General features: G+C 42.5%; 2 pseudogenes; both read left to right on the forward strand.

Annotated features, from left to right (window-relative positions):
* Positions 1 to 11,849: 11,849 nt before the first annotated feature.
* LOC131424120 (protein arginine N-methyltransferase 6-like) lies at positions 11,850 to 23,003 on the forward strand (annotated as a pseudogene).
* A 46,440-nt stretch (positions 23,004 to 69,443) lies between these two features.
* LOC124091428 (testis-expressed protein 38-like) lies at positions 69,444 to 70,375 on the forward strand (annotated as a pseudogene).
* Positions 70,376 to 72,089: the final 1,714 nt, after the last annotated feature.

Genomic DNA, 72,089 nt, shown 5'->3' on the forward strand with positions numbered 1-72,089 from the left:
AGTGGAATATCATTTTTTGCTGCCATTCCTCTTGTTGCCTAGTCTCTCTTCTCCATTCTCCACACACCTGTATACACCATGGCCTCACTCAGGGTCCAGAATAGTGGAGCTGACTAACCCTGGCTGAGGCTCTCCACCTGTGAGCCAAAAGAAATCTTCTGCCTTTTTTTCCTTGTACTGAAGATTGAACCCAGGGGTTCATCTACCATTGAGCTACTCCCCGGTCCATTTTTATTTTGTTTTTTTTAAATTTTGAGACAGTATTTCACTAAGGTTCCAAGCTGGGCTGGAACTTGTGATCCTCCTACCTCAACCTCCTGGGTTTATAGCACTTTAATGCCCATTTAATTTTTTTTCTTTGGTGGTGGGGTTCATCCACAGCCCTATTTTGTATTTTAGAGACAGAGTATCACTGAGTTTCTTAGTGCCTCACTTTTACTGAGGCTGGCTTTGAAGTAGCGATCCTCCTGTCTTAGCCTCCTGATCCGCTGGGATTACAGGTGTGTGCCACCCTGCCCAGCTCTCTATTTTAATTTCTTTATGTCAGGCATTTTGGTTACAATAACAAAAGCTAACCCAGTACTAAATTTCCCTTACAGTTTTGAAATCAATTAATGTGCACAATATTTAAAAAATCACAGCACAAATATTTATACTCAAACATCATTTTACAGTACTGGGTTTTGAAAAATACCACTCAAAAATAGTCAATGGTAGTTATGCTTATAAAAGCTCATGCCACAAGTTCTGAGCTACCAGCAGGTGGCGTGTGAAATCTACTACTTGGAAAAGTTTATCTTGAGATCACTGCACGTAAACAGTCTTGGGCTCCTCAAATCCATCCTCTTCTGGCTGCTGAACACTAATTTTCCTTAAAACTTTATTTTTTAATTCCTTTTTGGTATTGGGGACTGAACCCAAGGATGGTTAATCACTGAGCCACATCTCTAGCCCTCTGTATTTTTTTATTTTGAGACAAGGTGTTGCTAAATTGGTTAGGGCCTCATTGAATTGCTGCGGCTGGAGCTGAATTTTGAATCCTCCTGCCTCAGCTTCCTGAGCTGCTGGGATTACAGTCATGTGTCACCATGCCCAGTCCATTTATTCATCTTTCATTCATTTTTGTGGTCCATGCGAATGAACCCAGAGGCTCTCTACTACTGATCTGTATCCCCAGCCCTTTTATTTTTAAACAAATTTTTGGTACTAGGGATGAAACCCAGGGGTGTTCTACCACTGAGCCATATCCTTAGCCCTCAATTTTTTTTTTTTTTAATTTTCCGACAGGTTCTCACTAAGTTGCTGAAGGCCTGGCTAACTTGCTGAGCTATGAATGCAGCTCAGAGTTAGTGTGTTTACCTACCTGCAGGAAGCCCAAGTCCTATTCACTACTACAGGAAGGGGGGAAACCTTCACCTCAGTCTTTTCCAAGCTACCCTGAAGCCAGGGTTCTGTGTCCTCTGCATTTGCAGCTACATGCTAAGTTTCATTTCTAAGTGCCCAGAGGAAAGCTTTTCCTATGCACCCGACTGGGAATGCACACAGTAGCGGCACAGCTGCTTCTTGACAGGTACCTGGGCCATGAAACATCCAGTTGCACCAGGTTAAAAGGTACCTGTCTGTCCAGTAAGCACAAGAGAGGGCACAGGCCTAATGTCCCTCAGTATCCCCATCAGCTTAGCACAAAGCTGGACAAGCCTCCAACGTAGAGAGTAGGATATGGATTGGTCTCCAGAGGGGTGGCGCACATGCTCTAGGCTTAACTGGATCAGCCTGGCAGAGTGCAGCAGGTGGTTCTCCAGGACTGATGTGGGGAGGCACCATAGAAGCTGAACATGGTGAGCTGGGAGCATCGGTTCAGGGAAGGAGGGTGGCATGGAGCTGCGAGTTCATGACCTCACAGTCCCGCAATTCCAAGGTCTGCAGAGTAGCTACAACTTTCTGTAGAACTTGGAGGGGCACAGGACTTCAGCTGGAGTATTTTGGAGGAAGGGGGACTGGGAATTGAACCAGAGGTGCTCTAACACAGACCTACATCCCCAGTCCACTTCCTTTTTTTATTTTGAGACAGGCTCTTGCCAAGTTGCTGAGGATCTAATTCACTGGGGCTGGTTTGGAACTTTTGATCCTCCTGCCTCAGCCTCCTGAGCCACTAGGATTAGAGGTGTTTGCTACCACACCTGGATTTAAATTTTGATGCCATAAAGATCCATGTGCTTCAGCTGACTGATACCCAGGCACAGGGACATATGCTTCAACTCTGATTCCAAGTACAGGGAGTTAGTAATTGAGAGGGTCTGGTGGGAAGGGTTGCCTAAGGAGACACCAGGCAGTTAGTTCTGAGGAGCGATGTCAAGGTGGGAGAAAACAAATTGGCCCAAGCCCAAGGTCACCCTGACCCTCTGATGATGGTCAACACCCAGGATTCTGCCTGTTGCAGAATCTGTTCATTTACATCACCCATTTCAGGGTGAGCCTTACACCAGGTTGGTTCACCATCTGCAAGGCCTCCATACTTTTTCCTCACCCTCAACTCCGAATCACCACCTGAGGCTCAGAGCAGTCTTCTCCAGGGGGGCATTGGAGGTGGCTCCTCTGCTCCCTGCTGGAGAGCACAGAGCTTCCCTGTTGTTGCAAGGTGCAGGTGTGGGGGCTTCCCTCCTCCAGCGTCTTCCCCTCCACCCTGCTGCTCACCACCTTTGCTGGACAGGCCTCCCAGGGAAGGAAACTCATACCCATCTCACTAGCTCCTCTCCCCACCACCTGGCTTCCCGGCAGCGTTCCACTTCCCAGACCACAGACCCCTGTTTAGCCCTCTACTTCCGGACTGAACAGGGGACCAGATTCTGAGGTCACTCGGTCACTCTCCAGCATCTCCTTCTCTGACATCGCCAGTGGCCTGGGTACAGCAACTGCAATTTATTTGTTTATTTATGGTGCTGGGGATGGAACCCAGGGGTGCACTACCACTGAGTCACATTCCCAGCCCTTTTTATTTTTTGAGGCAGGGTCTCCCTAAATTGTTGCAGCTGGCCTTGAACTTACGATCCTCTTGCCTCAGCCTCCTGAGTTGCTGGGATTTTAGTTCTGTGCCATTGTGTCCAGCAGCTCAGGCAACTGATCCTACCTCAAAATAAAATTATTAAAAGGACTGAGGTTGTATTTCAGTGCTAGAGAGCTTCAGGGTTCTATCTCAAGTACTGAAAAAAAAAAAACTTTTAGAGAGAAAGTATAAAAGATGGGTTACAATATCAGAGGATTTGGATCTTAGAGATGGAAAGGAAACCTCTTAATTATCTCAGTTCTGGGTTTAGGGAGACCTGGGATGTCTTTTCTTCTTCAGGTAAGAGGGAAATTTCCTGCATAATCAGAGCATAACCTAAGCAATAGACTTTTTCTTTCTTTCTCTTTTTTTTTTGTGGGGGGTACCAGGATTTCACTCAGGGGTACTCGACCACAGAGCCACATTCCCAGCCTTATTTTGTATTTTATTTAGAGACAGGGTCTCACTGAGTTGCTTAGCGCCTCACTTTTTGCTGAGACTGGCTTTGAACCTGCAATCCCTCTGCCTCAGCCTCCTGAGCTGCTGGGATTACAGGCATTTGCCACCACTCCAGGCAGTAATAGACTTCTTCTGCAGAGAACTCAAGTTTATCCAAGGAGGTCTTATGGCTCTCATTTGCCACCTGCCGTTAAAGGTGAAGAAAAACTATTTTAGAATCCTGTGCCATAGGAGACCATAAAACAAATCATTTGCGAATTGAGTGAGAGGCATTTCTAGGACATTGTATGGTTGAGAGGTCTTGGCATGATGCCGGAGAGGGGTGATGTAGGGTTTCAGGGCACACTTGTAGATTCCCAGACTGGGTTTATTGCTGATTTTTCAGAAGGCAACAGTGTTGGCTCTGCTTATCACCTGGGTACCAGAGACAGCAGAGTGAACATGTCTACTGTGAACCATTTGGAGTCTGCAGGCCCATTAGATGACAGGTACTTGGGTTTGGAATTGCAGGAAATCTTGCTTTTATAATTTTATCTATTGCGCCTAACTCTTGGGTACATGTCCAACCTCACTTTAGGTTTCTTGACTGATTGGTTGTTAAATTTTATAAGGATTTGTAAGTCATATTCTATGAAGTTCTGTACAATAGTAGGGCACCCTTGGGTTCAATCCCCAACACACACACACACACACAGACACACACACAGACTCAGACTATTTTCCCCTGAACCTCAGTCCTTGTGGATACAGCTGTGGTCCACTATGAACTGAGTAATTCAGGTGGAAATCTCCTATTATCCCCAGATAAACTCCTTTGGAGAGCAGGTTAGTGTTCTCATTTCTGTGGGCAATCACAGGTGCATAACCCCAGTGAACAGCAACTGCATCAGAAGGAATGGCACCCAGAGAGAAGTAAAGAATGGAGGGTATACTCAGAATGGCCCTGCATTATTGTGATGCCATGAGGTCCTCGTTTCCAGTGTCACTGATCAGCACTGATCAGCCACTGGGTCAGTTTCCTGACCTTTAAGCTGAAAACCTTGGAGGACAGCAGAGGCTCTGCCACAAGTTCCCCAAGTCACTCGTTTGCAACCATCCATGCAGGTGTAATGCCCTGTGTACCTCTCAGCACAAATATACTTCCAGAAATTCAGATTCCTGCTTCTGACTCCTAAGGCACATGTCCCCATTGGTCCCAAGTCTCCCATCTCCCGACGGGAACCAAGCCCCTGTGACCCAGGCCTCCTGCATCAGCTTTTCTGTTCCAATTTGTGTTAAGCAGTGCCCTGGCATCCTGTTTCTAGTTCCCCTTGGAGAGACACTCGTGTCTTACCTTTATTTTCAAGTGCACAGGAGAACTTTTCTGATATATGCGTCCCACTAGGCAGACAGCCAACAGCAACATGGACTGGAGTGCAGTTTATAGATAAACCAGTTGCCACATCTATGGCAGGGTTTAGTATAGAAAAGGACATCCGTTGGCTCTCTCACATCCCTTGTATCCCCATCAGCTCATCTATGAGTTGGAAAAGTCTCCCTGGGTGGATGGCACCCTGGGCATCATAGCTCTCCAGAGGGGCAGGGTACCTCTCTAGATTCAACTGGGTCATCCTGGAAGTGTGAAGCAGCAGGTTTCTCAGGACCAACATGGAGATGTCATTCCCATTGAAGCTCAAGACCCTGAGCTGGGAGCAGCACCTGAGGACAGGTAGGATGGCCTGGAGCTGGGAGTGTGTGATCCCACAGTTCTGCAAGTTTAGGGTCTCAAGGGTGGCTTCTGCATTCTCTAGCAGAATTATAAGGTGCTCAGGACTGAAATTTGTCGATTTGCTGTCCCACAGCATCAGGTGTGTTAGCTGATCAAGGTTTGGAGGCCCAGACAGATCATTCCAGTCTGGATCTGAGAGCTGGCAGTTGGTTATTGAGAGGGTTTCCAGAGGGGTCTTCAGGAGTGTAAGCAAAGATCAAGCAGTTAGTTCTGAGGAGTGATGTCAAGGTGGGAGAAGACAAATTGGCCCAAGCCCAAGGTCACTCTGACCTTCAGATGATGGTCTCCACCCAGGACTCTGCCTGCTGCCTGCTGCAGAATCTGCTCTTTCATGTCACCCTGTTTCATGCTGAGCCTTTCACTCCCACTTGAGTGACCAGGTGGGTCCATCATCTCTAAGGCACCTCTCCTCACTACCAAGCAGAAAGCCACAGCTGTAGCCAGAGGGGGTCAGGGTGAGACATGCACAAATAACAAACCCAGGCAAGATGGAGCAACACAAACTGGGGTTGCCTTCCTGCAGGGCTCACACCCTGTACCCTCCACCCCTGCTCCTCACCCTCAAGTCCAGAATCACCACCCAGAGCTCAGAGCAGCCTTCCCCAGGGGGGCATTGGAGGCAGCTCCTCTGATCCCTGCGGGAGAGCACAGAGCTTTCCTGTTGAAAGGTGAAGGTGTGTGGGCTTCCCTCCTCCAGCGCCCTGCCCTCTACCCTGCTTCTCACCACCTTCGCTGGACAGGCATCCCAGGGAAGGAACCTCACATCCACTCACTAGATTTAAATAAAAGAGGAGTGTGCATCTTCTAGGAAGTGTTCTTGAAAGGAGGGAGCATACTTTTCTTCCTACCATCTTCTTGCTGACTGAAACTGAGAAATGGTGGCTGGTGCAAAAGCAGCTATCATCAACCATCTGGTCAAAACAACACATTAATGATGATGGCATAACAGTGCATGAGTTCCTGAGAGTCAAGGATCTCCCATGGCAGAGCTCCAGGCTGTTTACCCCCTGTCTTTAAGGAAACAATGAGTTCCTATCATATTTAAGCCACTGCAGTTTTAAGTTTTATTTTCAGTTGAATCTAACTTAACTTACAAGGTATTCTCTAATTCTTTGGTATGGCTATTTTCTCTTCTGCTCACCTCCACTCCTTTGAATTGATAACTTCTGCTATTTCCTTCTCATAGCCCAGAGTACTTTCAGAACTCACAAATCTTTAGCAGGGAGTAGTTTTAGCACTTATTTTACATCTCTATTATTTCACCTGAGAGATAAAAACTTAGGATTGGTCCATAAACTCAGATTATTTTAAGAAATATTTTTTGACAACCACTAATGTCACGTCCCAGACTGGATACAAAACATACAAAGATAATTAGCAAAACCACCCCTGCCTTTGAAGAACTTGCATTATGGGTGCATTACTGGTAACTTTTCCAACTTACACTCCACCCTCCTGTTTGAAGAAGTTGAAAAGCTAAAAATGACATTTCTCAGAATCCCTTCCCACTTGAGTTCTAGGTACAAATAAGGTCTGCCAAAGAGATATACTTAGAAAAAAATGTACAAGTAAATGAAGGTTACCTTCCTGCATTTTCAGGTCACTTGTGAGGTGTGATGACATTTATGTGACATTCACACTCCCCTTGTGGTCTTCATGTTGTGAGAGTCAGTGCTGACAGCAGCAATAGCAGTGTCTAATCCTAGTACATTCTAGTCAGAATAAGCCAGGCTTATTAATAACAAATGATTGGGGTGGGGGTTGTGGCTCAGTGGTAGAGCACTCCTCTAGCACTTGCAAGGCCCTGGGTTCAATTCTCAGCACAACATAAAAATAAATAAATAAATAAATAAACAAACAAACATACTGTGTTTATTACAATTAAAAATTCAAAATAAATAAAAACAAAACAAAACAAACAAACAAAAAAAATGATTCCCCAAATCTCAGTGGCCTAATGCAGTAAAAGTTTCTTTCTCACACCAAAATGTTTACTGCAGATGTGGACTGTTGCTCTCCATGTTCTTAGTATCTAGGATGCTTCAACTTTGTACCTACTATGTTACCCCAAGGTCTCTTCCATGACTTTTGTGGCAGGGAAGAGACAGTCTAGAGAATGCTCACAAGCTTGTGATGGTGTCATTCTGGAAGTGACATATTACTTTCACTCAGATATAACTGGCTAGAATTAGTCACATTGTCCTATCTACATTTGGACCTAGAAATGTAAGCTTCCATATTTGGAAGTAAAGAAGTCACACAAAAGGAAGCAAGAATGTGAAGAGAGAGCCTACAGAATGGGGGGAAAATCTTTATTACCTGCACCTCAGATAGAGCAGTAGTCTCTAGGATATGTAAAGAACTCAAAAAAATTAACACAAACTGGGTGTGGTGCTGCATGACTATAATCCCCAAAAACCAAATAAATAACCCAATCAATAAATGGGCAAAGAAACTGAATGTATACACCACAGAAGAAATACAATTTGTTAATAAATATATGAAAAAATGTTCAACATCTCTTTCAATTAGAGAAATGCAAATTAAAACTATACTGAGATTTCATCTCACTCCAGTCAGAATGCCAATTATCAAGAATACAAATAACAGTAAATGTGGTGAAAATGTGGGGGAAAAGGTACACTCATACATTGCTGATGGGACTGCAAATTGGTGCAAGTACTAAGGAAAGCAATAAGGGATTCCTCAGAAAACTTGGAATGAAACCACCATTTGACCCAGTTATCCCACTCCTCTGCACATTCCCAAGAGACTTAAAATCAGTGTACTATAGTGACAACAGCCACATCAATCTTTATAACAGCTCAATTCACAATAACTAAACTATGGAACCAAACTATGTGCCTTTCAAAAGATGAATGGATAAAGAAAATGTGGTATACATAATAATGGACTATTACTCAGCCATAAAGAAGAATGAAATAATGGCATTTGCCAGTAAATGCATGGAACTGTAGACAATCATGCTAAGTGAAACAAGTCAGTCCCCCAAAATCAAAGGCCAAATGTTCTGAAATGCAGATGCTAACACACAATAAGGAGGGAGGTGAAGGGAAAAAAAAAGAGAAGGTCATTGGATTAGACAAAGGGGAATGAAGGGAAGAGAGGGACAGTGAGAATAGGAAAGACAGTAGAATGAATCAGATATCACTTTCCTATGTTCATATATGAATATACAACTAGTGTAACACCACATCATATACAACCACAAGAATGGGAAGTTATACTCCATGCATGTACGATATGTCACAATACACTCTACTGTCATGTATAACTAAAAAGAACAAATAAAATTTTTTAAAAAAGGAAGTGAAATAGGACCAGACTATTAATGTTCATCTTAACTGATGTAACTTTGGACTCACTGGTCTGGGGATTTCTACTCCTCCATCCCTTCCAAGGACCTCAGAAGCACTAAAATGCCAGATGAAATTCCTTTGTGTTTTGAAATATCTAGAGTGATTGTGGATTCCTACAGTAAATGCTGGATGAATCAGGTGTGTGTTGGTAGCTTTATATCATTTTACTACTACTTGTCCTTACTATCTCTGCCTCCTAAGGCTGTCCTGTATGAACTGCATATTCCAGGCTCCTTTACCTTCTGGCTTTGGTTGGGGGAGATCATGGGAGACTTCAGCAGGAGATGAGAAAACAGGAGTTGAGACAGATCAGATATTTATCTCTGCCTCCTTTCAACTCCCCACAAAACTGTGAGTTCTTGATCCTGCCCCCAACTCTGTAGAGTCCTTTCATTAAACTTCCCCCATCTAAACGTTTTGAGTATGATGTCTGTTTTGACCCTGACCCATAGTAGGTGTTTAATAAGCAAAGTTTTTCGACTATAAGTCTAAAAAAGAGTAACAGACCATCTCCCATATTCCAGTTTTACTACAGCTGGAGGTCTTTCTAAGATGCCCTCCTTCTGCCTTAAAACATCAGTGGCTCCCATCTCTACCCATCACCACAGCCCCACTGTAAACTGCAGCCAGACAGAAGTAATTTCAGTTCCCTCTGAAATGTGTTCTCTTCCTCTGAGCCTCTGCACATGCAGAGTAGGCTGGAATCTGCTCCCCACCCCGACTCTCATCAAAAAGTCACTTACCCTCAGAAGCTTCCCTGAGATGGTAGAATACTCTCCCTCTGCAGTCTTTATGTACCATTATACAGAGAGAGTATTCACTGTTACTTTGTACTAGGACTGTCTACTTACCTGTGTCCTCCAAGACTGTAAGATATAGAACAAGGAATGAGTCCTAGGATAGGAAATGGGTCTTTCCCTCTCTCTGTGTGTCTCTGTCTCTCTTTCTGTCTCTCATTGATCTGTTGCTTTTCTGTTTTCTTCCATTCATTTGTAAGCCCCTTTGTGTCTTATTCATTTGTATCTAGATGCCAGCATAATAGCCTGGCACACAGTAGGTCTTAGTAACTACAAATGTTGAATGACTAAAACTCTCTTTTGGCTTCCAGATCATCTCTCTTTCTTGATTTTCCTCTTTCTCTGACTCTTTGTTCTTGAAAGCCTTCAAAATCGACTCCTCCTCTGTCTACCCATTAATTATTCTTCAGAGCAACTCATTCTTATCTGCCTTTTGGACTTCAGCCATCAGTAAATACCACAATCCCCCCAAAATATTTTCAATCTTAACCTTTCACATGAGCTAAGGCTGGCCCTCTGTCCCTGCAAGCAGTTCAGATAAAGTCTCATTATTTCTCCATTCCCAACCTGTCCTCCTCCTGCTTCCAGTACTCAGTCCACCCAGTTGTCCAAGTGACAAACTTCAAAGTCCCCCAACTCTTCCCACTTTCCCCCTCTGTCCTGCTGGGCAACAAGTTTTACCCATTCTCACATTTTACACTCTGTTTCTGGGTCTTTATTTTTCCTATTTCTTTTACCAAGAACACTTTCCCCACACTTTATCTCAAATCTTTTGCATTATTTGAAATTCAGAAAACTGGTCAATTTCAATTCATTGCTTCTTCCTCCAACTTCTACCTAAATAAATTCTATGTTTGTCTGCTTGTGGGATTTGTTGGTTTGTTTGTTTTTGCAGTTCAGGGGTTTGAACCCAGGACCATGCACACATGGTAGTTAAGCACTCTACCACTGAGCTATAGATCCCCCACATTTGTTAAAATTTTGAGGCAGGGTTTTGGTTTCCTAGGATGGGCTGCCACTTGTGATCCTCCTGCCTCAGCCTCAGAGCCGCTGGGCTTGATGAGTAGCTGAGCCTAGTAGACTCCTAGGCAACTGGCTTGATGCCATGTCTTTTAATGTTGGATCTAAACAGGTCTGCATCAGTAGAGGGTAAAATTCTTATTTTTGTTTGTTCTTTTTTTTTTTTTAAATCATTGGGACTAGCCTGTGATTGACATTTCATGCAATTAAAATATTTTATATGAATGAATGAATAAATGAATTAACTGGGAAAGAGAATCTTTTCAATTACACCCTTTCAAAGGTTACTGCAAGAGAGTCCTTGAGATTAAAGGATAAAAATCTCAGTTGAAAAACCTGAACTTTATGTAACCAAGTGAACATAAACTTTAACAAGATATTGCATGTGCTTATACACAACAGGTAATTGCTATGCAAGTAGCAAGATTTTTTTTAAGCTTACCCTGCAGAATTTGATTTTAAGCATTTTCAGTTCCAAGTATGGGCAAATTTTCAAAGGGAAGGTGTGATTTTAACTCCTTCTATGCTCTTTTTTACCCTGGGTGACAGGCATCAGATAAAAGAAAAAAAAAAAAATGCCTGTATCAGTACAGGGCTGGGCACTTGGTAGGCCCTCAACACATTTTAATCCCTTTCCTTTTTCCTCTTCTTTATTTCATATTTGAAGGTTCGAGAATATTGAGTATTTAAAAGAAGTTTTAGTTTTTGGATTTCAATTTGACTAAAACAACGTCATATTCTGACAGTCCCTATTAACTCTGAAACCAAGGGAAAGAAATCGCTGGAAGGGGAGTGGGAGAAAAGAGGCGGTGCAAAAACTGAAACCAAAGACGCCCAGGAAGCTGTAGAAGGAAGCTTTTTTGGCTGATTTTGTCTTTTTTTAAGCCCAGAGAGGCGTGACACGCTAACTGCCATAGCGGCTTAGTTTCCCCGGAGAGCCGCCTGCCCGCCATGAATCTCCCCGCCCTCCCCGTGCCTCTCGCTTCCGCCCGGCAGTGCGCTGCAGATCGCGGCCGCTGGGGGCGCCCCGGCCCCAGTCGCTGAGGCTGAGACAGCCACCATACTCCGAGCTTTTCCTCTCACAGCTCTCAGAAGGGTGGCGACAGCGGCGAGGTGCGCACCTAAGGGCGCCCTTCCCTGGGCCAGCTGCAGCACAACCGCTGTGAAGGTAGGCTGAGGTTGGTGCCGCAGCCGCGCTCCGGCCTGGGCTTCCACGAGAGAAGGCGGCTGCATTCCCGCACGGCCCGCCCGCGGCGCCCCAGGCCTCGCCCCTGCGCGCAGCTCCCGGCCCCAGCCCTGGATCTGGGCGGATCCCGGGCTTAGAGGAGCTAAGGGGGCGGCGCCCACCTGTGCAGCCCGCTCGCTGGCGCCTGGCTCTCACAATGTTAAAGAAGTTTAAGTTTAAGGTGGACTTAGAGATCGAGGAGCTCTCTTCTGTACCCTACGTCAATGGAATCCTCTTCTGCAAGATGGGGCTGCTAGAAGACAGCAGCTTCACCCCGGAGTCCTCCAGGTAAGGCGCCCTCCGGGCCTCCTGCTCCTCCTGAGCTGCCACGACCCCTGCGCAGCCTTGGCTGGTTCATGGACAGCATCCCTTCCCTTGTCCCCTTTGTTCCAGCCTGGCAGCCAGCCTCCTGAACTCGCTGTCCTCCAGAGACCCGTCTGAAACCAGTCAGGAATGTATGGATCAGCACAAAGTGCTTCGCAAATGGGTTTATTTAGGCTGGCCTTGGCTTCTGCGTTCCTGGCTCCAAATGGTTCATGGTGACAGCTCTTTCCTCCCAATTCTCTAGGAATGGGAGAGATGGCCAAAGGGAAAGAGGATGCTTCTTGTTTTCCTTAAGAAGCCACAAGTGCTTCTTACAAAGTGTAATTGGAACTGTTGTTAAAAAAAAAATGACCCCTGCTGCTCGAGTTCTGAGAATCTGCTCTGAACAGACTGTGCTTGGTGTCACCCTTCTTTCTGGTGGGCTAGGAGGGATTTTTGCACGCCCAGATTGAGGCTGAGGTAGGCCAGGTCAGCCTTAATTTAAGGCAAGTGTTCCTAGCAGATGAGGCAACAGTCCATGAGACTATAGATTGCACCTCCAGCTCCAAGGTAATGCTCATCAAATTACCTGTCTTGAAGTGACCACTGTGAGTCTCAATGGCGGGACTTAGAACCAGGAGGGAAGCCCAAACTCTGTGCTCATTTTGAAATGAGCCTCTCCCTGTGTGCCCTGTGCACTATCTGGGAGAGACATTAGTAGGTCCCAGAATGCAGCCAGGTGTGGCAATGTTCCTTGAGTAATTTCAGCTTTATTCACAGATTGATAGATTTGCCCTAGGGTGTTTTGTTTTCTTTTCAAGAAAATAGAAAACAAACAAACAAACAAAAGTTTATAACTGAATTTTTGAGTTCTTGAGGTCAAGGAGAAGGGTTAATAATCTTTGTTTAACCCACATTTAGTGGTCACAAACTTTATTTTTACACTAAAACTATTGTACTTTCTTTTTTATCTGTCATCCCATTAAAATTGTAAAGGAAATAATGTCAATGGATTGTGGAATTGGAGCCAGAAAATTGTCCATTGTGGGAATATTGAACTCTATGGGAGCCCAATAATGTCTGGTTGGATAAACCAAAGGATGTGTAAAGCACTATTGATTCTCAAAATTAATAAATAGTCCACTGAGGATAATTTTAAAAATTAAATTTTGGTAACAAATCTGAGGATATTCAGCTAATTAATTATAGTATATAATTTTTAGCACACCTGTAAAAGAATACTGAAATACTATAATATTTCAAATAATATATCTGTGTGTGTGTGTGTGTGTGTGTGTGTGTGTAATACCAGCTCCCAAGGTAGGGAAAAGCCTATATCAATTCTGAATGTACTGTATGTGAAAGTGACAGTCTTGTTTTGCTGCTAGGTTCTACCCCTGCCTGAAGCAGTTAGGTGAATACTCCTGGCCCAATGATGACACCTGGTGGTCAGGACACTTATTGGCTACCTTCTTAAGTCAGTTATTTAGTCATTGCAGGCAAACATGTCCACTATGCTTTTTGAATATGAATATATATATATATATATATATATATATATATATATATATATATATATATATATATTTTTTTTTTTTTTTTTTTTTTTTGGTACTGGAGCTTGAACTCAGGAGTACTGGACCACTGAGCCACATCCCCAGCCCTATTTTGTATTTTATATTTATAGACAGGGTCTGGATGAATTGCTTAGGGCCTCACCATTGCTGAGGCTGGCTTTGAACTCATGATCCTCCTGAAATATACTATCCTATTTAATTCTCACAGCAAGCCTAGGGATCCACATTTTGTGAATAAATGATTCAAAGTCCCCACAGACGATATGTGTAATGCTGAGATTCTGATACAGGTGTGTTAGAGTCTGTAAACAAGTGAGGATGGCGCCTGGCATTTTGTCAGAGGGAGTGGTTTGTGAAGTAATGCCAGTGAGCCATTAAGTGTGGAGATTCCTTATTGGTTGACTGCTGTATCTATTTTATGTTAATTAAGATAAGCTGTGTGGAATGTATATATACACCACTCCTGTCCTACAATAAATGGCTCCCACTCCTGCTGTATCAAAGTACACAATTTGCTCGTCACCCCCCGGTTATTTTGCTGCAGCCGGACTGCAGCACAGGTGTAATGTCAAACAGGGTGATGCCAGATAAAGGGGAAAGTGTTTTCTGTGCTGAAGAGTTTCTAAATAGGCAGCTTCCTAATGGTTTTAAGGTGCAGTGGGTATCATTTGATTTGTCCTCTGCAAGACTTGGAAATGAAAAACTATCCTGTGATAAGCTTCACCCTTTCTCTTCCAACTAAATTCTGGCTTTAATCAAGGTAAACACAGGTAAGCATATTGCTTGATTTTTTTTGTTCCTTTTTTTACCTTTTAGGCTGAGCAGATAATGAGAAAAGTCTGATTCTTGATTTATTCCCCCCTTCTTCCTCAATTCTTTAAAAAAAAATTAAATTTTTTTTTTCAGAATATTATGTAGTTGGAATCGAACAGTTTGGAGCCCTTTCAGACTGGTGTCTTTTGCTTAGTAATGTGCATCTAAGCTTCCTCCATGTCTTTTCATGGCTTCCTAACTTTTTTTAGTGCTTAATAATATTCTGTTATCTAGAATTCAATTCATTTGTTTTCATCAGAACATCTTGATTGCTTCCAAGTTTGGGCAGTTATGAATAAAGAAGCTATAAACATGCATAGTTAGGGTTTTATATGGATATGTTTTCAGTTCACTGGATTAAATACCAGAGAACATGACTGCTGGACCACATGGTGAAAATGTTGTCCACGCTTTATAAAGGTGAATGTTTCACTGGAGGCCAATAATTAATATTCTGCTTTGTAAACATGTAACTTAAGTTCAAAAAAGTTAAATGACTTACTCAAGTATTACACTAGTAATAAGTGATAGAGCAGGTCTAAACTTTGGGTTTTCTCCCTACTGGTCCAAGACTTTTTATGTCTTATGTGGCTTCCTCATTACATGACAGAGAAAAAGTTTAGATTTCTTACCCAGAGGTCTAAGTCTAAAATTATCACACAGCTCAAGAAAGACTGCAATAATGTCATACCTAGAACTGGGTGGAGAAAAGGTACAAGCTGGAAAAGTATAATATTTTAAGACCTTCAAGAGTGATGAGGATATTAAAGTTTCAAATAAACCCAAGAGTTTTATTTATATTTAAAATTTATTAAGTCGATAGTGAAATAGCAACTTATAAGAGGGATGAAAAAATTTACAAATCCCATATCCCATAGGGTTTAATATCCAGAGTTGGGTTGGGTTTGTGGCTCAGAGGTAGGGCACTTGCCTAGCATGTGTGAGGCACTGGGTTCAATTTTCAGCACCACATAGAAAAATAAATAAAATAAAGTTATTATGTCCAATTATAACTAAAAGTGTTTTTTAAAAAAATACCCAAAGTAATGGGCTGGGGTTGTAGCTCAGCGGTAGAGTGCTTGCCTAGCATGTGTGAGGCCCTGCATCACATAAAACTAAATAAGTAAAATTAAGGTATGTGTCAAACTACAACTAAAAAATAAATATATTTTTTTAAAAATCCAAAGTAAATAAAGAACTCCTTCAACTCAACAACAATAAAATTTTATTAAAAAACAGGCAAAGGATTTCTCCAAAGAAGTTGCACAAATGACCAATAAGCACAAGATGTACACCATCACTTATCATTAGGGAAATGAAAATCAAAACTACAATTAGGACCCACCTCACACCCATTAGGATTGGCTACTATTCAAAAATAATAATAATAACAAGTGTTGACAAGGGAATGGAAAAATAGGAACCTTCTTGTGTTGTTGGTCGGGTAATGTAATATAGTGCAGCCACTATGGAAAACAGTATGGTAGTTGCTGAAGAAACTTAATAAGCAATTCCACTTTGGGGTATAATTAACCAAAAGAATTGATAACAAAAACCAAACAGGTATTTGGACACCCATGCTCGTAGCATTATTTGCAGTAGCCAAAGGTGTAAGCATTTTAAGTATCCATCAAAGGTTGAATGGATAAACAAAATTTGGCATACACACATACAGTAGAATAGTATTCATCCTTAAAAAGGATACCATCTCACTCCAGTAAGATTGGCAGCCATTATGAAGTCAAGCAACAATAAGTGCTGGCGAGGATGTGGGGAAAAGGGTACACTTGTACATTGCTGGTGGAACTGCAAACTGGTGCGGCCAATATGGAAAGCAGTATGGAGATACCTAGGAAAGCTGGGAATGGAACCACCATTTGACCCAGCTATCGCCCTTCTCGGTCTATTCCCTGAGGACCTTAAAAGAGCATACTATAGGGATACTGCCACATCAATGATCATAGCAGCACAATTCACAATAGCTAGACTTTGGAATCAACCTAGATGCCCTTCAATAGATGAATGGATTAAAAAACTGTGGCATTTATACACAATGGAGTATTACGCAGCACTAAAAAATGACAAAATCATGGATTTTGCAGGGAAATGGATGGCATTAGAGCAGATTATGCTAAGTGAAGCTAGCCAATCCTTAAAAAACAAATGCCAAATGTCTTCTTTGATATAAAGAGAGCAACTAAGATCAGAACAGGGAAGAAGTGCATGAGGAAAAGATTAACATTAAACAGAGATGAGTGGGGGGAGAGAAAGGGAGAGAGAAGGGAAACTATGGAAATGGAAGGAGACCCTCATTGTTACACAAAATTACATATAAGAGTTTGTGAGGGGAAAGGGGGAAAAAAACAAGGGAGAGAATTAAACAACAGCAGATGGGGTAGAGAGGGAAGATGAGAGGGAAGGGGAGTGGGGATAGTAGGGGATAGGAAAGGTAGCAGAATACAACAGTCATTAATATGGTATTATGTAAAAATGTGGATGTGTAACCGATGTGATTCTGCAACTTGTATTTGGGGTAAAAAATGGGAGTTCATAACCCACTTGAATCAAATGTATGGAAGATGATATGTCATGAGCTTTGTAATGTTTTGAACAACCAATAAAAAAAAAAGGAAGGGAATTCTGATACATCATTAATGACATTTAAGGATAGGATGCTATGTGAACTAAGGACAAATACTGTATAATTCTACTTAACATTAGTTAATCTGACCCAGAGTAGTAAGATTCATAGAGAAAGAAAATTAGATTGGTGATTGCCAGGGAATGAGTAGTGGAATATGGAGTTGCTAAATGGAAATGGAGTTTTGGTTTTGTAAGATAAAGAGTTCTAAAGATTGGGCACACAACCGTGTGACTGTAATTAAGCCACTGATCTGAACTGTACACTTAAAAATGGTTGTGATGGTGAGCGTTATGTGTATTGTACCATTAATTTAAAAAATGAGTAAATATTTTGACCAAGCCCCATATTTTTATAAGGCTAATCTAATTACTTATGTGTTATTATATTCAAGTAAAGTACACGAGTGTTAAAAAGAATTTTCTTTAATACTCAATTCTTGATGAGTCCAGTCAGTCACTCTACTAACTAATATGATTTAGTAGACATATATATATATATATATATATCTTAGGATTATACAGTGATTAATTTTTATTTGACACTTTTGGAAAGTTCCTCCATCATAGTATAACTGTTTAAGTCTGAGGCATTGCCAAGTTGTTTTTCAAGAGGCTGCACTAGGAAATGCTTTCTTGACAGAAAGCATCAGTGCAAGCAAGTGTGCTTCAGGTTAGCTGGATTCTAGGGGCTCACGGTTCTACAAAATTTAGATTTCAATCCAAGGTCATGGTAAAACATGTGAAGTTCAATGCCAGGACTGTGATGGTACAAGAGGGGAACATGGAAGTGCCTACAGGACCCTCAGCAGAATCCTCACCATGGATGCGCACTGAGGACATGAAGCTATACTGGTGCTGTGATGTGCCTGGCCTCCTGTGAAGGCAGGGAAACTGTGAAACTGCTGGTGGATCTGCCAAGTGAAAATGGGTCCAAAAATCAATTTCTTTTTTATCACTCCCCAGTACGGGGACTGGAACCCTGGAACATTCTACCACTGAACTGCATCCCCAGCCCTTTTTACAAACTTTATTTTGAGACAGGTCTTGCTAAGCTTCCCAGGTTGCCCTCAAATTTGCAATCCTCATGCCTCAGCTTCCTGAGTAGTTGGGATTATAGGAAGGTCAAGGTCAATTTCTGTTTTTTTGTTTGTTTGTTTATTTGTTTGTTGTTGTTGTTGTTTTTTAGTACTCGGGATTGAACTCAGGTGCACTCAACCACCAAGTCTATTCCCCAGTCTTTTTTTTTTTTGTATTTTATTTAGAGACAGGGTCTCACTGAGTTGCTTAGCCCCTTGCTTTTGCTGAAGCTGGATTTGAATTTGCAATCCTCCAGCCTCAGCCTCCCAGGCTGGTGGGATTACAGGCATGCGCCACAGCACCCGGTGGAAGGTCAATTTTTGATGTGAAATAATCAGGCAGATCTGTGGCAGGGCTGCTTAAGCCTGTGGATAGAGATCCATATGTTTAGTTTTTGTCTCCACCTCTTTTTTTTCTCTATTTTCTGTTACCTGTCCTTACAATACACTCAATCATGTATGTGAAGCAAGGCCTGCAAATATAGACACCACCCATTAGTCAGTGGTGGACCTCTCTTACTAAGTGAAAAAGAAACAGTCCAAAAGTACTCTAGGAGTAGAGTGGAGGTTGCCAGGGACTGGTAGTTATCTTTATTAAGGATGAAAAGTTGCAATTTGCCAAGATGGAAATGTTCTGAAGATGGTTGGTGGTGATGGTTGTACAAATGTGAATGTACTCATTGCCATGAAACTGTAGAGTTCTAGTTAAATATTAAATTTTGTGAGTATTTTACATATATATATATATATATATATATATATATATATATATATACACACACACACACATATACATACATACATATACACTAAATAAGTCTGATTCAGAAAGTCAAGATTGAATGTTTTCTCTCATAGAAGGAAGCTTGACCAAAAAAAGGGGAAAAAGTTGGGGAGGAATCCTGTGAAAATAGAAGGGAGATCAGTGGAGCAAAGGATGGGGAGGAAGGAGGAATGGGAAAGGAGGGGAACAATGGAATGAAATTGACCAAATTATGCTATGTACATGTGAATGCACCACAGTGAATTTGACCTTTATGTTTATATACAAAGAACTAAATTTTAAAATTATAAATAAATAGAAGGAAGAGCATTAGAGTAGAAGGGAAATAAGAGGAGGGAGAAGGAGAGGAAAAGGGGAAGTACTGGGGACTGAAGTGGAGCAAATTTTATTCCATGATATATAATTATGTCAAAATGAGCCCCACTATTATGTGTAACTATAATATACTAATAAAACATTCATAAGTAAAAACATATGCTGTGTTGATGAAGATTTACTACTGATATACCATTCTTTAAAATGCCTTTTTTAAATTGATTTTTTATATGATAGCAGAATACATTACAATTCGTATTACACTTACAGAGCACAGTTTTCATATCTCTTGTTGTATATAAAATATATTTACACCAATTTGTGTTTTCATACATGTACTTTGGATAATGATATGCAAACATAAGTCAAATGTTATTCAAGTCAAAATGTCTGACTTTCTGTCATCTCATTTTCCCTTTTCTGGTTGAATCCTATAACTCCTATTTCAAAACTTAGCTCACATACCACTTTTTCTAAGTAGTCTTTTCTAATTTCTCAGCCAGAATTAACAGTTCCATTTTTTTCTTTGAACTTACACTTAACCAGTAAGTGGAAAGAGCATATGCCTCAATAAGTCCCAAAGGTATATATGCTAGAGAAATGAAAATAAAATGTTCACATAGAAACTTGCACATGAATTTTATATGGCATTATTCATAAGAGCCAAAAATATGTAAATGACCCCAGGATCTATCAACTGAATAAAATGTGGTGTATCCATAAAAGGGAATATTATTTGGCAATAAAAAGAAATGAAGTACTGATACATGAAGCACTGTAGGTGAAATCTGAAAACATCATGTTAAGAAGCCAATCACAAAAGACCACATATTGTATGATTCCATTTATATGAAATATCTGGAGAGTCAAAGGTGGCTGCAAAGGAGGGGAGAGAACTGAAGAAGAAGATGGCGGGGAGCAGGAGGTGGCCTTGCCATTATCCCGACCCCAGAGGATTAAGAGCAAGCAAACAGGACCACCTGTACTAGGAGTGCTACAGGGACATATCAGGGAGGAGAGCATTTCCAACTGCGTCCTCACCAATGCCTACCGCCTTGGCATCCTGCGGAACTGGGCAGCTCTGCGAGGCAAGACCTTTTTGGAGGTGGGCGCAGGCACCGGCATTTTGAGCATATTCTGTGCCCAGGCTGGTAGCGCCATTTGGCAAGAGGCCCGGGAGGTAGGGCGGCTCAACAGGCTGGAGGACCAAGTGCATGTCCTGCAGGGTCCGGTGGAGACGGTGGAGTTGCCAGAGCAGGTGGATGCCATCGTGAGCGAGTGAATGGACTATGGACTTCTGCATGAGTCCACGCTGAGCTCTGTGCTGCACATGCAGACCCAGTGGCTGAGGGAGGGCGGTATTTTCCTACTGGCTTCCACTAAGCTCTTTGTAGCCCCCATCAGCGACCAGATGCTGGAGTGGCGCCTAGGCTTTTGGAGCCAGGTGAAGCAGCACTAAGGCATGGGCATGAGTTGCCTTGAGAGTTTCGCCACAAGCTGCCTCATGAGCCATTAGGAGATCTTGGTGCAGGGTCTGTCCAGCTAGGATGTGTTGGCCTGGCTGCAGCACTTTGCTCAGCTCCAGCTGGCCTGCGCGGTCCTGGAGCTGGAGCTGGAGCTGGAGGCAAGGTGGGTGGGCACTTCCGCTACAGCTGTTATGGCTGGGCGCCCATGCATGGTTTGGCCTTTTGGTTCCAGGTGACCTTCCCTGGAGGAGTTTCGGAGAAACCCCTGGTGCTGTCCATCTCGCCTTTCACTGGGCCACACTCTGGAAGCAGGCACTCCTCTACCTAAGGAGACAGTACAAGTGGAGCAAGGCAGGGTCATTTCAGCAGAGATCATGCTGCTGCCCTCCCAGGACAACCCTCTTCACCTGCGCTTTCTGCTACGCTACAAAATGGGGGACCAGGAGGAAAAGACCAAAGACTTTGCCATGGGGGACTGAGCATTGCTTTTTCTCCCAGCCACCTCCCAAGGCAGCCTGGCCTGTTTAGGAGAGGCATAGGGAGGTCGGAGGAGAAAAGGAGATCCCATGTGCAAGTAGGGGACTCTCTCTTTTCTCTCATGGTTCTTGGGGAGGGAGAGTGACTTCAGTCTTCATTAGAGGAGATTCTTCTGGCAATTTATAAAGCGATCTCCTCAACCAGGGATACAGCATGCTTATTGATAGGCTTTTAAGCCTTAAAAGCATGTGGTAACAAGCACTTTTATTTTCATTTCTTTTCTTTCATGGAGGAAAAAAAAGATGGATAAAATGTCAGTTTATGGTGGGTCCATGCACAAACTAAACACCTCACACCTTATCTAAGTCTGCAGCTGGGAAAAGGGTATAAGAGTTCAGTTACACTCCAGAAGTTTCCACTATGACTTAACCTCTCCAGAGCCTTAATTTCTGTGTCTGAATTCACTCCATTGCTAGATGCCTGTAGGGTATGGTACTTGTTCCTCATTGTTTTCTAAATAAAACTCATTATTGGTAATTAAGGGGTGGAGATGAGGAAGTAGTTTATATAGCCCAGTTCCTACTACTTTTATTGGGTGCTAAAGTTTATGAACACATGGAAATGGACTTTATATAATTATATAGCATACCTAAGAATTTCAAAATACCACATATAGGAGAAAAAAGTCTGAAAAACTGCGAAATAGCATGGATTTTAAAAATTCTTATTACTATTAAAACTGAACCAAGAAAATGTCTTATTGTGTTCCATAATATTGGAGTAATTATGAAACAGGCTGGTAGAGAAGGTTTCTGGACCTAAAACCAGGCCTTATTAATTACCATGGGTACATTATTTAAGCTCACTAAAATAAGAAAAATACGTTCCCAGCTAGAAAAGTGTAGTCAATTTAAACATGTGGAGGGATTAAATTACTTGGCCTATTTACATCTAGTGAAAGTTCCTTTCTTTTCTTTTTTAACATTTTTTAATTTATTATTATTATTTTTTTAAGATCACCCAAATGTGAAAGTTGTGAATTTGGGAAAATGGCTTGTAATGAAGTGTGAGTCATGTTGTCCAATTCATTCCACTGATGTTTCCCTCTTTATCTCTATGGCAAATAAAACATTTGCATTCCTATTATTTTTACAGATAAAGTAAGATTTGTGTGCTGTTTATGAGTTATAATGCTTTTTGCCTTTTTAATGTCAATTTTTAATTGTTACAAACCCTTTCAGAACATAGCTTCAGGGCAATTCAAAGGACTAAAGGTATGGTTTTTGCATATTAGTAGCTTTAATATGCTAATAGAAAAAGTGTGGAAATTGTGTTCTTAAGTACTCTAGCATTTTATTTATTGTAACTTGCATTTTCTTCTCTTTTATTCATTGCATTTTAAAGTATTTAAGTCTAAAAAATAAAAATAAAAGAAATATCTGGATAAAGCAAAATCTTAGAAACAAATGGTAGATAAATTGTTGTCACTTGAGTCTAAGGGGTGGGAGGGAGGTAGGTACAGAAAGACTACTAATGAGTGCAAGCTTTCTTTTGGAGGTAACAAAAATGTTCTAAAATTGATTATGGTGATTTCACATACCGAATATACTAAAAACCATTAAAAACATCTTTTAAATAGATAAATTGAATATTATGTGAATTATATCAAAAAAGTTGTTTTAAAAAACAAGTGTTTTCTGACTAATTCCCATCAGACACAATCTAATTCCTTGGACAAGTGCATTCTTTTATTTAACAAATACCTGTTGAATATCTACTAGATACTGTTTCAGGAATTAAACTACTTGTTATTTTTTGCTTTTTTTAATACTATGAAATTATTTTTCTTGGTGTTTATTCTTCTATCTACAATGTATAAAGATTTTATTATTCTGATTTATCTTGATTTCCATAATCTATATAGTGGCTATTATTTTTATTAAGTTTAGTTTTTTAGGATCAGATTATGTATCTAAATTCTATTAGAAATTTTTAACTTGTATGGCAGTTTATACTTAAGAGCAAATGTTACCATGTGTCATGTTAGTCGGTGAGTTTTATGTTTATTATTGCTACCAATATATCCATTATGGATTGAATAAAAAAAATTCTTTTTTTCTTAGGTGATTCTGGGCATTGTTCTCCAGTCTCTGTCTTAGGGTTTAGGAAACAAAGTTCTTTAGGGTTGACATTTCTCACTTTTGACAGATTTGCTAAGACATGGACAGAACCATGAAGGAATATTGAAAATGTAGTGTTCAGCAAGAGAGCAGAGAATGTTTTGGGATATAGTGAGGGACAAGACTGGAAAGTGTATTGAGTGTTAGATTTTGTGTGAATGCCAACATAAAAACTGGGCTTACTTCTGTTAGGTGCAGGACAGGCTGAGTAAGCTGTCTGCAGGGCATGCCAAACAAAGTTAGCTGCAGGATGACCTGACTTCTCAAACCCTCTGTCTGGTTCTTTATCACCTGTTTGCTTCAAGCCCAAATGCCCAAGCCCCCACTCAAGGCTGAGCACTTCGCCCCCCTGCTCAAGGCTGAACACTCAGCCCATCACTCAAGGCCGAACACTTAACCCCTGTTGGGAAAAGTATAAACTGCAGCCATACCCCAGAGAAAAGAACCCCAACATGGCGCCTAAGCACCTCTTCTTCCTACCTTCTTCTTTTCTGCAGTGGCGCGAAAAGTTCCCGCCCGTGTGAACTCTCCCACCGGTGCCAATTTCAAATCTCGCTGGCGGGGAACCTTAGCCCCAATGAGAACTAATTCCTGGGCTCCAGAGCTGATATCTGAAAGAACTTGCCAATAAATGGGTTGCCTGCCATTTATCTAAACCCTACCATCTCCCCCTTAGTTCTATATAAGCACACTGCTTTTTGCAATAAAATTGGAATTCTCCTGGCGAAGTGTCTTTGAGTGGGGGATTCTTTCAACACCCTTGTGCCAACAAGGCAGCTTGCAGACCCAGAGACCCCATTAAATTTGGGCTATAAAACTCCCTCCTGCCGGGCCCCTCTCTCTCCCTTGCTATCTCTCTTGCTCTCTCTCTCTCTCTCTCTCTCTCTCTCTCTCTCTCTCTCTCTCTCTCTCTCTCTCTCTTGTGCTCTCTCTCTCTCTCTCTCTCTTCTCTTTCTTTCTTTTCTCCTCTGTTGCACTGCTGTAATAAAGATCTCTTGGTTGCTCTGAGGGTTGTGGTCACTTTCCTTTCATTGGTGTTGAATCCTGGGAGAGGGTTAAAACACACTTTTGGGTCCCTGTTCCTTCAGAAGTGCCACTCACTGGACAGCCTGAACCCATTTCCTCGACCACCAGAACTCCATCCACCACTGGCCTTCAATTGGTGAGTTTCCCCTTCCTGGAGTCCTAAACCCAATGGTGGTGTCAGGAGGATTTGAGCCTTGACCATCCAGCAAACCTCTGTTACCGCTGTTGACCCACAGGTGAAGAGTTCTTCCTTCCCCAATGTTGAAGAATAACACCAAAGAAGCATGCCAAGGCAAGGTCAGAGTAGAAATTAGAAGTTTATTAAGGGACAGCAGAAAAGACTTCTCCCTTCTCCCGGAGGAAGACCCAAGAGGTGGAATCCATGGAAGTGCCATTGTCTCTCCATTTTATAGTTTCTTTCAGTGATGGAATGTAGGTGGGAAGGCCCCAGGGGTGGGACACAGGTGGGCCAAAGAAGTAGTCTGAGCAGGAAGCACTTCATTAACACTTCTTTGGGATGGACTTTGGCCTAGGGCCTTTTCAGGACTTCATTAACATTCCATGAGTTGTCCTGCTTTTCCTGGAATCATTCTGAAAGACCCTCCGACTCCCTGCTCAAGGAAAAGCACACGAGACACTGGCTGCAAAAGCAAGAGGCGATTTATTGCTACACAGGCGCCTGCGGGTGCTCAGCGAAACCTCAGCCGGAGCTTCGGTGAACTGGCACACCGGGCTTTGGGGTACAGATCTTTTATAGGGTACAGTGGTCAGTTTCCCTCCTAGCACAGTAACTGGTATCTCATTGGCTCTTTTGAATCCAGCATATAGGTCACTTAAAGGGTAAACTTGTTTTTCACTATAGGTTCATGGAAAAACCACATAAAAACCATTTGTTATTCATTGTATGGTTTTTCATTGTATGATCCCGTTTGCCCAACCGTGCCGGCTCCTTTCCCAACCATCCTGTCCTTTCTTAATCGGTTACACTTAACTGATTTTCTGAAAAATACATCTGACGTCTGTGCAGGTGTGGAAGCAAGCCCTGGTGATTTGTTACTGGGCCTAAAGTTATTGGGCTGGGGTCTCTCAATTCTCAGCATGGCCTCCATTTTAGATTTCACTTGGTATTAGACCCAATTTACCTAACTACACTGACTACCTAACTTTAAATCTGGCTTCACCTCTTTGCCCACCTGCAGGGAGGAAAACACCCCACCACAGCCTTTAAGGCCACGGTGGCCCTCAGGGACTCCTTCCTTGGGCAGATTAGACTCTTGGGTTCAAAATTATTCCTCTTCCCAGCTGGTAGTTTATCAGCATAGGCTTTGTAGGTCTCCCTCAAAGGACTGTGTAACCTCCAGGGACACATAACAGAGAACCGAACATCACACCCCACCCAGACCTTCACGGTTTCTGTGGCTCTCATAAAGTCCTAGTCCTCACCTTCAAGATTCCAGTGCTAGAGAGATGCTTACTCTCCCCTTCCTCTCTCTTCCCCTGTCTCTCTCTTTCCCCTCTTTCTGGCACTGGGATTATCTGGCCTCTCCAGGAGGGGTCCTGAAAAGCCTTGGCCAAGGTCTCCCATGGCTCTGGCTCCATCCAGGATGAGAGCTTCCACTGTCAGGATTCGGTGATGACCAATCTCTGCAGCTCAAACCTGCCACTAAGGCACTCCTGATTTTTGGCTCTAGTGGGCTGCCCCTTTTGCCAATAAATCAGTTTCCTCCTCCTCTCTTATACTATCTTTGCATATCCTTCCCTCTCCCTTATACTATGTTTGCATCTCCTTCCTTCTCCCCTCTACTACTTTGCGTCCTCTTACCTTTTCCTTATACTACTTTTGCAACATGGGTAATGTGTCCTCTCTGCCAGTCAACTTTCCCCTACAATGCCTCTTGGATAACCTCAAAACCCTCTCCTTGACACCAGACCTCAAACCCCAAAAATTGATCAAATATAGCACCCAGGCCTGGCCCACTTATCCCTTAAACAACCAAAGCAGATGGCTCCCTTTTCGGTCCCTGGATCCCTCCATTCTAAGGGATCTCTACAATTACTGTGAGCGATTGAAAAAATGGGTAAAGATCACTTTCTTCTTGCTCCATTCCAATCCTGCTCTCTGCACCACTTGCAAACCTCTACAAATTCTTCCAGCTTACAAATCAACTCCCCCAACCATCGATCCCCAACTTTCTCCTCCTCTGCACTCATCCACTACTTTTGACCCTGCTAATGAACCTCCATCCTATTGCCTGGCTGGAGAAAGTCCTCACCCTCAGCCATCTGCCCCAGACTCTCCGCCGTCACTCCCACCTCAGTAAACTGCTTTCTCCCCTCCAATTAGTAGATCAAAAATGTACTTCACCACCCTTCCTCATACTGTTGCCCCCTTGCTGAGGTAGCAGTTACTGAAGGAATCCCTCCACCCACTCACTCCTCTCTTCTCCTGTCTGTGCCCACACCTAGTCCCACCAGGTCCTCTTACTAGCTAACCCAAAGCTCAAACCAGCTGAGGAGAGCCCTCAGACCTCTATCCAAGATGTGGTGAAAATGGCCTTTAAAGTTGCTTTGTCATCATTAAAAACAGGTTACTAAGAATTAAAGTCCCTTACAGGCTTTTCGAGATATTCACTCCCTTCTTCCCCTCTGCTCTATCTGTTCTACTGCTCAAGTTTTCCTTGCTAGGGAAAATCCCAAACCCCTTTCCCATTATTCTTTTACATCTTCTTCTTCATTCTTAGATCAACCTGAGCTGCTCTCAGCCCCTCCTTCCCGTCTTCCCCCTCCCTACAAAGTCCACAGAAAAGCCTTAACTGACCTTCTCCAGCAGTATTCACCATGGCTGATTTTAGGACTTTTCAGCAAAAGAATCTCTACGAAAGAGTTCAGTGTAGATAAACTTCCTATTTTCATGTTGCCCTGTTTTACTTGGCTACTGTCTGGGAAAAATCAGCACTCCAGGTGCTGGACACCCCCTTACTAGTTTTTCACAAGTGCTGACTACATTTCTAAGATAAGGGAGTTACTAACTGGGCTCCATGTTAACAGCTGGCAGGGGGAGGAAAGAAAGGGAAGAAAAAGCTCTCCCCTTCCCAGGTGTCCTTGAAGGGTTAACTTTCCCAGAACAACAAAAAAAAAAAACCAAACTGCTTTTTATGAACTTCTGCAGACTGTGAACTTCTGAGCTCCTTCCCTTACATGCTGGGTTCAAAATTCTGAAACTACCTAAACTTGGAGTTCAGGGGATTAATTGATTACAGCAGAAGCTGTGCCCTCTGAATCTGGCTGCAACCAAATAAAACTGTTTCACTATCTTCACTGCTATCTTAGGTGCCTTGCCTTGTCTGTCCCTTCAACAATATAATTCTATACATTTAAATATTGTTTATGTTTTCATGAAATGGTAAACAGATGTAATTAAGTGTGTACTGCAAATAACAAAATATCTCTTATTAAATTGGAATAATTTGCCTAAATTCAGAAATTTACAAGGATTATTTCAAAGTGTGAATAAAGAAAGAGTTGGAAGATGGGAAAGAGAAATTAAAAGGTTCTAAGTATGGATTTAATAGAAGGAAAATGTGTTTCTGGATAAGAGAGTCTATTGAGTAAATAAGAGGGTTTAAGCAAGTGATAAAGAAGGTCTGTGTACATTGGCTATATAGGTTTAAGCAAGTGATAAAGAAGGTCTATGTACATTGGTTATGTATGTAAGTTTTTTGAGCAAGTAATCTTGAAGGAATTAAGGATTATACAACTATGGTTAAACAACAACTGTTATTTTGCAATATTGTAATATGTTATTTCTTTAAGAGCTAAACTTGATTAATATAAAAACATCAATGTAATTGTGGTACTATTACTCTTCTTTGTATATTAAATGTGTTCATATTTTCCAGGTATATAAGTCTTTAAGATAGAAGTTTAAAAAAAATATATCAAGCTTTTGTTCTCCAAAAGGTTGAATGGTAATTTTAGGCTTATAAAAATAACATATTGGAGATTTATTTATATCATTTAATGTTCTATAACTAGACCTGTTATCAATAAGATTAATATAAAGTTCTATACACTGGGTACAATTTAAATGCAGTATCATATTCTGTTAGCTAGTATTCATGTGACATCAAGCAACAATATATGTAAACTTTATAAAATAATATTTTTAAAAAAGATCAACTTTAATACTAGAACACTTTACCTAAGATTTATAAAGAGCCCTGGCTTACCTGAGATAAGGCTATGCCTTCCATCTTACTACATGTCAGAATGACTCCAAAGTAGGCCAAACTTCAGCTAAAGCCCAATACTCTTAATTTAAGGTGAAACTAACTTTGCTGGATGTTTATGATCAAGACTTAAACTTAAATTAAAATGGCCAAGAAAACCAATATTTGGCTCTTGCCCTCTGAGTCAGTCTGAAATCCAGGGAACAGGGAATTTCTCTAAAGCGCTTTGCAATGCTAGGTCACATAACCTCCTGATCAGGGAGACTATTGAGACCACTGGAGAATGAAAAGCCAATCAGTGTATTTGCTATGAAGAGGAGGTTCATTAGAGACAAGAGACATCCCTGATGCTTCCAAGGGAAGCCACAAGGTCAAGCAAGACCTGGACCCATCCTAGCGCAAATGGCACTAGCAGAACTAAGAAGCTGTTCTCAAGTTCACCCACGAGTGACCCCTATAGGAACTCTGCTGACTCTTCACAATAGATAGAAACAAAGTCAATTTTGACCAGCTTGATCTTAAATACCTACCAAAAAGTTAAGCCAAAACACAGACATTCCTAGGAGTAATGAAGGACAAGAACAGCTAGAAAAGAGGAGACAGCAACCAGGCCAACAGTCTCCATGGGGAATGTTCAGTCAAATATGGCCTTGGCTCCTCCCCCTTGCAGGACCCCTATTAGTTCTCTTTATGTTTCTCCTAATAGGACCATGACTATTGAATTGCCTACAGAAGTTCCTGCAAGATCAGATACATAAATTCACCAACCAGTCAGTCAATCAACTACCAGCCCCTGATGCCCAAGACAGAGACCTGGGACTCATGACCAACTCCTCTAACTCCAGAGACTCTGTGCCTATCTAAAACCCTCTCTAACCCCTTTTCCAGTTTTCAAAACGCCTCTTTCATGTCCTAGGAATGAGAACTACTCTCCAGCAGGTCCACTCTGCTTGTTCAGTCTGCTCTACAGTATCCCCACAAGGAAGAAACAAACCTAAACTCCCCACATGTCAGATGAGGAGCCACTAGCCAGGCAAAGACTGGTAGATCAACTTCACTCACATGCCTAGGCACAAAAAGCTCTGCTACCTACTTACTTTGGTTGATACTTTTTCAGGTTGGATAGATGCCTTCCCTACATCCAGGGAAATTGCTGACACTTGCCTCCATCCTCATTGAGGGGATCATTCCCAGGTTAAGACTTCCCGCCTCCATCCAGTCAGACAACAGTCCCACCTTCACTTCTCAGGTTTTTCAACTAGTCTCCAAAGGACTCAACATCACTTGGAGGCTCCACATCCCCTACCAACCCCAGTCCTCCAGTAAGGTTGAGAGGCCTAACAGCATTCTCAAGGATCATCCCACTAAACTTGCTTGAACTCAGGATCTTCTGGCCCAATTTCCTACTGTTGGCCCTCACCTGAATTCAGATAGCCCCAAGAGGCCCCTCAGGCCTTAGCCCCTTTGAGCAACTATATGGGTGCCCTTTCTTAACCACCCAAAGCTTTCCAATCACTCCTCCTCCCCTTGTGTCCTACCTGTCCTATCTCACACTTCTATGCAAACTCCTAAGGGAAATGTAGATCAGTGCCTTCCTGTGCCATTCATTGCCTCAATCCCAGCACAACCACAAACTGAATTGGACCCCCTTCAACTGGGTGACTCAGTCTTACTTCAGGAACTGCATTCTTAATCATTGGAACCTTGATGGACGGGACCCCATACGGTCATACTTACTACCCCAATGGTGACCAAGCTTTTGGGCCACTCTCCCTGGTACCATGTCTCCCTCCTTAAAAGGCACCTGTTCCAAATGTCCAGTCCTGGACTTTCACCATACCTACCAAACTCAAAATTTCTCACCAACCCTCTTCTTCTTTTACTAATCATTATTCTCTCTCAAGTTTTTATCTCAAACCACAGATGCTGCTTCTACAACCAAGGCACCAGGATGACACCACCCACTCTCAGTTTATGGGTCAAGAGAATTGCTCTTCCACTGGCTGCAATCAGGCTGTCACCCTTAACATTACTGGATTCAACCAAGCCACTTCAATACTTCCTAGAGTCCCTACAACAAGACCAATGACTGATACCAAAGATTTCCTCCAATCAGAAATGGTTTGATGCCATTTGCAACCTATGGCTTCAAGGAATTTTTATGGACTTTACCCCTACCAAAGTAGTTATCTATAGCCACTGAGTGTTATTTTTTGTTGAGAGCCACAGCCTAGTTGGAATGGCCCCTGGCATTTTGCCAGAAGTAATGGGTGAGAGGCAAGCCATTAAGATGATGCTGGATTGAAACAGGTTGTGTATTCAATTGTATATAGACCCCTACTGTCCACCTGGGAAGACTGCTACTTTGAAGTTCTCATGGGGATTCCTGGGAAGTTCGAGTTGGTTGGTGAAGTTCTGGTGGTAGGAGTTCCTGCTGGTGTGTGGTGTGCCTAGAAGAGCTGCGTGGGTGGTGTTCTCCGGAGTTTGGAAAATAAATAAAGTTTGTTCCTGCTTGAGTGGCTCGTGATTAGTGCCCAGCCAGACTGCAGCAATTTTTGGCTGCCCTGGTGTTCTCAGACCTGTCCCCCGCCCCAACTTTCCTCCACTTCCCCTTCTAGGCCCAACTCTGCCCACCATTAAGCAGGAAGTAGCCAGAGGACTTTACACCATCCCCCATGTCACTTAGAAAAGCAAAAAGGGAGGAATGTTAGGTGCAGGACAGGCTGAGTAAGCTGTCTGCAGGGCATGCCAAACAAAGTTAGCTGCAGGATGACCTGGTCTCTCACACCTTCTGTCTGGTTCTTTATCACCTGTTTGCTTCAAGCCCAAATGCCCAAGCCCCCCCCCCCCCCCCCCCCCCCCCCCCCCCCCCGCACAAGTCTGAGCGCTTCGCCCCCCTGCTCAAGGCTGAACACTCAGCCCACCACTCAAGGCCAAACACTTAACCCCCTTGTGCCAACAAGGCAGCTTGCAGACCCAGAGACCCCATTAGATTCTGGCTATAAAAACTCCCTCCTGCCGGGCCCTTCTCTCTCTCTTGCTCTCTCTTGCTTTCTCTGTCTCTCTCTTGTGTTCTCTCTCTCTCTCTCTCTCTCTCTCTCTCTCTCTTTCTCTCTCTCTTCTCTTTCTCTCTTTTCTCCTCTGTTGCACTGCTGTAATAAAGATCTCTTGGTTGCTCTGAGTGTTGTGGTCACTTTCCTTTCAACTTCTGTAGCCAATATGAACTTTTAATTTTTTTTAGATGTAGATGGACACAATACCTCAATTTAATTTATTTATTTATCTGTTGTGCTGAGGATCCAAACCCAGTGCCTTACACATGCTAGGCAAACACTCTCTACCATTGAGCCATAATCCCATCCCAGCAATATGATGTTGAACTCACTTTTTTACTGAGTCTAAAATTATAACAATATCAGTATAGAAAATTTGGAAAATGCATAAAATTACCAAGAAGGAAAAATGTTACCCATCAGTGGTTATCACTATTAACATTTTGGAGTATAGCTTTGTAGTTTCCTCTGATGCATTTCTTTACATAGTTGAAACTAAATTGCATACACGTATTTTAACTTGTTTTGTTTAAAACTGACATAAAATAAGCATTTTCCATGTTGTTAAGAACTTTAGCATATGTTATTTTAATAGTGCCATACATAATATTCCTTCAGGATTGGAGAGTAATTAAGGATTGTTGATTTTAGATATCCCTATTGTTTATAATTTACTGCATTTATTTTTTATACATATTTCTTTTGGATCTCTGAATGTAAGGTGCAAGTAAGGTGTATGAAGGTATGTAGATGGTTGAGGGATAGCAAATAGAACAATACCCAAGGGCCAGAGGATGGAATTTTGGTAGAAAGAGACCTGTTTCAGGAAAATGAGGGGCATGATACACCAATAAAAATATGAAAACTAAAATGGCTCTGGCACTGTGTGGATACATGGGGTGGGGTTAGAGCTGCTGTCTGTATTTGACAAGATATTAGCAGCTCTGAAGGAGACATTTCATTGAGTCCTAGGAGCAAAAACCAGGTTTCCAGGACTAAGTGAGTGAGCAAGTGGTGAAGCTCAAAAGCATGGAGTGTAACTGTACTTTTGGGAGGTTTGTTGATGAAGAGAAGGAGAAAAATGGAATGAGGTAAAAAGGGGAAAACAAGAACAAGTAGCATTTTTATTTTATGTGTTTATTTTTAAAGTTAGAGACTGGAACATTGTTAGGGCCAACGTATAGCATAAGAGAAAATAGGGGGTTGGGATTGTGGCTCAGCGGTATCGCACTTGCCTGGAGTGTGTGAGGCACTGGGTTTGATTCTCAGTATCGCATATAAATAAATAAATAAATAAATAAAGGACTATTACTAACTAAAAAAAAAAGGAGAGAGAAAATAGATATACGAGTATTAAAAACAAACTAAAGATTGGAAGTCCATCTGCTGTTTTACATTCTTTTTTCTTTTTTGTCTTAACCCTGGTAGTTAGTTTCAGAAGAAACTTTCAGACTCCTCCTAATCATTTGGTATTTCCATGCATTGTGGCTTAGAATCTGACTTACACTCAAGACCTATTTTAGCCTAATGAAATGAGGAACTACACATAATGTTGATTTTTAGACTTTGCATGTTTTTTTTTGTTTCATGTGTCATAGTAGCATAGCATTAGAATAAGCTCATTTAGTAACATCCTCTCTGAAATTTTATATATTTTATATATTTAAATATATAAAATATATAAAGTTATATAAAATTTTATATATTTCCTTGTCCACAGACTGCAACCACATTTCAATAGGAGTTTCTGGGAATTCTCTAGTGCTGATGTCTGAACAAATTATTAATATTTTATCTCCTATTATTAATCTTTTTTGACCTTTTCAGGTTCCCAGTATGTTTTATATTTTTAAAATATCACATTTATGTCTCATCTGTGCATTTTGGTCATTCCTTATTGTTAATAAATGACTTCTAGCAAGCTCACCTGACTATCTTGCTTGGACTGTTCTTGTCAAATAAAGACAGCCGCTCTAACACCACTCCATGTGTCCACAAAGTGCCAGAGCCATTTTATTTTCCATACAAAAGATTGTTCATAGAGCTTGCAAAAGAAGGTAATTGGTCCTAAAATTTTGATTTAGACTAAATTAATAAAGAATCTTTTATAAGCAACTGTAAATGAGCCACTATAAATGACACTTACAATTTCTACTAATGGAAAAATAATCATCAGGCTAATAATACAGATAATATGTATTTGCAATTAAATAAGTTAAGAATTGCAAATTCATTATACTAATAAAGTGCCAGGCTTCCTTTAGCAACCAGGAACTCAGTAATAACTGCAACATTAGCACTTAGCATTTCCTCATTTGAGAAAACTAATATATCAGCTGGTAACAAGTCAAAATGAATTTGAAAACTGTTTTTACTACTCTAACTTGTATAAAACCTAGCTGCTATATAACTCTCTGCTGTATTATATTGCCTTCAAAGAAACATCTGTTTAGCATTCAAAATAATTAAGAAGATGTTTTAATTTTTTTTTTTTCAGTTTCTCTAACTCAGCTACCTTGTTCATTCTAGGTTTCCTAGATGTGAGAGGTGGTGTCAGACAGGTCAAGTAATGCAATGTCATGCATAAATATGAAGCTTATTTGTACCAATTGTGACCATTATCAGCAGGAGATTCCACAGTAAAACTGTGCCATCATTGCACCAAAACAATGCAACTCCTAGAAGAAAATATAGGATCAACATTCCAGCATACAGGCATAGAAAATGACTTTCTCAATAGGACACCAAAAGCTCAAGAAATAATGCTAAGGGTTAATAAATGAGATGGCTCCAACTTAAAAGGCTTCTGCACAGCAAAGGCAATAATTAAGAATGGAAAGAGAGAACCAAAAGAATGGGAGAAAATCTTTACCTAGCTACTGTTTTGAGATAGGATTAATATCTAGAATATATAAAGAACTCAAAAAAATCAAATAACCCAATTAATAAATATAAACATACCAATGTATTAAACAGACACTTCTTAAAAGAAGAAATACAAATGGCCAACAAATATATGACAAAATGTTCAACATTATTAGCAATTGGGGAAATGCAAATCTCACAACAGTCAAAATGGCAGTCATTAAGAATACAAATAATAATAAATGCTGGAGAGAATGTGGAGAGAAAGGGACACTTTTACGCTGTTGGTGGGATTGTACATTAGTACAAGCACTATGGAAATCAGTATGGAGGTTCCTTAAATTGAACCACCATATGACTCAGCTATACCAATCCTCAGTGTTTATCCTAAAGAATTAAAGTCATCATATTATAAGGATACATGTATATCCATGTTTATAGCAAAACAATTCACAATAACCAATCTATGGAACTAGCCTTGGTGTCCATCGACAGATGAATGGATTAAAAACATGTGGTGTACATACACGATGAAACTTTATTGAGCCATAAATAAAAATAAAATTATGTCATTTGCAGGAAAATGGATGGAACCAGAGACTATTATGTTAAGCAAAATAAGCCAAAGTCAGAAGATCAAGGGTTGTTATGCTTTTCTCTGATATGTGGAGGCTAGAGAGAAAAAGGAAAACAAAAGTTGGGGTGGATCTCCTAAAGATCAGTGGAAGGTCAAAAAGAGGAAAGGGACCAGGGAGTGGGACAAGGGGAGTGAGGGAAAAATGCTAAGGAATGATATTGGCCAAATTATATTCTTATAATGTGTGCATGTATGAATATGTAACAAAAACATCCCATCAATGTGTATAACTATGATACACCAATAAAAATATTGAAAATAAAATTCAAGACACAAAAAGGAAAGAAAAAAATGTGCCACTAAAGAAATACCCCAGCATGTATGCTCAGTACAGGCCTTTTATATATAGCCTCCTTGGAATCTCATCCTTTTACAGATGTGTAGATACAGCCCTTCCAGGCTCCTCCCCAGACCTTCCTTCAAAGTAGAGCTAGCTAGTAGTGTTGCTGTTTCTTTGATGGTAATTTACTTCAGCTACAGGAGTTTATATGCTTGTGATATCATTATTGTAAGGATAACACAGATAGCCAGAATGGAGCTTCACACTAAAATTTGCAGCATTCTTTGTGCTGTTTTGTCATGCTCCAACTGTTTTATATTTGCTCTTTCATTCTTAATCTCAATAATATAAACATTTTACATTCTTCTCCTTAACTGTCTCTCCAAGAATGTCTTGGTGGCCTATACAGGCTTTTCTGACTCCAGTACTTAATATTCCTGTTACAGAAAACCCCCATACATTTTACTCCTCTAGAATTATGTATTTCTCTTTTGATAAGAACTTTTGTGGTAATACCAGCAAAATACTTTCATAATACATATCAAAATTACATTAAACCCTTATCCCTTGCTCTTGTGTCTTTTCTTTACAATGAAACTACTACAGACCTACATGTTGAAGACTCCAGGAGTTTAGCAGAACAAGAGAAATATGTTAAGCAGGGACATAAGAAAAGCTTTGGAGTGAAGTCTTAAATCATAACATTTTGTGGTTTATGTAATGCTTTATGTGTATCTAAAAAAACAGTAAATATTCCTTCTTATAGTTTTATTTTTAATTAAGAAACTACTCACATATGTTTATGGGGTACCATGTGATGTTTCAGATAAATTAGCATATGCATCACCTCAGTATTTGTCATTTCTTTGTGATAAAAGCATTTAAAAATTCTGTCTTAGCTATTTTGAAACACACATTATTGCTAATTATAGTCCTCCTCCTATCTAACTTAACCTCATGCCTGTTTACCAAAGCCTCCCCTTTTCCCCATCTACGCTCCTGCCTCCCTGCCACACACATGAGACTTGGTAAACACCATTGTACTCTCCACTTCTATGATTTTGACTCTTAGATTCCACATGTTAAGTGAGAGCATAGTTTTTTTTCCTCCCACTACTTGGCTTATTTCACTTAACATAATCTCCTCACTTAACATACTGTCATCCATATTGTTATAAATGCAGAATTTCCTGGTTCTGTAGGGTGAATAGTATTTCATTGTGGATGTATACCACCATATCACCTTTTTAAAGAATCCCTTCATGTGTGGGGGGACACTTAGGTTATTTCTGTATCTTGGCTATTGCAAGCAATGCCTCAGTTAACACAGTGGTATATACACTAAGAGCCACAAGTTTCTTGAGGAAACTGCCCATAAAATTATAAAATATGTGACTATAGAAACTGTTCACAGCTATTATTTTCACCTGTGATTTTAGAATATTCACAAAGGGCAAAAAGACTTTTTCTTCAAATATACAGCACTTTTTAAATAACAGATAACCTCAGTTTTTCTTAATTTTTAAGAGCTAACTTTTTATTTATTTTTTTCATGTTATTGTACATTTCTTTGTCTAATTCAGAAAGGTGTTAGTTTTATGCATCTCTGAGAAACATTTTTACCTTCTTCTGAAAGGCATAGTTTGGACTAGGTATAGACGCCACAGTTCACATCAACTTCTGAGTTCTATATTCCCTTGTTGCTTTCTCCATTTTTTTAATAATTGCAAGACTGGGATTGAATCTCATGCTTAGTTGTCCTTCATTCACAAAGCTACATTCCCAACCCTTTTAACAAGTGTGATGAGATGTATCCATCATACAGTACCATGCAGAATGTATCTACCATCCAGTACTACTATGTAGTGCCAGGTAGAATAGTTCCATTGCCCTAAAAATCCACTATGTACCATCTTGTCTTCCTTCCTCTACTCCAACCCCAGATCCTTTCACTTTCTTTTTAGTTTTACGTTTTTCAGTAGGTCCCAGTTCATAAACTGATTTTAATTTCCTATGTTCTCGCAGGTGCCGAAGTCTGGCTGGGCACAAAATAACCGCGCCGCCACATAGCCTTGTAGGTTCAAACAGCAACCCTTTATTCCCGAACTCTCACCAGCACTCTACACACATTCCCCAGGGACACAGTCCCTCCACCGGGGTCCTTGCGCCAATTCTCCCAGAACTGAGAGAACTCCACAGGAACTCCAAAGTAGAGGGTACCAGAGGCAGCAGGATCTGCCCTAATCCCAAAGCGGCCCTATTCATGGGGCAGGGTCACCTTTCAACCATTCCCTCTGGCAAAATGCCAGGAGTCATTCCGACTAAAGTGTGGCTCTGGACCCGCAGGATTTTTAATCTTATTGAAATTGGGGTGTTTTGTTTGATTTTCTAGACTGGGTGTGTGTTCTCAAAATTTCATTATGTGGTCTTTCCTTTGATTAATCTAGCAATTTTTGTTTCATTTTTTATTGTGTCTTCTGCGTCTGTATTGTTCTTTCTAGAAAGTGTGGAATTTGTATAGCTGTAGCCAAATGAATTTACTTTCTTCAATGAGTTTGACTTTTAGACTCTATATAATTGAGATCAAGCAGTATTTGTCTGTGTCTGGGTTATTTCACTTGGCATAATATCCTCCAGGTGTATCTACATTGTTACAAATGGCAAAATTTCTCCCCCTCAACCCAGTTCATGGGGCCTCCGCCTTCCTGAGGAGCCCTGGTGCCTGGGCTTCAGTAGCTTCTGGTGAAGTGGGGGTATGGATGGGGGTGAGGGTGGGGTGTGGGACTCTGCTGGCCAGGTCCTCACTGGCCACTCCGCCACCATCCAGTCTGCCTCCAGGCACCACATGACCTTGGGAATGTCCAGCATGTGTGAAGCCACCACACCCAGCCCACCGTGCCCAGGCCCAAAGCCCCAGACAGGCCCCTCTCAGCACCTTGCCATGGAGCGTTCTCCCAGCCCAAGGTGCTGGCATCCAAGGCACCCTGCCAGTCCGGGACCTGATGCTCCTCCAGCCGCGGGTTGTGCTCGGCCCAGTCTCGTCCCTCTCTGGGGATGGGGGGAGGCCCCGGCCTTCGGTCATCCTCTTGTCAGAGCTATAGCACCCCAGCCATTGCTGGAGTCCCAGCCATGACACTCTGGAGGTCCTCCATGGCCAAGGAGGTCACCTAAATAGTGCTGACTTTCTCGCTCTCCCCTGGCTCTGGTGGCATAGGAGTTCCTCCCCACACCCAGGTTATGGGGTCTCCCACCTGAAGGGGAGAGTCCCCTCTACAGAGCTGCGGGGGTATAGGAGCTCCCCCCTACACACAGGTGGGAGTGGTCTCCCACCAGAAGGGGAAAGTACCCTCTACCATGGCTGTGGTGGTGTAACCAATCGCCCTGATACCAAGGTGGGAGTGGTCTCCTGCCTGGAGGGGCAAGTCCCCACTACCTTGGCTTCAGGGGTATAGGAACTCCACCCACCACACCCAGGTGGGAGGGATCTCCCGCCTGGAGGAGCAAATCCCCTCTACCCTGGCTGTGGTGGTATAGCATCTCCCCCCCACACACAGGTGGGAGGGGTCTCCTTCCTGGAAGGGACAGTCCCCTTTACCCTGGCTGTGGTGATATAAGAGATCCCGCTGACACACAGGTAGGAAGTGTCTCCTGCATGGAGGGGCAAGTCCCCTCTAGCCTGACTGTGGCTGTACATGAGCTCCTGCCGCAGTCCAGCTGCAGCAAAATAACCCCGGGGGTGACGAAGAACTTGTGTAGATTGATACAGCAGGAGTGGGAGCCGTTTATTGTAGGACAGGAGTGATATTTATACATTCCACACAGCTTATCTTAATTAGCATAAACTAGATACATCAGTCAACCAATAAGGAATCTCCACACTTAATGGCTCGCTGGCGTTACTTCACAAACCACTCCCTCTGGCATTTTGTCAGGCGCCATCCAGACTTGTTTACAGACTCTAACAAGCTCCCACTGACACGCTGTGGGAGGGATCTCCTGACAGGAGGGGCAAATATTTTCTACCCTGGCTGTGGTGATATATGAGCTCCTGCTGACAGCCAGGTTGGAGGGGTCTCCTGCCTGGATGGGCTAGTCTCCTCTACCCTGGCTAAGGTGGTATACAAGTTCCCCGCAACACCCAGGTGGGAGGGGTCTCCTACCTTTAGGGGCGAATCCCTCTTCCGTGGATGCTGTGGTATATGAGCTCCCCCCATACACACCCTAATGGGAAGGTGTCCAGCCTGAAGGGGCAAGTCCCTTTAACCCTGGCTGAGGGGGTATAAGAGGCCCATCCTAACTGCAGGAGGGAGAGGACACCGGCCTGGAGAGGCAAGTCGCTGCTACCCAGCTGTAGCTGTATAAGAACCCTCCCTCGACAGACACCCATGTGGGAGGGGTCTTCCGCCTGGAAGGGCGAGCCCCCTCTCCCCAGGCTTAGGCAGTATAGGAGTTATCCCCATTCCCAGGTGGGAGGTGGCTCTCACCTGGAGGTGTGAGTCGCCTCTACCATGGCTGCTGGGGTATAAGAGCTCCACCAGACACCAAGGTGGGAATAGTCTTGCGCCTGGAGGGACAAGTTCTCTCTACCCTGGCTGCAGTGATACAGGAGGTACCCCCTACATCTAGATGGGAGGGGTCTCCCGCCTCGAGTGGGAGTCCCCTCTCCCCTGCCTGTAGCACTATATGTACTGCCCTGAAAATCAGGTGGAAGGGATTTTCCGCATGGAGGGTCGAGTCCCCTCTCCCCTGACTCTGGAGGTATAGGAGCTCCCCGCAACACCCAGGTTATGGGGTCTCTTGACTGGAGAGGCGAGTCCCCTCTACACTAGCTGCCGGGTTATAGGAGCTCCTCCTGACACCCAGATGGGAGGGGTCTCCCGATTGGATGGGGGAGTTCCCTTAATCCTTGCTGCGGAGGTAGAGGAGCTCACCCAGACAGCCTGGTGGGAGGGGTCTCCCGCCTGGAAGGGCAGCTCTACACTGGCTGCAGCAGTGTAGGAACTCCCCCTGACACCCTGTGGGAGGAGTCTCCCGCCTGGAGGGGCAAGTCCCCTCTATCCTGGCTTCAGCGGTATAGGAGCTCCCCAGGACAACCAGGTGGAAGTGATCTTCCTCCTGGAGGGTCCAGTCCCCTCTACCCTGGCTGCAGCAGAATAACAGCTCCCCCAGAAACCCAGGTGGGAGAGGTGTCCCGCCTGGAGGGGGGAGTCCCCTCTACCCTGGCTGTGGCGGTATAGGATCTCCTTCTCACACCCAGGTGGGAGGGGTCTGCCTTCTGGAAGGAGGAGTCCCCTCTACCTTGGCAGCTGCAGTAATCAAGCCTCCGTGGACACCCAGGTGGGAGGGGTGTCCCGATTGGAGGGGCGAGTCCCCTCTACACTTGCTGGAGAGGGATAAAATCTCACCCAGAAATCCACATGGGAGGGTTCTACCAACTGAAAAGGCAAGTCCGCTCTACCCTGGTTACAACAGTATAGGAATTCCCCCTGACACCCAGATGGGAGGGCTGTCCCGCCTAGAGGGGTAACTCCCCATAACCCTGGCTGAGGTGGTGTACCAGCTCTCCCAGACACCCAGGTGGGAGTGGGTTTCTGCTTGAAGGGGCGAGTCCCCTCTATTCTGGCTGCTATGGTATAGGAGCTCCATTCTCCATGCACAGATGGGAGGGGTCTCCCTCCTTAAGGGGTGAGTCCCTCTACCCTGGCTGCAGTGGTTTACTAGCTTTCCCTGACACCCAGGTTGGATGGGTCTCTCTCTTGGAGGTATGATTCCCCTCTACCCTGGCTGTGGCTGTAAAGGACCTCCCCCTGACAGCCAGCTGGTAGGGTCTCTGGATTGAAGAGGTGAGTCCTCTCTATACTGGCTGCAGTGGTATAAGAGTTTCCCTAAACCCAGGTGGGAGAGGTCGTCCACCTTAGTGTAGAGTCCCCTCTACCCTGTCTGTGGCAGTATATGAACTCCCCTGACAGCCATGTGGAAAGGATCTTCCACCTGGAGGGTCGAGTCCCCTCTACACTGGCTGAAGTGCTTTACTAGCTTTCACTGACACCCTGGATGGAGGTGTCTCTCGCCTGAAGGGGCGAGTTCCCTCTACCATTGCTGTGGTAAACAATCTCCCCCTGACACCTAGGTGGCAGGACTCAGGCCTGGAGAGGCGAGACCACTCTACCCTGGCTGCAGTGGTATAGGAGGTACCCCTACACCTAGATAGGAGGGGTCTCCTGCCTCCTGTTGCGAGACCCCGCTACACTGCTTGTGGGAGTATATGAACTCCCCTGAACAACCAGGTGGAATGAATATTCCGCCTGGAGGGTCGAGTCCTCTCTCCCCTGGCTCTGGCAGTATAGGAGCTCCCCCATCACCCAGGTTATGGGGTCACAAGACTGGAGGGGGGAGTCCCCTCTACCCGGGCTAAGGCAGTATAGGAGTTACCCCCATCCCCAAGTGGTAGGTGTCTCTTGCCTGGAGGTGAGAGTTGCCTCTACCCTGACTGCTGGGGTATATGAGCTCACCAGACACCCAGGTGGGAAGGGTGTTCTGCCTGGAGGGGCTAGTCCCCTCAACCCTGGCTAAGGTGGTATAGGAGTTACCCCCATTCCCAGGTGGGAGGTGTCTCTTGCCTGTAAGTGCTAGTCTCCTCTACCCTGGCTGCTAGGGTATATGAGCTCCACCTGACACCCAAGTGGGAGGGGTCTTACACCTGGAGCAGGGAGTCCCCTCTACCCTACCCGGGCTAAGGGGGTATCGGAGTTACTCCCATTCCCAGTTGGGAGGTGTTTCTTGCCTCAGGTAGGAGTTGACTCTACCCTGGCTGCTGGGGTATATGAGCTCCCTCTGACACCGAGGAGGGAGGGGTCTTCCGCCTGGAGGGGCGAGTCCACTCTACCCTGGCTGCAGCAGTTAAGGAGCTTTCCCTGTTACCCAGGAGGGGTCTCCCGCCTAGAGGGGTGAGTCCCTCTACCCTGGCTGAGAGGGTGTACCAGCTCTCTCAGACACCCAGAGGGGAAGGGTATCCTGCTTGGAGGGGAGAGACCCCTCTGTTCTTGCTGCTGTGGTATATGAGCTCCCCAATAACCAGATGTGAGGGGTCTTCCTCCTGAAAGGGCGAGTCCCCTAACCCTGGCTGCAGTGGTTTACTAGCATTCCATGACAGCCAGGTTGGATGGATCTCTCACCTGGAGGGGCGAGAACCCTCTACCATGGCTGCACTGGTATAGGAGGTCCCCCCAACACCCAGGTGGGAGGAGTCTACCGCCTTCAATTGAGAGTCCTCTCTACCCTGCTATGGCAGTATATGAACTCAAATGGCAACCAAGTGTGAGGGATCTTCCACCTGGAGAGTCCAGTTCCCACTCCCATGGCTCTGGCTGTATAGGAGCTGCCAGGACATGCAGGATATGGGTTCTCCAAAATGGAGGGGCGAGTCTCCTCTACGCTGGCTGCAGGGGTATATGAGCTCCCCCAGACACCCAGATGCTAACCCTCTCCCGCCTGGAGTAATGAGTCCCCTCTACTCTTGCTATGCCTATATTCAGGTTCTCCCAGATACCCAGGTGGGAGTGGTATCCCGCTTGGAAGGGTGAGTTCCCTCTACTTTAGCTCTTACCAGACAAGAGCTCCCAGCACACCCTGGTGGGAGGGGTGTCCCCTGCAGGGGCGTGTTTCCTCTACCCTGGCTGTGGCAGTATAGGAGCCCCCACCCCGACCCAGGTGGGCGGGGTCTCTAGCCTGTAGGGGCGAGTCCCTTCTACCCTGGCTACTGCAGTAATCAAGCTCTCCTGGACACCCAGGAGGGAGGGGTCTCCCGATTGAAGGGGCAAGTCCCCACTATCCTGGATGCGGATATATAGGAGCTCACCCAGACACCCAGGTGGGAGGGTCTCCCCACTGGAAAGGCAAGTCCCCTCTATCCTGACTGCAGTGGTTTAAAATCTCCCCCTGACATCCAGGTGAAAGGGGTCTCCTGCCTCGACTTGGGAGTCCCCTCTACCCTGGCTGCTGCAGTATAGGAGCTCCCCTGACACCCAATTGGGAGGATTCTCCTGCCAGGAGGCTAGAGTCCCCTCTACCCTGCTGCAGCGGTATAGGAGCTCCCCAGGTAGAAGTGGTCTCTCTTCTGGAGGATGGAGTTCCCTCTACCCCAACTGCAGTGGTATAGGAGCTCCTCTGACACCCAGGTGGGCGGAGTCTCCCGCCTGGAGGGGTGAGTCCTCTCTCCCTTGGCTGTGGTGGCGTAGGAGCTCCTCCCTACATGCAGGGGGGAGGGGTCTCCCTATTGGAGGGAGGAGTCCTCTCTACCCTGGCTGTGGAGTTATAGGAGCTCACCTAGACACCCATGTGGGTGGGTCTCCCAACTGGAAGTGCAATTCCTCTCTACCCTGGCTACAAAGGTAAGAGTAACTCCCCCTGACACCAAGGTGGGTAGGGTCTCCAGCCTAGAGGTGCGAATCACTTCTACCCTGGCTTCAGTGGTATAGGAGCTCCCCAGGACACCCAGGTGTAAGGGGTCTCTCTCCTGGAGAAGCAAGTCCACTCTGTTTTGGCTGCAGTGGTATGCAAGTTCCCCCAGACACCCAGGAGAGAGGAGTATTCCACCTGGAGGGGTGATTTGCTGCTACCCCATCTGCAGGTGTATAAGATTCCCACCTCACCAGACACCCATGTGGGAGGTGTCTTCCCCCTGGAGGGGCGATTCCCCTCTACCTTGGCTAAGGCAGTATAGGAGTTACCCCCATTCCCCCAGGTGGGAGGTGTCTTTCGCCTGGAGGTGCTAGTCGCCTCTACCAGGGATGCTGGGGTATATGAGCTCCACCTGACACTCAGGTGGATTGGGTCTTCCACCTGGAAGGGCGAGTCCTCTTTACCTTGGCTGTAGTGGTTAAGGAGATTCCCCCTGACACCCAGGTGGGAGGAGACTCCCATCTAGAGGGGTGACTTCCCTCTACCCAAGTTGAGGGGGTGTACCAGCTGTCCTAGACACCCAGATGGGAGGGGTCTCCTGCTTAGAGGGGTGAGTTTCCTCTATTCTGGCTGCTTTGGTATACGAGCACCCCTCATACCCAGATGTGAGGGGTCTCCTGACTAAAAGGGCGAGTCCCCACTTCCCTGGCTGCAGGGGTATACTAGCTTTCCCTGACACCCAGGTGGGAATGGTTTCCCGCCTAGAAGGGTGACTTCCCACTACCCATCGGGGGTTTATCAGCTCTCCCAGACACAGTGGTCTCCTGCTTAAAACCCTCAATTCTGGCTGCTCTGGTATAAGAGATCCCTCCTACATACCAAGATGGCAGGGATCTCCCGCCTGAAGGGGCATGTCCCCTCTACCTTGGCTAAGGTGATATAGGTGAGAGGTGTTTCTCGCCTGGAGGTGCAAGTTGCCTCTACCCCAACTGCTGGGAAATATAAGCTCCACCTGACACCCAGGTGGGAAGGGTCTCAGGCCTAAAAGGGTGATTTCCCCCTTCCCTGGCTGCAGGGGTTTACCAGCTTTCCCAAGACCAAGGTGCGAGGGGTCTCCTGCTTGGAGGGGCGAGTCCCCTCTATTCTGGCTGCTGTGGTTTAGGAGCTCCCCCCCCCATACCAAGATGGGAGGTGTCTCCCACTGGAAAAGGTGAGTCCCCTCCACCCTGGCTCTGGAGATACATGAGCTCCTCCCCACACCTCTAAGAAAGTGGTCTCTTGCCTTGAGGGGCGAGTCCCCTCTACAATGGCTGCAGCAGTATAAGAGCTCCCCTTGACAACCAGGTGAAAGGGGTTCTCCCACCTGGAGGGACGAGTCCCCTCTACCCTGGCTAAGGCGGAATACAAGCTCGCCCTGGCACCAAGATGGGAGGGTTCTCTCTCCTGGAGGAGCGTGTCCACTTTACCCTGGCTGCAGCAGTATATGAGTTTCCCCTGATACCCAGGTGGGAGTGGCCTTCCAACTGGAGGTGCGTGTCCACTCTACCCTGACTCTGGTGGTATAGGAGCTCCCGCTGACACCCAGGTTATGGTGTCTCCCGACTAGAGAGTCGAGTCCCCTCTACACTGGCTGAGGGGGTATAGGAGCCCCTTCCCCATAGCCAGGTGAGCGGGGTCTCCCTCCTGGAGCAATGAGTCCCTTCTACCCTGGCTGTGGACATATACAAGCTCTTCCAGACACACAGGTGGGAGTGGTCTTCTGCATGGACAGGAGAGTCCCCTCTACCCTGGCTTTAGCGGTATACAAGCTTCCCTGACACCCAGGTGGGAGAGATATACCGCCTGGAAGGGCGAGTCTCCTCTACTTTAACTTTTGCCATAGAAGAGCTCCTAGTACACCCAGGTGGGAGGGATCTTCTGCCTGCAGGGGCATGTTCCCTCTACCCTTGCTGTCACAGTATTGGAGCTCCCTCTGACAGCCAGCTGGTTGGGGATCCTGCCTGTAGGAGAGAGTCCCCTCTAAACTGGATGCTGAAGTAATCAAGCTCCCCTGGACACCCAGGTGGGAGGGGTCTCCAGATGGGAGGGGCAAGTCCGCTTTACCCTGGCTGCAGCAGTATAAGAACTCCCCCTGACACCCAGGTGGAAGGGGTCTCCCTCCTGGAGCTGTGAATCCCCTCTACCCAGGACACCCAGATAGAAGGGGTCTCAGGTCTGGACGAGAGAATTCCCTCTACCATGCCGGCAGTGGTATAGGAACTCCCCAGCCACCCAGGTGGGAGGGGTCACCCACCTGAAGGAGAAAGTACCCTTTACCATGGCTACAGTGGTATAAGATCTCCCTCTGACACCAATGTGGGAGGGGTCTCCTGCCTGGAGGAGCAATTCCCCACTACTCTGTATTTACTGAATTAAAAAAAAATGCTAGAACTCTGGCTCAGTGGTTTAGTGTCCTTGGGTTCTACTCTCTGGTACCAAAGGGGGAAAAAAGAGGAGAAAAAGAAAAAGTGACTTGGATACCTTGTTCATTGATGAATAAAATTTTGGGGTGCAGAGTTTTAAAGGCTGTAATTTTGCCTATCAGAGGAATAGGTTGTTATATTTTTACTTTATTTTTTTTTAAAGAGAGTACTGGTATCAGAGCAGAGGGAGGTTCTGTTCAGCTTAAAACGCTCTTTGGTAACTGTAAAATTTTTCTAAATCCCAGAGGAAGCCCAAATAAAAAAAACAAAAATGATGGCATGTTCACAAATGACAAAGAAGGAAATCCAAACTTATCCCAGAAGAAAACACCAACCCACAGAAACAGACTAGAGAGTAAGGGAGGAAAACAGAGAAAAAGATCTAAAGAGAAATGAGAAAAAGAAACTAAAAACAAATAAGACCAGTCAGAAATAATTCTGTATCTTTTGATAAAAAACCTTGAATGTAAAGGGAATAAACTCCCAATTTTAAGATGTAAAGTGACTGAATGGATTTTCTTTTTTTAATGGACTCAGTCACCTGCTGTCTACAAGAAAGTCACTTCACCTCAGGATACACACAGAGTGACAGTGAAGGGATGGAAAAGATATTCCACATGAAGAAAACCAACCTAGAGCAGGAATGGCTAGACTCCTGTCAGATAAAATAGACTACAGATTAAAACACAATAAAAAGAGACAAGGTGATCACACCATGATAAAGTGGTCAATTCAGCACCATGAGACAGCATTTGTACACATACATGTACCCGACACCTGAGCACCCACATGTGAGAAACAGATATTACTGGAATGTAAAAGAAGAAGTTGACTACAACACAGTAAGAACAGTAGGGGCTTCAACTCCCCCCCTTTTTTGAGAGAGAGAGAGAGAGAGAGAGAGAGAGAGAGAGAGAGAGAGAGAGAGAATTTTAAATGTTTATTATTTAGTTGTTTGGTGGACACAATCTTTGTTTGTATGTGGTGCAGAGGATGGAATACAGGCCACACACATGCCAGTCAAGAATGCTACTGCTTGAGCCACATTCCCAGCCCAGTCAACTCCCCTTTTCAGCACTGGACAGATCATCTCTGCACACAGAAGACATTTACAGACCATCCCACGCAACCACTGCAGAGCAAACACCTTTCTCAACAGCACAGGGCACATTCTCCATTTATTCTCAAAATAAATCTCCATAAATTTAATAATAATGGAATCCATAGCAGGGGGAACATCTGGACACTTACAAAGCATGGAAATTCTTCAGCGTGTTCCCCAACAACCAATGGGTCATTGAAGAAATCAAAACATTGTCATGTATGTAAGAAATAAGAAAAATAAATAAAAATAAAAATGAAAGTGTAAAATGCCTGCAGACCAATGAAAAGGGCCACACAAGATATTCAAACCTGGGGATACAGCAAGAGCAATTCTAACTGGGAAGTCCTCAGCAAGAAATAGCTTCATTAGGAAAATAGATCTCTAATAAATGGCACAATATTGCATCTCAAGGGCCTGGAAAAAATAAGGATGGGTCATGCCCCAGTTAGTAAATTTGGGAGAAGAAATAAAATCATAAAGCTTCTCGAGTAGCTGGGATCCCAGGCATGTGACTCTGCAACTGGCTTTCCATACTTGTTTGTTATTGTTTTCGGGACCAAGCAGTGAACCCAAGGGTGCCACACAAGTGAGCCCCATCCCCAGGTAGGATTTTGAAACAGGGTCTCACAAACTTGCTTACAACCTCTCTAAATTGCTGAGGCTGGCTTTGAACTCACCATCCTCCTGCCTCACCTCCTGAGCTGCTGGAACTAGCCTGAGCTTGGCCAGGCTCTTCATTTTCTAATAACCAAGGTAAACACAGTCTTTATTGCATGTTATATTTCTCATCAAATCAGCAATTCGTGATTGGGTTAGATCAGATAGAAGGTACAGATCGTCAGGATTCCTTGGAATCTGCCCTTGTGTTTGAGTCTATGGATAGTGTTGTGTACAAGTGCTGTGCAGTCATTTAAAAGGAATATACATGGTGGTGGTCACAAGCGTACACCTGTAGGGTGAACTTGCGAATACATTAAGCCTCATGAAGGCTTCACTGTGGTTTTTCAAGATCATCCTGATTCACGAGGACCCATCTTTCCCTCTCCTTAGAGGGAACAGAAACCGAGTTTTTGAAACTGTATTTAAGACTCCAAATTTGTTTTGGAGAGGGAAAAAAAAAACACCAATGTTGGAGAGGACTGTGATGAGTTTTAGTTAAAAATTGATTTCTAAATGTGTAAGCAGAATAAAGTAATACATGTATAATATAAACATAAAGCAAGTTAAATTTTATAAATATGTATTCGATCTCCTTAAAAGTTGATATCATCAAGACAAATCCCCATTTTTACCCTCTCTCTGGGAAATATTTTCTATTCCCACACTGAAATGTTTTCTTAAACCTGGTTTCAGATTTTATTTTGACACTTGTGTTTTTATATTCAGGTATTTTTTAGATCTAGTGTCACTTGCACGTATCATCTAATCAACTGTTTTTAATTCAATGTAATCATACACACATACACACACACATACATATGCACATTGATCAGGTATTATTACCATCCTTTTTCTGTATGAGGCAGCAGAAACAGAGAAGATACAGAATATGCCCAGGACCTCACAGTGGCTTTCCCTACTAAATGTTTGTGTCTCCTCCAAATTTATATGTTGAACCCCTAATGCCAGTGTGATGGCATGAGAAGCCAAGCCATTGGGAGGTAATAGAGTTAGATAGACCTAGGGCGTGTGGCTCCCAAGATGAGACTCGTGTTCTCAGAAGATGAAAAAGAGATCAGAGCTCACTCGCTCTCTACAGTGAGAAGGCAGCCAGCTATGAGAAAAAAGAGGGCTCTTTCCAAGAACTCAACCTATCAGTACCTTGAACGTGAACTTCCCACCCTCTCAAATGGGGAGAAATAAATGTTTTTTAAGCTTAGAGTATTTTGTTGTAGCAGCTGGAATTGACAAAAACACTCAGTGCAAGGACTTTGTAAATATTCAATGAAATAATGTATGCAAAGTGGTCTATGAGTATTTGCTATTGCATTATCACCTTCATCATCATTACCATTTTTCATAACCAAGTTGCACAGGAGCTATTTTTCACACCTACTTCAATTCCAAAAGAAGCCTCTGATATAGCTCCTGCAGAAAGAGGCTATGGACTGCTCCAGATGAGGAAGTACCTAGATTTGCAGGTTGCTTGTGGCCATTTTATGGATCTATATAGACCTTTGACTGCTCTGTAAATGAGTTTTCTCCCCCATCATGAGATTTACACCCTTGTGCCATCAATACCATCCCCTTTTAGGGTGTCCAAGTCAATCATGACCAGTCATTTACCTCTTGAGCCATTTCTGAAATCCATGTTGATTTTCTCTTCCTCAGAGTTCTGTAAAAACATGAATGGCAGGTGATGTCACTGAATAACTGACATGGGAGTGGACAGCTTGAAGAGCCTGGGAAGGAGCCAGATAATCACAGAACAAATAACACTAAAGATGGAGGAGGCCAACCTCTGTCCAGCTCTGGGAAGAGTCAGCCCAATTTCCTTCTGGGACCTGCTCAGTATGGATTATGGGTAAGATATGGGAACGACAAGGTCAGCCATGAACTGTGTAGAAGTAGGATGCATTGTGGGTGCTGCTGGAACTAGATTTGTATTTCAGGGTTACAGATTTCACTAAGAAACTCTGAAGAATTAGGTTAAATTCGCTGAGATTCAGTTTTCACATCCAACAAGTGGGCTTAGTAAATGGACCTTCTTCACGATGATAAGGTGAAAATGTCATGAGGTTACATTTGCAAAGCAATTACAAACTCTGGAACCAAAGTAGATGCTGTTCAAGAGATGAATTAATAAAGATAATGTGGTACATATACATAATGGTATATTAATCATCCTTGAAGAATGAAATTATGACATTTATCAGTAAATGGGTGAAGGTAAAGAATATTATGCTAAGGAGAATAAGCCAATCCCAAAAACAAAATGACTAATGTTTTCTCTGATATGTGGAGGCTAATTCACAATAAGGAAGTGGGGTGGGGAATAATAGAGATACTTTTGGATTAGACAAAGGGGAGTGAAAGGGGAGAGGGTATGGGGGGAGGAAGGAGAGTAGAATGAAGTGGACTTTATTACCCTATATGCATATATTGTAAAGGAGGAAAACAATCAAATTTTGGCCTCCTCGTGATTCTACTTCAGATACACCAACTCTTCAGTCAGGTTTTCAGTCTGCATCTCCAGGCTAGCTATGGCTAGGGTCAGCTCATCTGGCACCTTTTGCAGGCCATTGATGTCAGCTTACACAGTCTGGCATAGAGCCAGGTCATTCTCCTACCTGAAAAGTTGTTTAGGGATGCAACACACTATTTTGGAAAAGGTGACTGTCATCTTCAGGGCTATCTGATGCACAAATCTAAGCAACTGTTTTAAAATAGCAGCACTGGAGTGTGTGATGTAGTTCTTGCTTTTGTAACTCCCTTCCTTTTCTCCTGCCTTTCTTTTTTCCATATCATGATTAATTTTTCAGTTGAAAGGAAGGAATGTAGTAAATGAGGTGGTGCTTTTCTACCATCAATGAACCCCACTAGCACTGTGCATCTCAGGAAAGGATTTCCCTTTGGCTAGGCGCTGTGGCTATAAAAAATAGCAGCCCTATCTTTTGGTGCAGTTTCCAATGGTGTCCTAAGAGAAACTGAAAATTAAACAATAGCCATTATTTTGCTCAATTTTCTTCAAGATTTATTCAAACCTTGGTACTTCTTCATCATATTTTGCCAAGATTTTATAGGTTCAAAACCATCATCCTTGCAACTTCCTATGTGAAAATTTTGCAATCCAAAATGTTTGTAGTCCTTATGTTGGGAGTTATGGGAGATGAAGAAGGAGATGAAAATATACAAACAAGTGGATGGATAATATTTCAGTTGCATGTGCATCAGGAAAACAATTGTTTAACCCCTTTTCAAATACATTATTAGTTCATTTAATGCTTTGAAAATTCAAGTTTAGGACATAGTAGAGTTATGTGGAATTATAAGTCATTAAAACTATGGTGATTCATAGCCTTAAGAGAAACCAAATTATTTTAAAAATTTATAATGGAAATTGTGTTTGATTCTAAATACTTTTTGGAATGAACATCCTATTTTCATTTGCCTAAGCACCAAATATGTGCAGAAAGTGAACTTCAGAAGATTCAAAATATTTGCTATCAATGGAGGCAGGAAAACAGGGAATAAGAGGACATGGTGGGAAAGGTCACTTATCATCCGTCTATTCCACTCACTTCATTCTGAAGTCCAAGGCAGCCTGTTTTCAATTGCCAACCTGCAAGATGAGCTAGGCATTGCCAATATTGGCAGAAATGATCTGGAAAAATAAAGGAAGACATAGAAAATAAAATCCTAATATGCTGTAGTTTACAAAGAAAAAAAATGAGTGGTAATGTTAAATTCTGATTCATTAAGAAAAAATAAATAAATAGTGTTAAAACTATATAACTATGGATGCAAGTAAGGGATTATGGTAAAGCCCAAATTTTATTATGGGTTCTGAAAACAACCCTTTTTGATAAATAGTATTATTTTCAATTTATAGAAGATAGAATAAGAAACTGAGATTCAGAGAATTCACCCAGCTAATATTTGGCAGAAGGAGAGTTCAAAGTTCAGGCTGCGTGATGCAAATGGCAGTAACTGAAGAGGCTGTGTACAATCCTAGGTAAGACTTTATTATACTTTTGCTTTTTAAATTAGTCCTTTTCTGCATGCTACTTTATTGATCAATGTTTCTGCCCTTGCTTAATATTACTTCATTTCTTCAATAAGAACAGGACTTTACCTTGTTTTAATATACCCTAGCAGTTACTCATTACTTATGAAAACAAGGCTTTCTATGTATGACCTATGTATTCATGTAATCATGTTTGTATTTCAGACACCACTGATGATAGCATAGCTGGGAATCAAATTCTACTTTGATTACATTGGCAAAGTTTAAGGATAAAATATAACTGTATTCTGGTTTCTACTAGTGGTATTGAATAATAAATAATATATTTATTATCTGTTTTTATAAATATGTTATTCTTCTGATTGTTGTAAATTTTCTTGTTCCTAGTATTCTTTTTTTAATTGTACTTTTAAAAATATTTTTTTAGATGTTGATGGACCTTTATTTTATTCATTTTATTTATATGCGGTGCTGAGGATCAAACTCAGTGCCTCACCCGTGCTAGGCAAATGTCCTTACACTGAGCCACAACCCCAAACCCCTAGTATACTTAAACCAATAATATGCCTAAATGGAGACTTATTTTTATTGTTCTTGCTCAAATTATGATTTTCAAATATCTCAAAGTCTGTTTTTATTATTATTCCCAAACACATTTTTAAAAGAAAATTCTATTTGATATACAGCAAGTCTTATTTTGACTTATAATTTGCTGGAACATTTACTTTCTTCCCTTCCATATCTTTATGACTCTCAACTAAATCATGGATATTTTCATGTATTTTCTAGTTAAACATGTTCTTTTGGTGTAAATGGCTCTTTGGTACTTCCTCCAATTTTCTTTCATTTTGTGAAGTTTACCATTGTTAACTATCAAAATCTAAATTGGCCTTTTAAGTCAACATTTCTTAGTTTCTTTTCTTATGGCTTTTATTTCATTAATAATCTTCCCCTTTATGTATACTTACTATGGAAGGTTTGCAACCATTTCATTCTCTAAAAGTTTTGAATGTCTGATCCTGATGTCATTTGCCTGCTGATTTTCACTCATGATGAGTTATTTCCTTACATTAAAAAAAGTATAAGTAACTGCTCTGATATATTGCAGATGTTCATTGATAGTAGAGCGGACAGTGTAAGAATGATTCTGTATTTTGTGGCTTATCCAATGTTCATATTACTGTATAATACATCATTTGTCCATGTTCTTAAGGATAAGTGGCATAAGAGAAACTTTTTTTTTTAATATTGTCCCTTTTAAAAACGTGAAATCATTTTTTAAAACAGAAAACCTGTTCAGGCTATTCAATAATAAAACATTTTGATAGATTATAATTCATATTTGATTAGTGATGACTCCAAATTGGCAACAAACACATAACTTGCTACTTTCATATTTATACTTGAAGGGGCTATAGAGGCACACTAAAATTAACCTTGATTTTGCCACAGGCACAAATACTTGATTAAGAAACTTCATCACAAGATCAATCACAATTTTTAAATCTAAATGAAGGGTTCCTGGCCAAGAGTGAGAAACATATAGATCAAATTAGTTGTCAAATATCAGAAAATACCCCTAAGTTGAAGTTCCTGTAATTAAGTGATTTTGCCAAGGTAAGCTGAGAATGTTATAGATTCGGATGTAAAACTAAAACTGTCATACTATTGTCATCACCATGTCAATCACAGTTCCCAGAGATGGATATCTGTGGGCTCTCTCTCATCCTGTGAGGAGGTCCATGGTACTGGTTAGAGGAGAGTTTGGCTATTCAATCACTAATGAAGACCTTCAGAGCAAGCAGGAGGAAAGTCTGATTTTATTGCACAATTACCATGTATATAAACTCAGGCAGTAGCTAAGAAGACTATCAGCAGCCACCAATACAATTTCTGGCCAACTGTTCTTGCAGCGACCAATAAAGGAGTGGCCTTGGAGCAAGTGCAGGTACTGCAACATGTGGCCTCATGCCTAGGGCTCTGCCTATGGGGTGAATGATATGCCACTCACATGCCTAGCACAGGGGAGTGCTTTGCCCCATAGACACCCTTACATTATGCCATGTATGCAGTACTCCTTGTACTTGTCCCCACAGATTTCCAAGTTCACGATTGTTTTTAACAAAAAAGCTGGTGTTTATTTGTTTTTCACCACAATTAAAGTTAGCTTGATACTTTAAAAATTAGGATAAGATGTTTACTGAATCATCTTAGAAACATTCAGGGTGCTAGAACATTGCACACTTAGAATCTATTCAAAAGCCTGTGGACAGCAGCCATATACCTGTACAGCACAGTTTATAGTCTTAGTTGCATTTACCCAACTAGGGCAATAAAAGGGGAGGGGTCTCTTCAGAGGCACCCATATCCTAGGTTAAAGGACCTTTCCTCTCAACATCAGGAAAACTCCTGCAATCCCTGCTAGACAGCAGGCTCCACAAACAGGGGAGGCCAAGGAAACATCTGGGATGGAGCCCCAGCAGAGGGACTTAAAAACTCCAGAATCAAAGGAGAGATACCTGCAAACCATGGACACTGTGTTCTTTGAAATCTGTTAATCTCTAAGGCTGAAGAGCACTCCACACAACACTCTATGAAATAAAATAGGAAAAAATATGCTGCCACCACACTCAACTCTACATGCTGACTTAGTTTGAACCACAAATTCAAAGGGATGGGACTATGATCTGCCCAATCAGTCACTGAAGGCCACTGTGTGTAGCAAGCTCTTTCTTTCTCTTCACATCACTTTTGCTTTTTAATCCCCAAAATATTTTTTTCAGTACAGCTTGCTTCATTTTAAAGGGACAATTAGTGTACTTGCGTATGTGTTCAGTGATTTTCTAAGTAGCTCACAAGCTGGGGTATTTCATGGTGAAGCAAGACAGGAAGCTGACCATCGCCCACTCCATTCTGATAGACCACAATAAATTGTGGAGCATGTGGTACATTTCTAAGCCAAGAACTCAGCACACCTGAAAGGAACCCAGAAACATGAAAGTAAACCTCAACTTGGCACAAACTGACCTCTGCTAATTTGGCAATGTAAGGGTTAACCCTATAAGACTGTAGCTTTTAGGACAGTTTCATTCATAGCCTCTAACTTCAGGCTAGTCCAGGGGTCTCCTACATCCATTTAATTATTTTACTCAAGAGGTTCTCAAAAACAGTACCATTGCAATTTGAGACAGACAACGCTTGGTGTTATGGCTGTGTGTGGTTGTCATGCACAGTGGGGTGTTTTGCAGCATTGATGGTCTCTACCCACTAAAGTATATGCCAACAAAACACCATCCTGGTGTGGCAACAAAAAATTTTTTCACTCATGAATGAATGGTCTCTGGGGGCACTGTCTCCACTTGTGGAGAACTACTGATGTACAGTAGGCACACCAACCCAAGGCTGACCTTGCAAACAGCTCTTCAATCCATCCACAAGCTTCTATCCTGGTTCCTGGAGGATACATTGAGAGTATTGCCTGTTTGAAGAATAAATAAATCATATGAAATCTTAATATTTCTTCATATGGATTCTAAATTAATCTCTGACAAAATATATACATGTGTATGTGTCCATATATACACACATACACATACCAGTAACTAAAACATCCAGTTAAAGATCAGACTTTTCACATATCTACAGTGATCAAGTGTAAGTCTCTTCTGATATCTTAGGCATCTTACAAGGGTTTCTGAATACACATAAATAAGAACTGTTATCATTACTAAAATATTACTCATTTTATGGATGGTGATGTGGCTTAGTAATAGAGAACATGCCTAGAACTTGTAAGGCACAGAGTTAAATCCTCAGCACTAAATAAAAAAAGTAAATTAAAAAAATATAGGTATTGTGTCAATCTGCAACTATACAAAATATTTTTTAAAAAAATTATCATGCATGACTACTGTTTTTTCACCTGCTGGGGAATGTGACCAGGTGAAAATTTTAATCCTACAGATTCCTGTTTTGGAGGAAAATGTCTTAGGAATGAGCAGATCCAGAATAATCATCTAAAGAAGGAACTTTCTTTGCATGAGTGATAGATATTGTGCCAACTCCAACATATCCAGTAGAATCAGTACATGGCTGAGATTGATGGCACACACCTGTAATCCCATGACTCAGGAGGATGAGAAAAGAGGATCATGAGTTCAAAGCTAGCCTTGTCAAAAGTGAAGTGCTAAGAAACTCAGTGACCCCTAATTCTAAAGAAAATACAAAATAGGGCCAGGGATATGGTTCAGTGGCTGAGTGACTCTAAGTTCAAATCCCGTAACTGCCCACCAAAAAAACATAAAATGTTTCAAGTTTCTATCCTCTTACTGTTTACTCTAGAGTGATCTCACCTGACAACCTGACATTATTTGCTATACTTATTTGTCCACCTCTTTATTTCTCTGCCTCTTTATAAGGATTTAACATCAATTAGATATAATCAGCATTTGGTTATACTTTTTCACTTCCTCACTGCCAGTATTTGGACCTAGAAATGCTTCAGAATGTCCACTCAGATTGTGGTGACACTGCCTTCCCATTATTGCAACATTATTTTATATTTTTTTTTAAAAAATAATGTTACTGTGTTAAAATAGAGAATGACTGGAGAAAATGATATCATCCATGGAAATGAAATGTATTTTTCCTAAAGAAAATTCTGGAATTATGCTCTAGTGGCCCACAGACATCAATCATTGGAAGGATCTGTCAGAGCCACATATCACATAATATACAGAAACTGCAAACTCATTTTAAGTTATGGTATGGTTTCTACTCTAAGGATGGAAAAAATGGATCCAGGAGAAAAATAAAGTGTGGAAATAGAGGCTCTTCTTTATTAGTGGGTACATAACATAGAAAGGCCTAATGAAGCCAAGATTCTATACTTCCAGGTGTCTGGCAGAAGAAGGATTGGTGAGCCCTGCCTGGTTGAAAGATAGTAGCAGCATGTGGAAAGGAAGTTGAACAACATCTAAGAGCCAAGATTGGCCTGCAGTTGACAGCCAGCAAGGCATTAGGATCTCTGTGCTACTGCCACAAGGCAATGGCTTCTGTCACACCCACAAGAACATGGAAGAGGACCACAGGCCTCCAGAAGAGAATGTGGCTCACGTGACATCTTAATTTCTATCATAATTTTAGAGCCCCACCCAAAGAACTACAAAAAGCAGGTATTTTAGCTCCTAATTTTGTGCTCTGTTAGGCAAAACCAAAATCAAAACAAAACATTGAACCAAACCATTCATGTAAAATATTTAAAAAACATAAATTGGTAAAGTTCATGAACAACAACTACTTGTCTGAATTCCCCCTGAAAATAGGAGTCCAGACCATCTCCTATGTTTGGTGCACAGATAGCTATCAATTAAATGACTGCCAAAGCTTACTCACTTGTTTTATTCCTCATCTGTGCTTGCCCCAAATCCTTCACTTGTCTTTCATTGATTTACCATATCGTGGGAACAATTAATACACATGAACATTATCTTTCAATAAAATAGTGGTAGGTTTAGAACACAATATGAACAAAACTTAATCATTAGATGAAAATGTAGATTCTTAAGAATTTTCTTAAGAATCCAATTTTCTTCTCCAAAAATTAGCCAGGTCAGTGTTCAACCAATTGACTCCACTGATAAGTCCTGAATAAAGAAAAGCTTTATGATCTGAGAAAACAAAAGGTAGAGTCTTAAATCTCACTAGGCATAAATAAAAGAGAAGGTAGTGAAATCCAACATACCCCTGTCTCTGCCTTCCAGAGGGCTCCTCCTGTTTTGCTATTAACCTCCTGGGCAACCTTTGTGGCCATGGTTGGTAATGACCAGGGTCTGTTCATGGAATGTGCCACCATGAAGTGCCTTGGAGTCGAGAATTGAACACATAAGTTTTTTTTTTTTTTTTTTTTTTTTTTTTTTTTTTTAAATAGTACCTGTTTTTCGCACTATCAGGAATATACACACCACTATGGAAGCAAACAGACATGAAACTCTATTTTTAAAATACAGTGATGGAAAGAGAAATGCATATCATCTCAAGGCAGAACACTGACAAACTAGAATCTATTAGGTGACTACTGCAGTCTAAGAAAGCAGAGGGTACAGAATCACATTCTATCCTACAACTGTGAGGGGTGGATGGAAAAGGATACAGGATTGGCATTTTGTCAATGTGCATCCAATGCTAAGGCATGCAAAATCCTTTGTCCCAGTGATTCATTTTCCAAGAATTTATGGTGAAGTTAAAAAGGATGGGTTGAAAGTGTTTAGGGAAATATACCAGCTTCAGGATAATCACCATTTGCAGGATGATCATTGTATGTAGGGCATGTGGAAAAAATGCTCAACATTACTAATCATCAGGGAATGCAGGTCAAAGCCACATAAGGTACCACCTAACCCCAGTAAAAATGGTCATGATCAAATTTGTGAAGTAGGGGACCCTTGCACACTGCCAGGGGGAAGGTCAACTTCTCTAGCCTACCATAGGAGACAGAGTGGAAGTCCCTGAGAACTAAAAGCAGGTCTACCCTATGATCCAATGACCTCACTCTGGGTGTATATGTAAAGGAAACAAAATCAGTTCATAAAAGAAGTAGCTCTCTTCCTGTGTTTAATGCAGCACTTTTCACAATAGGGAAGATGTGGCATCAACCTACATTCCAAGAGATGAATGCACAAAAAAGTGGTATACCCACAATTAATGCTATTCAGTATAAAAAGAAGGAAATCTGGTCATTTATGATATTATGGGTGACCATAGAGGACAGTGCATTAAGTGAAATAAGTCAGACACACAAAGAAAAGCACCATATAAACCTCACTCATGTGTGTAACCTAAAAACATTAATCTCAAAAGTGGAAAGTCTAAAAGTGTTTACCACAGGTGGCGTGAATAGAAAGAATAAGGAGCTTGTTGGTTTGTTAGTCAAATGTCTCATAATTACAGTTAGGCAGGAGCAATAAATTCCAGAATCTAGTGTGTAACACAGCAAGTACAGATAATGGTGTATATTACATTCTTTTAAAAATGTGGATATTAAGAGTGGATATTAAGTGTTCACCACAAACACAACTATTTAGATAATAAATGTTAATTAGCTAGATATAATCATTACACAATGCATATATACTTTAAGACATGTTGTATCCAATAAGTATATATTTCTTCATATAGATTTACCTTTTTCCTAAAGAGCTAAGGTATTTAATTTAAAATGGATATGGCTCAGAAAAGGTGTTTCTTAGTGTACCCTTCCAGGATTTCCTGTAGCACTTAAAACAAGAAAGTGTTTGCTCCATGTTAGAAAAAAAAATGCTTGCTTTGGGATTAGGAAAGCCTCCCTAGCCAAAGATTATCCTAGGAGTAAGAGGAGGATGAAAGATGAATTAAGGACAAGAATTCAAGGAAGGGAGAAAGATGGGATCTTTCTGTAGACATTCAGACACCAAGCAATGACAACTTGGTCTAAGACAATGGATGGAAAGAAAGATAAAGAATTCCATTGAACAAGGGAAAGGAATAAAGCTAGAAGAAATAGAACTTGTACTTAGATTATGACTGGGGATGAAAATTATGATTACTGTAACCCATATTTCATTAAATTTCTATGCCCTTTCTCTTTATAAACAAATTCCCAGTTCTCAAGTCTGAGAACATTAGCATAAGATGGTGATATTAAGGAATAGCTAAACCCTGACAGTGTGTATTCAGCTAACTATAAAGGTACATTGGTATTTGTTGGCTAGTTTAGGAAAACATGGGCAGCATATCGAATTTTAAAGTACTTGTAAATGCAGATTTAGAACTAAATATAGAAGACACACTAAATAGACACCATCTGTTTATGTCATGTGATACACTTCTGTAACAAGATTTTCATTTACTTTGTACCTAGAAAATATGTGTATCATCTATTCTCAAGAGCCAAAGGACAGTGAAACACAATATAACACTTCATGCATGAATCAAATGCAAAATGAGCCATGATACAAACACCCAGGTGTGCATTTTAATTATTTTTAAAAGTATTCTGTAGATCAGGTTTCCCTTTTAATGAGCTTAGGTGTCATCATTTGGTTTAAAGAAGTAAAAAGCTAAATAGAACAACTGAAAACAATAATGATTCTGGGATATCTAAGAGAGATGAGGACACAGGGCAAATGGCTTCCCCCAAGGAGAATACACAGCTCAGCACAGAAGTCAGAGCTTACATGAGCAGCCTCAGAACATGCAGCAGGACAAAGAAAGCAGACACCTAAAGTGTAAAATTGACAAATTATTGAAATTGACAGAGGCTCAGTGTGAACAATAGGGGAAAATAAAAACCAATTTTGTACTCAGGCTCAGGGCGGACCCCATCACTTTGAAAGATTGAGTTCTAGATCAACCAGGTTTTCATAAAAATACCAGAGCAAAACTCCTTTATGCCTCCAGAAAGGGAAAGAAAGAAGCATCCTTCTGAAATATTCTAGAGACCTCTTCTTCCCAGCAAGGCTGGCCTGCAGGAGAAACCAGTTATCAGAGCCTGATACTGTGGGGAATTCCAGCTAATCTGCATAAGGAAATAGCAACTCTAGCACACTCTAGCCATTTGATCCTATCTAACCAAAGGGAAGAGAAAAGAACTTAAGCACCTGTGAAATTCACAGTCCACGGGCACAACATCACCAGAGAATGAGACCTAATTATAGGAGTGTAGTTTTTCTCAACTTCCTACCACATGACCATTTGCAGCACACCCTTTGACCCAGCACATCATATCCAGCATCAAGAAAAAAAATTACAAGCCATACAAAAAGGCAAAAAAAAGAACCAGAAGAGACAAACTAAACATCAGACAAAACAATGGAGGGTACCAGAACTCTCAGATTAGGAACTTAACTCAACTGTCATTCATAACCAAGAAGACTAGTACAGAAAATTGAATTTTTAAAAATCAGTGGTGTCTTCCCTCATCAATGCCTTTAACATTTTACTCAAAGTTCCTTACTCATGTAATTATACAAGAAATTCAAACGAATAAACTTGCCTTTTTTTTTTGTAGATGACATCTGTGAAGTTAATTGAAATCAATAAACTCCTGGAATGAATAAGATAAAACAGTAAGTTTTCAATATACAAGGTTAATACATACGAGCCAAATGCTTTTCTTTTAATACTAGCAATTAACAAAATAGAGTTTTAAATTAAAAACTGAAATACTCAAAATGAAATTTAAGATGTAAATCTGATAAAATGTGTACAAGACATATCTGAGGTAAACTAAAATTCCAAGGAATCAAAAAATAAATAAACGGGGTCACCTTCCCTGTTTTTGACTGACCGCAGTTCATTCAGCCATAGATCAGTTAATTTCAGGCTGCAATTCGCCTGCGGCTTGCAGACAGATTGATAGGGTTCAGTGCCTGGGTGCTTCTTAGAACCTGACCTTATCAGAGCGAACACGGAGCGCGGGGTGGCCGAGTTCCGGCTCCCGGAACCGTCCCGGAACTGCCATGGCCCAGGGCTGCGGAGCCTGCAGAGGCTGCTTCTTGGACCCTGCTCCTATCAGAGTATACACCAAGCACTAAGCAGCCGAATTCCGGCTCCCGGAACTGAGCCCCCGGGGACTGCTTCTTGGAGCTTACACTTATAGGAGCTTACACCGAGCACAGAGCAGCCAAGTTCTGGCTCCCGGAACTTCCCTGGACTGGGGCTAGGAGCCCGTGGAAACTGCTTCTCGGTCCGGGTTCTGCTGAGGGCCGGTCAGGACTCACCCGTTGCTTTGGTTGCCCGGCAAGGGGAACGAAATGCTGCCATTCGCATAGGATACCAACATGGCAGAGATCTGATGTCAGCAGAAAGTGGCGGAGGAGAGAACTTCATCAATACCAGCGGTGACATAAGCAGTTGGTCTCCTGGTAGGGGGGGTGAGGCACAGTCACCCGAGTCTCCTCAATTTTTCGTCGAGCCAGAGGGGAGGAGCTGGGCCACCGCCAGCGCCCGGAGCAGGCCCAGCGGCTCACCAGTGTGGTGACCGCGTGACCCCAATTGGAGAGGGGGCGGAGCGGAGCTGCCACTCGCACCCGCAAGGTGGGCAGACCCGCGACCCAGTGGTACATGGGCGTGGTAGGAGGGGCAGGGCAGAGCCGCTGTTCGTGCTTGCAAGGTAAACAGACCTGTGACAGCCTGGCGGGTCAGGCCCAGTGGCTTGCCAGTGTGGTACACACGTCACCCCAACTGGAGTAGGGGCAGAGCACATCCTTCTCCAACGCCCGGATCAGGCCCTGCCGGTGTGGTGGTCACGTGACCCCAATTGGAGTGGGGGCGGAGCGGAACCGCCACCCGTGATCGCAGGGTGAGCAGACCAGTGATCAACCTGCAGATCAGGCCCAGGGGTCCGCAGGCGTGGTAGGAGGGGCAGGGCAGATCCGCCGCCCGCGCCTCCAAGGTAGGCAGACCTACAACAGACCGGTGGATCAGGCTCAGGCCCAGGAGCCTGCCAGCGTGGTACAAACACCACCCTAATTGGAGTAGTGGCAGAGCAGAGTCGCCGCCCGTGCCAGGAACAGGCCCAGCGTCCTGCAGGCGGGGTAGTCACGACACCCCAATTGGATTAGGGGCAGAGCAGAGCCTCCACCCGTGCCCGAAAGGTGGGCAGATCTGCGACTGACCAGCGGGACAGACCCAGTGGCCTGCCGGTACAACAGACACGTCACCCCATTTGGAGTAGGGGCAGAGTAGAGCCACCGCCAGCACCTGCAGGCTAGGCAAACCTGCAACCGACTGGCGGATCAGGCCCGGTGGCCTGCCGGCGTGGTACACTCGTCACCCCAATTGGAGTAGGGGCAGAACAGAGCCACCGCCAGTGCCCAGAACAGGCCCAGTGACTTGCTGGCATGGTAGCCACGACACCCCAATTGGAATAAGGAGAGAGCAGAGCCACCGCCTGCACCTGCAGGAAAGATACGCAAGAAGTATGAAAAGACAAGGAAAGAAAGGACCACAAGCAATGCAGGTCAACGCAACTTTAGAAGAGGTAACAGCTGCAGCAGATGGAATGTCAGATAAAGAATTCAGGATATACATGCTTCAGATGATCTGGAGTATCAAGGAAGACATTAAACAGGAAAATCAGACAATGAAAGATCACTTCGACAATGAATTACGCAAACAAATCCAGGAAGCAAAGGATCAACTATACAGGGAGATAGAGGTTATAAAAAACAAACAAACAGAAATCCTAGAAATGCAGGAAGCAATAAACCAACTTAAAAACTCAATGGAGAATACTACCAGCAGAGTAGAACACTTAGAAGATAGAACATCAGACAATGAAGACAAAGTATTTCAACTGGAAAAGAACATAGACAGCTCAGCAAGACTGTTAAGAAACCATGAGCAGAACATCCAAGAAATATGGGATAACATTAAGAGACCAAACTTAAGAGTCATTGGGATACAGGAAGGTACAGAGCTCCAAACCAAAGGAATGAGGAGTCTATTCAATGAAATAATACGAGAAAACTTCCCAGAGTTGAAGAATGAGACAGAATCCCAAATCCTAGAAGCCTACAGGATGCCGAATGTGCAAAATCATAAGAGATCCACACCTAGACACATTATAATGAAGATGCCCAACATACAGAATAAGGAGAGAATTTTAAAAGCTACAAGAGAAAGGAAGCAGATTACATTTAGGGGTAAGCCAATCAGGATAACAGCTGATCTTTCAACATAGACTCTGAAAGCTAGAAGATCCTGGAATAACATATTTCAAACACTGAAAGAAAATGGGTTCCAACCAAGAATTGTGTATCCAGCGAAATTAAGCTTCAGGATGGAGGATGAAATTAAAACCTTCCACGATAAACAAAAGTTTAAAGAATTCGCAGCTAGAAAACCATCTCTTCAAAACATCCTCGCCAAAGCATTACAGGAAGAGGAAATGGAAAATAACAATGAAAACCAACAGTGGGAGGTAGGACAGTAAAGGGGGGGGATAATCAAAGAGGAAAACAAACCATGTTTGGTAACAGAAATAAACAAATATGGCTGGAAGAACAACCCATATCTCAATAATAACCCTAAATGTTAATGGCTTAAACTCACCAATTAAGAGACACAGGCTAGTAGAATGGATCACAAAACAAGACCCAACAATATGCTGCCTACAGGAGACGCATTTGATAGGAAAAGACATTCATAGGCTGCAGGTGAAAGGTTGGGAAAAATCATATCACTCATACGGACTTCGGAAACAAGCAGGCGTGTCCATACTCATATCAAATAAAATAGATTTCAATCCAAAGTTAATCAGAAGGGATAAAGAGGGACACTACATACTGCTTAAGGGAACCATACACCAACAAGACATAACAATCATAAATATTTATGCCCCAAACAATGGTGCAGCTATGTTCATCAAACAAACTCTTCTCAAGTTCAAGAGTCTAATAGACCACCATACCATAATCATGGGAGACTTCAACACACCTCTCTCGCCACTGGACAGATCTTCCAAACAAAAGTTGAATAAAGAAACTATAGAACTCAATAACACTATTAATAACCTAGACCTAATTGACATATATAGAGTATACCACCCAACATCAAGCAGTTACACTTTTTTCTCAGCAGCACATGGATCCTTCTCAAAAATAGATCATATATTATGTCACAGGGCAACTCTTAGACAATATAAAGGAGTAGAGATAATACCATGCATCTTATCTGATCATAATGGAATGAAACTGAAAATCAATGATAAAAGAAGGAAGGAAAAAGCATACATCACTTGGAGAATGAACAATAGGTTACTGAATGATCAATGGGTTATAGAAGACATCAAGGAGGAAATTAAAAAATTCTTAGAGATAAATGAAAACACAGACACAACATATCGGAATCTATGGGACACATTGAAAGCAGTTCTAAGAGGAAAATTCATTGCTTGGAGTTCATTCCTTAAAAAAAGAAAAAAACCAACAAATAAATGATCTCATACTTCATCTCAAAATCCTTGAAAAAGAAGAGCAAAACAACAGCAAAAGAAGTAGAAGGCAAGAAATAATTAAAATCAGAGCTGAAATTAATGAAATCGAAACAAAAGAAAGAATTGAAAAAATTGACAAAACTAAAAGTTGGTTCTTTGAAAAAATAAACAAAATCGACAGACCCTTAGGGATGCTAGTGAAGAGAAGAAGAGAGAGAACTCAAATTACTAGCATACGGGATGAAAAAGGCAATATCACAACAGACACTTCAGAAATACAGAAGATAATCAAAAACTATTTTGAATCCTTATACTCCAATAAATTAGAAGATAGTGAAGGCATAGATAAATTTCTTAAGTCACATGATCTGCCCAGATTGAGTCAGGAGGATATAGAAAACCTAAACAGACCAATATCAATTGAGGAAATAGAAGAAACCATAAAAAGACTACCAACTAAGAAAAGCCCAGGTCCGGATGGGTATACAGCAGAATTTTACAAAACCTTTAAAGAAGAACTAATACCAATACTTTTCAAGCTACTTCAGGAAATAGAAAAGGAGGGAGAACTTCCAAATTCATTCTATGAGGCCAACATCACCCTGATACCTAAACCAGACAAAGACACTTCAAAGAAAGAAAACTACAGACCAATATCTCTAATGAACCTAGATGCAAAAATCCTCAATAAAATTCTGGCGAATCAGATACAAAAACATATCAAAAAAATTGTACACCATGATCAAGTAGGATTCATCCCTGGGATGCAAGGCTGGTTCAATATACGGAAATCAATAAATGTTATTCACCACATCAATAGACTTAAAAATAAGAACCATATGATCATCTCGATAGATGCGGAAAAAGCATTCGACAAAGTACAGCATCCCTTTATGTTCAAAACTCTAGAAAAACTAGGGATAACAGGAACATACCTCAATATTGTAAAAGCAATCTAGGCTAAGCCTCAGGCTAGCATCATTCTGAATGGAGAAAAACTGAAGGCATTCCCTCTAAAATCTGGAACAAGACAGGGATGCCCTCTGTCTCCACTTCTCTTCAACATAGTTCTCGAAACACTGGCCAGAGCAATTAGATAGACGAAAGAAATTAAAGGCATAAAAATAGGAAAAGAAGAACTTAAATTATCACTATTTGCAGATGATATGATTCTATACCTAGCAGACCCAAAAGGCTCTACAAAGAAACTATTAGAGCTAATAAATGAATTCTGCAAAGTGGCAGGATTTAAAATCAACACGCATAAATCAAAGTCATTCCTGTATATCAGCGACAAATCCTCTGAAATGGAAATGAAGACAACCACTCCATTCAAAATATCCTCAAAAAAAATAAAATACTTGGGAATCAACCTAACAAAAGAGGTGAAAGACTTATACAGTGAAAACTACAGAACCCTAAAGAGAGAAATGGAAGAAGATCTTAGAAGATGGAAAAATATACCCTGTTCATGGATAGGCAGAACTAACATCATCAAAATGGCGATATTACCAAAAGTTCTCTATAGGTTTAATGCAATGCCAATCAAAATCCCAATGGCATTTCTTGTAGAAATAGAGAAAGCAACCATGAAATTCATATGGAAAAATAAAAGACCCAGAATAGCAAAAACAATGCTAAGCAGGAAGTGTGAATCAGGCGGTATAGCGATACCAGACTTCAAACTATACTACAGAGCAATAGTAACAAAAACAGCATGGTACTGGTACCAAAACAGGAGGGTGGACCAATGGTACAGAATAGAGGACACAGAAACCAATCCACAAAACTACAACTATCTTATATTTGATAAAGGGGCTAAAAGCATGCAATGGAGGAAGGATAGCATCTTCAACAAATGGTGCTGGGAAAACTGGAAATCCATATGCAACAAAATGAAACTGAATCCCTTTCTCTCGCCATGCACAAAAGTTAATTCAAAATGGATCAAGGAGCTTGATATCAAATCAGAGACGCACCGTCTGATAGAAGAAAAAGTTGGCTACGATCTACAGTCGGTGGGGTCGGGCTCCAAATTCCTCAATAGGACACCCATAGCACAAAAGTTAATAACTAGAATCAAGAAATGGGACTTACTCAAACTAAAAAGTTTTTTTCTCAGCAAAAGAAACAATAAGAGAGGTAAATAGGGAGCCTACACCCTGGGAACAAATCTTTACTCCTCACACTTCAGATAGAGCCCTAATATCCAGTGTATACACAGAACTCAAAAAATTAGACAATAAGAGAACAAACAACCCAATCAACAAATGGGCCAAGGACCTGAACAGACACTTCTCAGAGGAGGACATACAGTCAATCAACAAGTACATGAAAAAGTGCTCAACATCTCTAGCTGTCAGAGAAATGCAAATCAAAACCACCCTAAGATACCATCTCACTCCAGTAAGATTGGCAGCCATTAGGAAGTCAAACAACAACAAGTGCTGGCGAGGATGTGGGGAAAAGGGTACACTTGTACATTGCTGGTGGGACTGCAGATTGGTGCAGCCAATTTGGAAAGCAGTATGGAGATTTCTTGGAAAGCTGGGAATGGAGCCACCATTTGACCCAGCTATTCCCCTTCTTGGTCTATTCCCTAAAGACCTAAAAAGAGCATGCTACAGGGACACTGCTACATCGATGTTCATAGCAGCACAGTTCACAATAGCAAGACTGTGGAACCAACCTAGATGCCCTTCAATAGATGAATGGATAAAAAAAATGTGGCATTTATACACAATGGAGTATTACTCTGCATTAAAAAATGACAAAATCATAGAATTTACAGGGAAATGGATGGCATTAGAGCAGATTATGCTAAGTGAAGCTAGCCAATCCCTAAAAAACAAATGCCAAATGTCTTCTTTGATATAAGGAGAGTAACTAAGAACAGAGGAGGGACGAAGAGCAGGAGAAGAAGCTTAACATTAAACAGGGATGAGAGGTGGGAGGAAAAGGGAGAGAGAAGGGAAATTGCACGGTAATGGAAGGAGACCCTCAGGGTTATACAGTGGAGGGGGTAGAGAGAGAGGACGGGAGGGGAGGGGAGAGGTGGGGAGGGGGGAGTGTGGAGGATGGGAAAGGCAGCGGAGCACAACAGACACTAGTATGGCAATTTGTAAATCAATGGATGTGTAACTGATGTGATTCTGCAATCTGTGTATGGGGTGAAGGTGGGAGTTCATAACCCACTAGAATCAAAGTGTGGAATATGATATGTCAAGAAATTTGTAATGTTTTGAACAACCCACAATAAAAAAATTAAAAAAGGGCATTACTTTTGTACCAGTTCAAATAGAGCAACTTTCTTAAAATAATATATTCAATCTGTAGAACACTATGTTTTCCACTTTATAGAAACTTATACTTGTTGAAATCACTCCTGTCACTGGGACCAATTTGTTTCAAATTCATCTGCTTCAGAGTTCTATAAATTGGGAACTCAACTGAAATGACTATTTGTCTCAGAGTTGGGGATATGACCACCTGGGAGGATAAGGAGGTGTTCAGTGGTGGAAATGTGGTGAGAGACAATCCTGAGTGAAGCAACAGTCTGAGCCAAAGTCCAGAGGGAAATAAGCAGGGTCTTGGGAATCTATTATGCCCAGGGCTAAAAGGTATATGATGGGTGGGGAGGGAGATGGAGCTGGAAAGATAGTAGGGTCACATAGGGGGGAGCTCCCATGGAACCTGATGATGCACAAAAAACATTTGTTGAAGAAACAAAAGAGAGATGGTAGAAGCCAAAGAGGAGGTTTAGACCACATGGTTCTTCTGAGCCATTTTGTTCCCTGACAACTAGGTAAGATACTTCTTGAGGGTAGGGATGTCCAAAGCTCACTGTCCTCCCTGCCCAACTCCCCACTGGAAAATGGCTCCATAATGACTGAAAACACAAGTAGAATCTCCTGAGGGTGAAAGGGCCCTTTCCTGGGGGCTGCCATCTGAGTTCACCACACAAAGTTGGGAACAGACAATTCTATGGTGGACCAGTCTTTCATGGGATGTCACAAGATGGAGTCCCTTATTCTATCAACTGTGAACCACTCTACAAGCAACAGCCTTAGAATTCCTGATACTCAGAACCCAGTTACCTCATCTTTAGAGAACAATGGGACTGAAGCCTTCTAGGTACTCCCATTGGTGGGCAGAGTATTGGGTGAGTTCACTCTTTACAGAGCCATAGGCCTGGTAACCAGAGTGAACTTTATGGATTTGCAAAAGGAGGACCTGGGCTTTCCTGGCCATAAGTACACCCAGTCCTTTGAGTGTAGTGTACAAACATTCAGGGAAGATCATTTGCAAGGATGGGGTGGTGGCTGCCTGAATGGAGTGCTATGTAGTTAAGAGACAGACTCCTCTAGGAAACTAATGACTCCTCGAAGTCAGGGATCATGTTCTGCCCAAGCAGAAAAGGTACAATTGAGGTCCTTGTCCTTAGTGAGTCTTCTCGGTCTGAATGACTGCATGGGCCCTTGATTGGAAGCCAGAAGGCTTGACTCTGAGTCTTGGCAGGTCATGGCCCCTGTACATCTAGTGTTCCTTATCTGAAAAAGGCTAATGGATCTCTTATGTGCCCTGCAAATATAGCTTTGACTGAATCAGGAAATTATTAGGCATGTCTTTGAGAAGGGTGGGAAGGAATAAGAGGATGAATGAGCCAAATCCAGGAGAGGAATGAGAAACAGTTCAAGTCCCAAGTTAGAGCTGTCAGACAATTTGATTCTTTTTTTTTTTTTCACTGCCTCAGCGTGGGTCCCATTGTACTTGGAATTGTTGGGGCTCTGCTCTGTGATAACTGGTGGCTGCATTCTCTTACTCAACTGGAGGAAGAACCTGCAGAGGAGGCAGCGTGCCCAGCAGTGGGTGGAGGTGATGAGAGCTGTCACTTTCAGTTATAGCCCATTGCTGTATTGGGTCAACAAAAGATGCAGATATGGCATAACTGCTGGGATCAGAAGAGGTCCTCCCAGGGCTGTTGCCAATACAGACATTCAAATCCAAATTCTGGATCTTCCATCAGAGGCTGCACCCCCATGAAGACAGGAGTCATGCCTTCATAGGCAGCAGCCCTGAGGCAAAAGCCGCTGTTCCCTTGCAGCCTGCTCTAGTGGTCTCACAGCAGCCCTCACCTAAGGGGATGCCAGAGCATCAGACCCCATCTCCCTTCCCAATTGTCTTTCAGGAGATCCCCTCTGCCCCTCCCCTCAGCACCCTTAACTTTCCTCCCATGTTGGACCACTCTGCCTCCTACCTCTTTCTCCAGACTCCTGAGAGACATGTCCACTACTATTCCCTTCTCGCACTAGCCCAAGGGGTGAACTGACCCAATGTGTAGATTTTAATTTAGGGTCATAGCCTCCTCTCACTGAAAGTGAGAGCTTCAAGGGCCAGGTATTAGAAAAAGGAGAGAAAGTCAAGCATGTAATCTTGACACACAGGTCAGAGCCTATTTAGATGTTAATTAGTTAAGTTTTTGAAAAGTCAGAGTCATTTGCATCTCATTTACCAACAGGAAGTGTGATGGTGGCCCAAGTCTCACCAATACAATGAGAACTGGAGGATGGCTCTGAAGAGACACATTGAGCTAATATTTGTGGATGAGCAAAATTTCCTCCATCAAATATTCAATGTGTTCAAGACCCTGGGCTAGGTCCCCAAAGGCACTGCTCTTCTGCAGGATGGGAAGTAAAATTGCCACCAGAGTGACAGTGGCTGAGGGTTCATACCTATGCCAGTCTACAGTGACTATTCCACTGGCCAAACAAGTCATCATGATGTCAATGAACCACACCACATTATGTGCTGACTGGGTGATATCTATGATGTTTCGATTCTTAGCTGGTTGTTTCTCTACATTATTTCTAACAGAATAACACTGCAAAATGGCTATTAAAATTTTTCTTTTACTGATGAGGAGACAGTTTCCAAGAGTATATGCCATTTTCTTCTTTTTTGTTGTTATTTTCACTGAGCCTCTTCTCCCATATACATCTGCCTGGCATTACAGTTCCTGCTCTTTCCACCTCATGGTATCCCTCCCCAATCATGTCTTAAAACATCTTTGGTGAATGAATGCTTCATTGTGTGTAGAGTGTCATCAGCTTGGTCTACAAATTTGCTTACTGGAAGGGCTGGTGGTAACCACCTAATGTTATATGGAGTAACACATCGAAAGCATGTATCTTAAGATATCGATGGCTGCACAAAGTTTAGTCCCCTGTCATTCTACTACATGGGAATATTAATAATTTTTATACTTCCTGGAAAATGTCCTAAAAGAAGACAAGAAGATAATTATGAGATATTTGGCCCCAGTTTAAAGATACAAAAGCCTGATTCTGTCACACAAATTTTTCACATTTACTTTGAAAATGAGCAAACCCACTCACCATATTTGATCTAAACATTAAATGTACATGGCCCTGAGAGAAGTGCCAGTTCTTGCCTATTTTGTGGAGTGTGGTGTGTGTGATTGTGATTCTCAGAAGTTAGTAAACATGAAGCTAATCTGCCCCCCCTCCCCATGTGTGGGCTGAAAGTCTTAGGTCCAGAAATAGCAAAGAAAGCCTGAGTCCTATCTCTATGACCTCTAGCAATATACTTTAAGCAATTTTCTTTTATTTTTTAAAGTTAAGTGGAACCGTTTCTTCCTTATGGAAACAAGATCTTATAATGTATCACAAAATACCAAATAGAACTGTAAGGGTAAAAGAAATTGAAGTTAAAGCGTAAAAGTTAAAGGGTAAAAGACCGGGTATTGTAAAGTTTCTAAGCTGCAAGGTCTGAGTTAAAATGTAAAGGATTAGGTATTGTTAGGTTTCTATGCTACCTGCAAAACCTGAAATTTATGTAGCTGTTAAGACAATGCTTGGAACCGCCCAGTAAATATTTCCCCTGACTGCTTGGTTGTTTAATAACTGAAGGGCTCTCTGTGGTCGCATGTAGGCATCGCAGGGCCTAAACCATTCAGTTTGAATGTGTACCCCACTTTAGAACTGACCTATCACCCCCGCCTGACCTGTTCCCACCAATGAATG

The sequence above is a fragment of the Marmota monax genome, unplaced genomic scaffold (assembly GCF_021218885.2).
Source record: "Marmota monax isolate L192 unplaced genomic scaffold, Marmota_monax_Labrador192_F-V1.1 WCK01_AAM20220418_F8-fsc00335, whole genome shotgun sequence".
NCBI lineage: Eukaryota > Metazoa > Chordata > Mammalia > Rodentia > Sciuridae > Marmota > Marmota monax.